The sequence below is a fragment of the Struthio camelus genome, chromosome 13 (assembly GCF_040807025.1).
Source record: "Struthio camelus isolate bStrCam1 chromosome 13, bStrCam1.hap1, whole genome shotgun sequence".
NCBI lineage: Eukaryota > Metazoa > Chordata > Aves > Struthioniformes > Struthionidae > Struthio > Struthio camelus.
This window is the reverse complement of record NC_090954.1, coordinates 12,022,743-12,078,710: the sequence shown is the minus strand read 5'-3', so window position 1 is coordinate 12,078,710 and position 55,968 is coordinate 12,022,743. Positions and strand designations below refer to the sequence as shown.

Here is a 55,968-nt window from a genome sequence, read left to right as displayed (position 1 = left end):
ACTAACGCTAACGTAGGCACAGCCTCCGGCTGAAGTGGAAAAAGATGTGGTGGGGAGCACACCCTGCGCCCTACAGCTGCTAATGGGCCGTCACTCCTCGGGAGCAGACTGGCGCTGCAGTGAAACTCTGTGAGAAGCACGTAACATCCACCTTGTGTCTTCACAAGGGGAGCTCTGCTGTTTGCTAATTCAGCTGCTGTCATTGAAAGACCTGTGCTGTCTAGCTGGGCTCAGATCTGGCTTTCATGTTACCGCTGGAGGGAATGAAGGTGGGGAAAATGTTTCTTTTTTTCTTTTTTTAATGTTAGCTATTTACAAGCACATCTAACTCGGGAGCAAAACGCTACAGGTTTGGCCACAAACACCTCAGGGATATTGATATCTTCTTAAATACCAGTCAGTTCAGAGACTGTTATCGTAAATGTGTTTGTTTAAAATACTTCAGCTAAATGGCAAAACGCATCAGTAGGTCAGTTTAAAACACCAGCCACCTTGTTGGCTTGTTAATATCCTACTCCGGGTTTTACGTGGACTAGGGGGAAAATGCATTGGGCTGAAAGGGAACAGCTATTAACTGAGGTCAAAACCACACACAGTACTTGGCTTTTGTGCGAATACAGCCAAAAACAGGCAAGTGGAACCTGAGGAAGGGAGGCTGGGCTGCCATATAAGCCAGCGCAAACGGGGTGATACTGCTAACAGGTATTTCAGTCCTGCCGGCTGCTCTGTGCTGAAAAAGGCTTCCCCTCTGCCCCCTCGCACCGGGCTAGGCCTAAGAGCTAACACTGAGCTAAAGCTCATGACCCCAAGTGAGGTCATCAGCCTGGCAGAAGCAGAACTGGGGATATTGAGGGTCAGGTGAGACTTAGAGGTGCTCACAGGGGTTAATGACTGCCATCCAACGCGTCTTTAAATCTACAAGCCAGTGTCAAAGCAGCCAGGCATCTGTGATAAATATGCAAGCCACGCTTCGTTCAGGGGGGAATTAAGTACGCTGCTGTACAGAGTGAGAGAGCAAGGGAGGTTGGGAGCTCCTGCCCAAATCGCCGATCCTCGGCTGCTGATGCCAGCAGAGGAGTTTCCCCGGAGACTGCTCCCTCGGAGGCTGCGCGGCGGCTGGCTGCAGTAGTGTGCCAAGGCAAAAAGCAGGGAGCTGGGAGGCAGCATGCGAAACGGCTCCACGTGGCCCGGGCGGGCTCAGGGACACCTCTAGGGTGAAAGATTAGCTGGAGCGGCAGACTTGAGAATGATGGGCAGGTGCTTTCACTGGGTCTGGGAGAAGCAAATCTGGATTTGTTCCCTGTGAATTGTGCCACAGAAAGGCAGCGACTCCTTGGCTGCTTCTCAGCAAGCCCTAAGCCCCGGCTCGTCCCTGGAGCCCAAGAACAGAATATTCCAGGCACCAGAGCAGTAGATGTTGCCTGCTGGGCAGCGAGGAGGAAGACGGTCTGGCAGAGGCGAGGACACGGCGGGAGGAGTGGGACGCGTGGAGGTTGCTAGGCACTGCCAGTCTGTTTACACCAGCTTGGGTTTGTGTGTGTGGAGCACAGCTCACTTGCAGAGCCGGAGAGGGAGCTTCCCTCCACCAGCAGGCTGGGACTGGAGCTCACGTAAAGGATCAGGGCTTGAGAGGCAACTAGCCAAGGGCAGCAAGGCAATTTGTCCTCTTGGCTGTTGCATAAATGTTGCACGTAAGCTTGACGCTTGCTTGGACACTTCCCTTTCTTCCCCCTTGCCTATTAATTTATTTTTATAACATTGAGAGCTATGACAAGGTTTGGTCTGGCTTGCCACAGAGCGAGCGTGGAGCGTGAGACTCACCTAACTCGCTCCTGCCTTGCAGCCCTTGAGCCACTTGGGCTCAGACCCATCACAGGCTCCTTCCTGCTCACGCAGCAGGCAGAGCTGGTCAGCCTGGGCCGTCATCTGCCCCCAGCTAAGGCTGGCGTGGGGTGTCCCAAAGGGACAGAGTGGCAGTAACGCAGGGCCACAGCTGAGGGAAAGAAAGGCAGCCTCATCGGGCTGTACATCCCCTCACTGCAGCCAGCCACAGCTGGCAACGGGTTGCGCTCCTTACCCAGGGACACAGTCCTTGGAGGGGGTAAATAGGTGAGCCTGATTAGCAGGAAAGCTGGCCCACATTGATGGGAGTTGCACTGTGCAGTTCCTGGACTGAGCTTATGAGGAGCCTCATGACCTCCTAGCAAACAAGGAATTGAGCTCTACGGGGTACGGGACATGGCATGCATTACTTTTAACTGTAAGTGGTGCGAGGGTGAACTCGGATACCAGAACCTCCCCTTTGGATATTCAGCCAGGCAGCAAGGCCAGTGGCCATCTCTTCTAATCTACTTATATACATTTCTTTTTGTGATTTGCTGCCCAGAGTCTTAAATGGTTTTGGGAATGCTACAGACACTGGTGATCCCTAAGGCTGCGGCATGTGGTGATGTCCAGTAACGTGTGCTCTGTGTCACGGGAGTAGTCGAGAGGATCCTGAAGGACAAAAAGCATTTTTAAAGCCTGGAAGGGAATTAGAGTTTCCTCGGGCTACATTCTGCCGATCTACAACATTTCAGGGCTGGAAACGTGAACTCCACCAGTTGAAGTAAGAACTAGGCAATAAGCTAAGAGTAATGACTTGCACATGCTGTGGGCTGGGCACCAAGGGACACAAGGTGCCAAAATAGTCTCACTGGAGGATCCCTGACAGCTGGAAACTCCCTCTAGGGATCCATCAGATCTTTGACATTATTGCCCTTCAGAATGAGATGCTAAACTTACATTTGTCTCTCTCCCACTTCTTTCTTTCTAATAGTCAAGCTGTAAAATCAGCTTTTCACTCTTTTCCGTGCACTATCAGCTGGAAGCGACGTTGTCAGTGCCTTGTCATGCTGTCAAAATTCCTGCGGGGTTTGCGCAGATGTCTCGCTGCAGCTACATTAAACTCTAGGTCCTCTAGATGAACATTTCTGGGTAGAAGTGGGGGAGTGCCCTCTCTGTTAAAGAGAGAAGGCCGGCGTGAGGCTTGATATGAATAATAAAAGGCACTGACTGAGAGACACTGTGAATTAGACGAGTCTTGCTAAATGACGACAGCAATGCGAGTTCAGCATTATGCTTTGCCATTCATACATATATCATTTGTGTGTACATATACACAGGCTTTGGACTCCGACCATCTTTCTCGCCTTCCCTAAGTATTAGGGGACAAATACTAAGGACATTAGTGACAGCTATGAGTGACGTTCCATCAGCTGGAGATGAATCAATTATTTAACACCCTCAAATAAAAGTATGCAGGTTTTGCTGGGTTAAAAAAGCTACTCCTTTCATCTCTTCCCATGAAATACACTGCGCTCCCCAAATCATCTTTGTAGTTCTCCTCTGCACTTACTCCATTTCATCATCCTTGAGTGTGGATAACCACAATTATACACACTGCTCCGGAGGAAGGTTCATCAGCGCTCTCTGTAATGGGGTAGAGCTTCTCTGATGCATCCTAGACTCACCCTTGTCTTTTTCATGTTTTCTGACCATGCGATGGACTCATCCTATGACCCATCTCCCACCAGCTAACTTTGCTAGCCAGCTACTTTAATTCCTCCACATTTGCCCTCCTGAACCGAGGGCCATCGTTTCAAACTTCCTCTCGCCAACCTTCCACTGAAGTTGAAACAATCCGCAGTCATCCGATCCAACGTTATTTTTTGTGACTCCGCAGGTGAAGAGAAGGTTGGACAAAACCAAACCTGAGAGATCACGCCCTTTTCTTGGTTCAGGATGAAGCAACTTGTCAGCTATCGCATTCAGAAGTATCCGAGCCTTACCGCAAGCGGCAGCGTTCGCTCTCCGGTCTACAGCTGGGCAGCTGCAACTGCCTAACAACAAAATTCCCAGTTGTGTTTCTAGTAACATTAGAGAGATCATTATTCATTGCCAAATCTGCTGCTGGTAGCCTAGAATAAACTCATAACACAACTGTGGCGCAACCATTGGGGGGAATTATTTCAATCTGAGCCGACCCAAACTGCTGTACCTATTTCTTCGCTGTCTACCACATCGTGACCATTTAATGCTGGCGTACAACCTTTATTCCTGCGACGCCTCCGACGGGAACCGACGGCGTTTGCTTTCACCCCATTTATTAGTCATACAACAAGAGGCCTTACATGCCCCGGTAGTTCACATTCCCCTATTTTCTTGCAGAGGCTCTGGGCGTCTGCCCCCCCCGGCACGGGCAGGGCCGAGCCGCGGCGGGTGCCCTCGGCGCCCCCCCGGGAGCCGCCGCCGGCGGGCAGCAAGCAGGGCCCGGCCGTCTGCGCCGGGCAGCCGGGACGGAGCCCGGGGGGGGGAAGGGGAAGGGGGGCAGGAAGCGGCAGTGCGCGGAGTGGGCCGGGCCGGGCCACCTCCGCGCCACCGCGGCGCGGCCCCTTTAAGCGCCCCCCGCGCCGCCGGGCGTTGCATCAGGCACGTGCGCGCGGCCGGCCGGTCGGGCGGCGGGCGGGGGCGCGCCCCGCCCCTCCCCGCCCCTCCGCTCCCTTCCCTTTCCCTCCGCTCGCCGGTGGCGCGCGCGCGCGTGCGCGCGGGCCGGGGCGGGCCGGGCCGGGGCGGCGCGCGCCCCCGCGGCAGTCGCGTGGTCCCCGCGCGTCTCCATATTGCTGCGGCTGCCTCGGCGGCACGGGGGGGGGGAGGGCGGGCGGCGGCGCGGCTCGGGGGGCGCCGTGAGCGAGGGGAGTTCCCCGGCGGGGCGGGGGCGCGCAGATGGCGACGCAGGTGGAGGCGCTGCTGCCCGGCGCCCCGCTGCTGCCCGCCGAGGAGCGCGCCCTGGTGCTGAAGCCGCCGCAGGACGGCGGCCGGGAGAAGGGCGAGCCGCCCATGGGCCCCGACGGCGGCCCCGCGGCGCCGCGGCCGCCCAGCGCCAAGCAGCAGAAGGAGGAGAGCAACAACCAGGAGAAGGAGAGCCTGCTGCGGGCGGGCGGCGGCGCCGAGGCGGAGGAGGGCGGCGAGCCGGGCGGCGCGGGGCGCCGGGAGTTCATCGAGGCCCCGCCGCCCAAGGTGAACCCGTGGACGAAGAACGCCCCCGCGGCCGTGCTGACGGTGAACGGGCAGTCGCCTCCAGGTGGGTGCCGCGGCCGCCGGGGGGGGGGGGAGAGGAGGAGGAAGGGGGGGGGAGCTGCGCCGCCGACCCCACCCCGCCCCGGCCGCCCGCCCGCGCCATGCGGCACGGCGTGGGGACGGCGCGGCCCGCGGCGCCGGGGCGGGGGGCGCCCCGCGTGTCAGCCCGGTGGCCGGCGTGTGTGCGTGCGGGGTGGGGGGAGCGCCGCTCCCGGGAAGTAGGAAGCGTTGGAGCCTGCCGTAGCCATGAGGCGCGCGGAGCGTGGGCGAGGGGGAGGGGAGCGCGGCGCGGCCCGGGCAGTGGCCATGCGGCTCCGAGGCCGGGGGCAGGGGCGGCGGGGCCGGGGGGGGGCGGGAGGGAGCTGAGGGCTCGGCGGCGCCGCGGCGAACGTTACGGGGCCGCGGCGCCAGCGGCCCGGCCGCGTTCCGAACGTTCCGAGCGCCGGCGCGTGTGCGCGCGCGCGTGAGCGCGTGTGTGTCTGTGTCTGTGCGCGCGCGCGCCGCGGCGGCGGCGGCGGCCTCCCCTTCCCAGCATTCCGCCGCAGCGCAGGCAACGTGGTTGCTTCCCCGGCTCGCTGCGAGCATGTGATTTCCCCCGAGTGCGCGGCGGGGCCTCCCTGCTGCGCTCCCCGCCCCGGGAGGCGGCGGCGGGGCCCGGCCCGGCTCGGCTCGGCCCGGCCCGCGGCGCCCATGTGCTCGGCGCCCTGCCCACGTGTGCGCCCCCCCCCTCCCCCCCGCGGCCGCGCCTAGGCCGCGGCGGCGCCTTTCTCTGCCGATTCATGGCCGCGGGTGGGCCGGGGGTGGCCGCGGCTCTGCCCTTCCGCGCCGGCTGGCGTGAGCGCTGCAGGGCGGCTTAAAAGCTGCTCTGTAGCAGTGCCCGCTGCGGCGCTGTCATGGTATCGGGGCCTTCCTCGCGGCGCTGGGCCGCTTCGGGCAGCGTTCAGCGGGAGCGAGTCAAAGCGGTACGGGACAAACGGTGCGTTTGTAGTCCGCCGCTGTTTTAAGCGGAGGCTGAATTTGCAGAACACCATTTCCTTGTTAGTTGAGTAGATGTCATTTTTACCGAGAGGGATTGCCTAGCACCGACTCACTCCACATGGGTGCGAGAGGAAAACACGGAAGTTTTCGGTGAACATCTTGTTTGGGAAAGACTCTTAATTTTTCCAGTCAGCCTCTGTAAACACGAAATAACACTGCCAGATATGACGTCAGATTTCTCGTTACTGTATGTGCTAGCGTTTTGCAAGAACTGAGACTAACATGATGATTCATTGGAGGTACTGGTTTTTGGAAGATGGACAGCTCTGTGATTTCCACCTGGAAAGCTGTCATCTTACATGGGGAAAATAGAGGATACGTTAATTGTGCCAAGTGAAAGTCTGTTCAGGTAGGTTTTTGGTCTGTCATCGTATGCAATGATGTAAGCATAACTTAACAAAACCTAGAGCAGTTTGCTGTTTACGTTTGCCTCTTGGTGCGTGACATAAAGCCGGTGACGTTACTCCTTTACGCAAAAGTGAGGCTGCATCACGCTGCTTTCTGGAGTAACGTTCCCTAGAAATAAACCAAAAGGTTCAAAAATGCTGTATAATACAGGATGCTGAGGAGTTGAGGGCTGGTGTCTTTCCGGTTCTGTTTATTCCATACGTCATCATGGCGTGTCTCATCTACATCTACAACATCTACTGAGTTACAGTATCTTTTTTGTTTCTCACTGTTAAAATTACATATTTCTATTTAACATTAGGTAAATACAGATGTGCTCTCTGTGTCCCTTTCTACCTTTCTGTCTTGTATGTTCCTATTTGAGGCTTTAACGCTCATGTTTAAAGCTCATAGAGGACAGCATTCTGTTACCAGGCCCCTTGCAAAGCTGGGAGAACGCGGCGATAGAGGCTGAATGAACGGTAGGAGCTCTGTCAAACGCTGAGTTGAAGAGGAGGGGGTCTTTGCGACTTAGGAGGCGATTTTTAAGGGGAGCATGTGTGCCTTACGGTGAGGTAAGGAAATAATCTCGCAACACCTAGAATTCTGTTGGGCTTGACAGAAGTGTCCCAGTATTCCCGAAGGTGTTTAAATAATGGAATTGATTAGTGGTGCGTTTGTGATGCTTGGCAGCAATGTCTGGTTCATACACTGCTGCCCTAGACGCTGCTGCTTGGCTCTCTTGCGCTGGGGGCTTTGTTTCTTTTGCTGCCTGTTTCGTTAGCAGAGAAGAAAACGTGTAAAATAACCATGACTCTCCCACGAGAGGCAGACTCACAGCTGACCTTGCATAGCCGGCCTTCGCCTGAATGTGTTCTTCTAAACTTGGTAGGCCCCTGTCGTGTCTTTACTGCTTTGGGTAGAGGATTTGAAGAACTTTTGTAACTAAACTTTTGTAAAAGTTTACAAAAAAAAACATTTGGAGTGTGAGTTTGAAGAAGACATGTTGGCAAGGTGAATTTTCATGTTGCTGTGACTTCCAGAAGCTCTTCTGAGGAAAAAATGACTACTTTGTATGTGTAAACAAATTGGTGGGTTTTAAACTCTAGAAAGTCACCGTCAAAAACTTTTATTTTTTCAGCGTAGCTTAGAGAACGCATGGTTCATGGTAGAAAAGTGTTCCCAGAGCAGTGTTTCTGTTCAGGAGATGTTAAACGTTCCCAGCCCTGATCCTGCCAGAGGTAACGAGGAGGCCCTTCTTATTGAAAAACTTAGTGAATTTCAGCACAGCTTTGCAAATATACAGGGGTCCCTCTATGACTTCTTTTACAGGCTTTGAAAGCCCCCCCCCCCCCTTTTTTTTTTTCGTAATGATTGTATTAATTGTAGGCCCGTAGAGCAGATTTAGTGGACGAGATACGCTCCTTAGGCGTTCACCCTTTCTGTAACGATCCATGTTGGAATTAGTGCCTTTAAAAGAGAAGGAATTGAGCCCTGGCCCAGAGAAAACAGAGCCATGTCCTCTTTGTGAGTTTCTGCTGTCAGTGTCTGAATATAGATATGGAAGAGCTTAGCAAATCTAGGTCTGCTTTCTGCCTGTTTTGAACTGTTTAGCCTGCTGCAGTTGAATAACGCCTGTGAAAGTCGAATTCACTGGGAGATTGGAATGGGAACTGAAGGGAAGGTGTCCTTTTTGGATGGGTTATGATCTGTCTTCGGAAGTGGGTGTCTAGCATACCTGCTGCAGCAGTTTTGTGGTGTGCTTAAGGCTGGGAATGAAATTTGTAATGGGATGATTGAGTAGTTATCTCTGCTTTTTCGGGAGGGTGGACTGTTGAAACAAAGTTTCTCTTTGCTTCTTAACCGCTTTGCCGAGAAAAGAACAACACTGCGTTAAGTAGAGCAAGCACTAGACTGAGTTAGATGCCAGTGACGCTGCTGATGCTGTAAGTGAAAGCTCAAACTCCGCTGGGGTAGTATACTAGAAAGTCTTTCCCTAACGTTTTTGGCACGATGGGTGTTATGTAACTATCCGTATGCGTTTGTGAGAGTCAAGGGTACAAATGAGAAAAGGGGGATTCATCTCATTCTTGCTCTTTAATGGTCTAGTAGCAAGAGCTGTGCAAGTCCCCACTAGTTACACAAAAGTTGCTATACATTCTCTTATCATTTAAATAAATTCACTCAGCAGCCTAACTTGAGCAGGCATGATGGTAGTGTGTGTGGAGCAGCGAAGGAAATGTTTTCTGACAAAAACAGCTTTGCAGTTTTGGCTATAAACCAAATTTAAAATACTTTCTCCAAATTCTTCTATAGAGGAAAAGTGTGACTTGAAGTTAAGACTCTGCTAAACCTTCTGGAACATTTTGTACTCATCTGTTGTGCCCTGCACTAGTGCTAGTGATGATGCAAGCATTAGTGCAGACAGGTGTTAACAGCACCCAGTTTTGAAAGCCTACTGGATTTATTTCAAGAAATGTTGCATCAAGGCACTTGGCACTTCTTAATTTTTGAAGCTGTTTGTGTCCTGGAAGGAAGAGCATGCAGGTTTTAATGACCTAGCACTGCTTTGTCTGCACTGACTTTTGTCACAGTTTCATTCTGCTTGCAAGCACGCTGTCACTAGTAAACAGCACTCATTATTTTCCTAGTGGAGATGCAGAAGGTGTTTTAGTTTCTTGAATAGAGTTTTTTGCTTGCCATCTGGCAAATACCCTTGAAGGATAAGTAGTGCTTTCCAGAAGAAGGCACACCTTAGTTTCTAGTAGCAAGCATCAGAGCTTAGCTGACTATTGTTCAGAGAGAGTGTATTTTGTTTTATGCCAGAGCACAGGCTGGGTTGGCAACCAGTACTGAGAAAAATGTGGGGAAAGATTCATTAGCTTCTCACCCCTCGCTGACTAGCTTGCCAGAGGACTTTCCTTGAAACCAGTCTCCAGTACTAGAGATAAGATTTATGGTAAGCTTTTTTTCCTTTAGCATCGCTTTCCATTTGGAGTAGATGCACACATGTGCTTGCTTGGGTATCCAGCTTGGTAGAGCAGCACACACCTATTTCCAAAGTGTTGGGTAATTCTTGCTCTGTCGTGGCATGTAGCTGTGGAGCTCTTCTGGCTGGCTGTTGCAACAGAGCTCTGCTATCGCAGTAGGAGTCCTTCTTCCCCCCTTCCCCCCCCGCCCCCAAGATTTCCTCTCTGAAATACTGTTTTGTTCTAATTCCACAAGTCAAGTTTGAGTAAGTCTTCCCGTTCCCTTAAGGGGCAGGGGGCACTAAGATAACTGAAACACGCTGCTCCAAAAAAGTGCAGGTTAGTGTTTTCCCTCCCCCGCGTACCTTTGCCCTTCAGCTTCGTGCTGGACCTTTGCCCTGTTCTGCACTGTTTGTTTCAGGAAGGCTGGGGAATGCACTGTAGCTCCCGGAGAGCTGACTCATTGTCCCCAGTTACTGGGACTTGATGCTTTCTTCTGCTGTGATCTGAAGTTCTAGATTGCCAGGTCTGAAGTATTACTAGATGGTTCTCTTCAATCTTTGCTTTAAATCCCACAATTTTTTTTTTCAAGCTTTTTGTCACCTGTGATACCCTGGGGGTTTGCATTGGGATTGTTGGATTGGATAGAAGAAGGACTTGGATCAAATCTGAAGACAAATCAAGTACAGAAAGCAGGGCTAGGAATCAGGGCATTGGGGCTGCAATGATCTACTCTTGTTTCCACGTTATGACGCCTGAGCCTTTCACTGTTCTCAAATAGTGTGAAATTATCCTCAGGGGAACATCAAATGCCGACTGAGATAGAGTTAGGTTACTCTTTGCATGCTCTAAACTACTTTGTAAAGAATGTCAGACACTATCTCAGTGGAAGCACTTGTCTGGCTAAATAAGGAGCAGGCATCTTAGTAGAAAGCTGTATTGTCTAGACAAGATTGGATTTTTTTTTTTTAATCCTTACAGTTGCTACCACTTTGAACAGTGAGGTTTTAAAAAAAGAAATCGTCATCTTAATGAGAACTTAAATATACTTACATACCCCCAAAGGATTCTGGTGTCCTTTATGATTGCGCATCTCTCAGAGAAGCTCTGCCTCCATTTCAGTGACTAAGGTAAACTGAGGTACAACTGCCTTGCTGAACATCTCACGCAACCTGTAGGAGAACTAGGAAGGCTCTTTGCTCTGCTCTTACTGTAAGCCCACCTGGGAGCGGAGGGCTCTGTTCATGCCTAGCCACGATACACGTTTGCATCATGGCCTTTTAAATATTATTTATTTTCTTGTCATTTTAGCATTGGAACCTGTGCTGACTTGCCATCAAAGGCTCAAGTCTTCACATTTGCTGACGTCTGTTATGACTTTCCTGTCTTCATCAAATCCTTGGTTTGCTGTATATACAGAGAGCTGTGGGATCTCATACGATGGTAATGCCATCAGCCGGAACTTTTGCCTGGGCAAGAAGTAGTCATGCTGTGAGGCAGAATGGAGCTCTGGGTACCTTGTGTGGATATGTGGTCTCCAGCGTGGCCTGGTCTGCATTTGTTGCTTTTTTCACCTGCGTCTTTACTTCGGTTCTGAATTCATTCGGTAGATGCAGGGCATTATTAGTGATCTGTTAGTGGAGCTGGAAAACTTTCCTCCTTGCCTTGAAATAACTGGCTAATCTGAAAATCTAATAGCAAATGATACAGCTTTATGACTTTAGCAGGTAAGAGGGGAGATAAGGAAAAGCCTCTAAGATGCTAATGCAGAGTTACAAGAAATTAAAGCCTCTGTGTATTTAGGCAACGATAACTAGTGATCAGAACAAGTGGGAACTGAATTTGGCCTTGAATAAACCAATGGCTGGAGTTCTTTAGGGGGAGAGTCGCAGGTCAGGGTCAGTCTGGATTGCTCAGCTGAAAGGAGAAGTGGGTACACATACGAGGGTGCTGAGGCAGTGGAGTAAAAACTGGCATGAGACATTTGGAAAAAGAGGTTTGCTGATGGCAATTCTAATACGGCACAAGATGTAAGGTTTTTTTGGGAAGCGTTGTGGAAACTGTGGTCAAGTACAGTGTCAGCATGTTTCTAAACATAGAGTCATCTTCTAGTTGCAGATTCTCAGAAAATGCTCCTAGCCGAGCTTTTCTCCACCAGAGCACATACTTTGTACAGTGGTTGGGGGGTTTGTGTAGGCAGGCTTGGGTATACTGCCTTTCCTGAGCAAATCAATGCATGGCATGTTGTAGCTCTCCTGATGTCAAGATCATCCTGGGCTGCCATTGTTGGTTGAACTGTAGAAGCCAGCTTTAATGAGCCACGAGGCCCACCGTCGGTGTGAAACGTACTGTAGATTTTTATATGGTGAAGAGCTGTTCATGCAGCACTGAAGCTACGTGTGCTTGGGGATGTTATGCTGTGACGTGCAAGGAGAGAGAGAGGAAAAGCTGTGAGTTGACTGATCTAATACCTGCATTATCTGTGCTTTATCTTCAATGTCCTTCTGGAACAAAGCTGACTTGAAAGCAGCAGCTTGCTTCAACGCTTTCCTGTGTCGTAGTGTTGTACAGTAGCACGTGGCCAGCAGCTGGCTTCAGCAGGGCACGGTGCTTCAGGGTGGTTGTGTTTTTCTTTTTCTTTTTTTGGTTTTGAGTCATCCTCTTCCTTTATATGGTCACAAGTCGGAAGGCTTGGTAGAGGTTTCTGCTGCAGAAAGTTCATGGCTGAAGATGTGTGGGAGGTGACCATGCTGTAGTAGGTAGGCCTCAGTAGTTCTGGCTGGGTTGAATGCTCTGGCATGGCTGGTCAGATGGAAGCCTCCATTTATTTTAGAAATGGCAAAGACCGAATTGAGGTGGTTGTTTCTGTGAGTGGGGTTTATTAGTGCAGCTCAGTCTGGTTTCGGTGGTACTAATAGGTGGCACAGACACGCTTGCTCATTTGATCTACAGAATGACAGTCTGGTTCCCTCTCGGGTGTGCTCAAACCTGCACGTGTGTTAGTGAATGCAGCTTGTCCTGATCTGTGTTCCTGGGGAAACATGTTAACTTCCTGCTTGGTTCCCCTTGAAGTGGCTGAAAACAGGTCTGTAACATGCTACTTGGCAGACAGAGCTGACCTGGTACCTGGTTATGTGCCCACAGGTACCTTTCTGCACTCTTAGCTTGTTCCCCACAGTAGCCTTGGCCTCCTAGCCCAGGAAAGGAGGCGTTATGTGTGGATAAACTTGATTTGGCATCTCTGATCCAGCAGGAAGGCTGCAGAGAAGTGTTGCTGGAGCTCCACGGTATTATTTATTGGTCGTCAGCAAGCTGTTCAGAGAGCCCTTGGTAATAGCAATAGCTAGGGAGGTTCTTGGGACGCTTGGAAGAAGTGGGGGTTTGAATGGGACTTGTGAACATCATGTGTCCTTGACACACAAGCCAAAGTTAAGCTGTGATTGGAAGACTGCGTAGGAAGGGTGGAAATAGGCTGGTGTCCTTCCCCCTGTGCGCTGGGCGTTGGCACAGTAAGGGATCTGCCTAAGCGCAGGAAGGCAGCATGCACGTGGTCTGTGCAAGCATGCAAGCTTGATAGGTGCCAGATGATGCTCGTCCGTATTCTCCCGATCTGGTACGGGGGGTGCAGCCCCTGAGGTTAAGGGGGTGGTGGGAGGAAGCAGCGTCTGTCCCAAGTGTACTGCTGAGCGTATTTTTCCAGCTGAGCAGCAGCGTGTGCTGTGCTCCTGCAGTGACTCTGCAGTCTGCAGGGCATGGCTGCGTGCTGGAAGGAATCAGCCGATATGCTGGCAAGCAGGAGGGCTCGGGGAATTGCTTATCTCTTCTCCTCATTTCCCAATAGTCATTTGACTTTTGTGACTTGCCTGTGGGGTGCAACACAGGCCCTGACCAGGGCTAGATACGGTAGGTTTTAAGAAGTTTGAAACAGAAAAGAGGTGAGTTTTTAATGACCAAGTATGTGGGGAAGCAAGTATCAAATTGTAAAAGCCGCAAAAATGAGGAAAGGGTAGAGTTTTGTTGATGGGAAAGTAAGAGAAAGAAGAGTATGGGGAGCCTGGAGAAGTTTGGGTGGTGATGTCATCTGTGCCTGTTTGGTAGCTCAAAGATGCTGTCAGAGGATGGGTAGGTTGTTTAATACTTAGAACTGTCTCTCACCAGGTTATTTGCAACATATTTTCAGCCTTCACACTGAATTCATTCTGCTTTTTTTTTCATTGTAACTGTGTTTTTGAAAGCTTCTGGTCAGTGCTGCAAATGAGTGATTATTAACTTCCCAAACGTTAGTGCAAGACTGTCTGGTTTGCGCATTTGCAGATAAAAAGTTAGTGATAGAATGAGATAGTGAGAACTTGTAATTAATGAATAAGATTCAAACGTTTGGTAAGCCAAACGTTCATTTCAATTCAAAGTACAAGAAACTTTTTTTTTCCAGATCCTTCAAGGTCACGTCTTCCATTTTTGTGTATTAAGTGTTATGAAAGTAACAAAGTTTTTTTCCTGGAAGACACTTAAGAGTCTCATTACAATAATTTCATATCTTCACTGTAGTCCTTCCAGATAGTTATAAAGCCAGCATAGCTTGGAAACAATGTCTGTTCCTGACAAAAACAAACAACCCCTTCCCTGCCCCCCCCCCCCAACCTGAACAAGCCTACTGAAAATAAAGACTTGACTGTAATAAGAGTCCCACATCTCTGTAGATAGCAGTGCTCTTGTCCTCATGTAGCCTAAGAGGAGACGTGTAAAGGAATCTCTGAAACGCTTTGCCCCTACCTGTGGACTTCCAGACAGATTCACATTGGCAAGTTAGCTACAAGGCCATGCAAGGGAGCAAATGATGGAAGAACCAAGCAAAGAATAAGTGTAAAGAATCACACTGGTACGCATTGATGCTGAGAAATTATTTGACTATGACAGCAAGTATTGAGATGTGGAGAAATGCATCTCAGTGATGATGATGGGGGTTTTAATCTGACTGAAAAAGAAGTGATGGAATATTTGTGCATGAGATTCCACCCAAGAAGACAAAGTGTGTCGTGGAAATGTCTTTGTCACGTGCTCAGATGACAAAGCATGAGACTTTCCTGACTGATACCAACATTGACGTCACTTCCCAGCTCAGCTAAACCTTGGGAGCTTGGGGGAATGTCTACTATGATCTAAAGCATCCTTTGACTGCTCAGAAATTCACCCTCCACTGCAGAGGGTCTTGCCCTGAGCTGAGCAAAAGGGGGCTGATGTCTTTTGGCTTCCCAACAGCTTACAGCAGCGTTCTCGGGTGAACTGTTTTGCTCCCCTGTTTTAATCAGAGAATGATAAAAATGTGACATTTTTATTCTATGCAGGGAAGAATTTCATGTGAAAGTGACCTATATTTTTAAAATGTGGAATTAAACCTGTAAGTATGGCTTTGAAGAAGGTTTGGAAGAAATGTGGCAGCTCTCAGGCAGGCAACCGTCTGTCTTCAATTGGAGTTGAAGCCTGAGTTGATCTAATTAACAGTAGAAAGTGGAACCAAGCAAGGAAGAAGTTTGGGGAGAGGTTGGAAAAGCTGTTAGGTTTGATTAAAACCAGCTAGATTGACTGGGCCAGAGGGGAGCAGATTATGAGTTTGGGGATTTCTGATTCAGTTAAGAGATATAATTATGTTCTCTTCACTTTGCTGCCTTGTATATCCTACAGAGCCCCTGCTCTGCCCGCAGCAATAAGGTGGAGGCAGCCTTGTAATTTGCATTTCCTGGGGATGTCACTGGGATTTATGGCATCCTTGTGTGATGAAGGGGCATGCATACGATGCCGGGGGAGTGAGGGGGTGAGGAAATCTCCTCTTTCGTTCAGAGATTGGATTTCTAGCTACAATGATGTGATGTCCCCTGGGGAGGGGAGAGATTTCTCCTCCTCTGTGGGGAGAATGTGTCTGTCTTGCTCGTCATTGGCTGGGCTGTCCTTAGGTGGTTTCGCTCTTGGCTCTTGGGCAGTATTGGACTTTATATTGGGAAGACTCCTTTATATGCATGTCCTTTATATGTATGCAGAAAAGAGTGTTGCAGAATAGTACGTGGCAGTCTTGTCATCGGGAAGCCCCATCCAGTATCGGTTTCCACACAGTGGGATCCTGTTAGCTTCTGTGCTGGCACTAAATGGTTCCTTTATTTTAATGAGAGTCTCTCTGAGACATCTTAATTTTGCTTACCATGCCTGAAATTTTGTTGCCTGTTCAATATCCTGTAGCTTAAAGAACAGCTAGGGGTGGGTGGTTCTGGTACTTTTGGCCTCTTCCCACAGGGGCTGCCTGTGTGGATCAGCTGGAGGCTCCCAGTGATATCAGTTCGAGCTTGTTGGTGGCTAAAGGACATGAGGCAGAGAGCTAGGTCACCAGTTGCTTCACGGGAACAGTAATTGGACTTTCTCTTGCTCCTTCCTTTAATGTTCCATAATTTCTCTGCAGGTTTTCGTCTGATGAGTTAATAGGAGTGTTTTGGCTTGTGATTGGAGCAGCAATGTTTTGTTTCTCTCCGAATTTTGGGATTGGAGGGGGGGGCGGCGAAGGAGTTAATGTGAGAGAATGTCCAGTGTTTGTTCTCTCTAATACAAGCATTGATAAGTGGCTGGGAGAAAAAACAGCCGTGACCTTACAGTTATTTTTTGTGTGTATGCGCACATGTGAGCGTTGGATTTATAGGACTGTTTGTTTGAAGGGCTATCACTTTTTCTGGTCAGTCTGACCAGATGCATTCCCCAGAAGCCCACTGACATCTCTGTTGCTTGGAGAAGGAGAGATCGGAACCTCTCTTCCAAGTAAACTCCTGAAAAGTGCTTTTTGCCAAGCATGGTGCCCATCCTACTGGCGAGCGTGTGTTCGGTTACTTGCCAAAGTCACAGCCATATTAAGTCAGCTCCTATCTCCTTCATCTCACTGTTGTCACCTAATATTGGCAATAAGATAACTAATTTAGTTTAGTGCATGGTGTGACTTCAAAGCTGGAGAGCTATCCCAGACATATAGATGTTCTCATTTTGGAGTAAATGATTTTTCTGGAGGAGTTCCTCTCGCAGCTTTTTGAGGGCAGTCTTCATCTCTTTCCAAGTACATGAAGTAATCTGGGGCACGCTAGGTGAATTTTACCAAAGGCACGGTCATTTCTGCATTGCAAATCCGTTTGAAGCGTTTGATTCAACGTGGTTTGTGGGAAATCGGTGTTGGAGCTCATGCTGTCTGTGTCTCTTCAACCTCCTAGCAAAGGTGACTGAGGTATCTTCAAATAACAGTCGACTGTTTGAGATGGAACCAAGCCTCTCTTCTGGATGGAAAGGTCAGAAAACTAGGGAAAACCTAACAAGGATCCAGCTTTCTGGACACCTTTGCAGAGAAAGGGATTTGTGAGCTGATGAATGCTTCTGTAGTTTTAGCCCTTTCTGGAACTGACCTGTTGGTATCTTAGGGCTAATCAACACGAGTGAGAGAAACTTGTTGTCTGGGTTAGGTCTTTTCTCCCATTTCAAGCGTCAGCTTCCATTTGAGGGGGTGAAGATGCTTATTATAATAGCTGAACGTTTTTAAGAAGCATTTTTGCCCAGACCTGGCAGTTGGAGAGGTTTGGGAAGATCTGGGTGGCCGAGAGCCGGACCCTCCCTGAGCCTGCTCTGCAGGTAAGGAGGGAGGGGAGCAGGAAGCAAGCAGGATCTCGGGAAGGATGTAATTGGCCATGCTAATCTTTGGGGTTTGGGTTTCTTGCTTTGCCACTTTTTGCCTAGCAGGCCTCTCCCCCCTCTCCATTGAGCGTTGCTTTGAAGAGGCTTGAAGCTGTCTCAGGAACTTGTGCAGGCCCTATCTAGGCCTCTGAGGAGAAACCAGGTGGTGTAGATTTGAGCTGAAATGTTGCCTGGGGACAGAAAAGAGATTGTGGCAACACTGGTCTCTTCACAGCAGAGCATAGCATTGGGCTATGCAGCTTGGTAATTTTTCTCTGCCTGTGCTGTTTGTATTGGGAAGATTGCCTTTATAGCTGAAGGAGCAGAACGGAAACTTCCCTGCTGGGTGGAAGGTGATATCACTCCTCTCCTCCTGATCTTGATCCTCAGCGTTCCTGCTGCCCATCAGGATTTCCCTTCTCCATCCCTCTTCTGGGAAGTCATTGCAGTCCCACAGTTTTTGAGCCCATACTGCTGAGTTCTGGTCATGTCTCTTGCTGCTGAATCCATGCATGACCTTGGAGAGGTCAATCTACTTACGTCTAAATCTTTTATCTGCAAAGCATTGGAAGATGGTTTAGTTATAACTTCACTTTATGTAGCCAGACAAATCAGCTGGAGTCTGCTCAGTGCCTTATAGATGAAGAAATGCAACACATGCAGATGGTTGTGGGTGAGATAGTGGCAATGTTCAGTGGCCCTGTTTCATACTGGGTGTGACGGAGGGCTTTACTGTCACGTCTGCTTGCGCCTCTGCAGTTACAGGAGAGCAGCGCGCGGTCAGTGCCACACCAGTACAATAGTACCAGCTAGCGTGCTTTAGTGAAAGGCAGGTGACATTAAGTACACTTCCTCTCCCCCCCCCCCCCCCCCCCGGTTTGGAAAGTGGAAGGAGAGTAGCATGTTAGGGGACCTGTAGAGTTCATGGAGCTGAGCTGCTTGTTCCTATAGCTCGGCTTGTGGCTATGTTGCCCCTCTTGGCAGTTACAACTGTGGGTTGCTGTAATAACGAGTCAGTGCGTTTCTCTTGCATCAGGGCTAATGAGCCGCTTCCGTTCCTGACTCCTGCTGGAAGGAAGCAGCATCCATGGCAGGAAGGCTAGGGACCGGGACCCGCACCCTGTAGCGCTCGAGCAGAGAGGAGGCAGGCTTCCAGTTAGGGTGTTTGAATTTGGCACTGATGGAGGATAGGGACTGATGGGGGAGCCTAATTGGCAGTGCGCTTCTGCAGTGAGCAGGGGGAGCAGCAGAGAGGAGGCTTGGGCTTGCGAATGGGATAGCCTTTCTGGACCTGTCCCAGATACCTGAATAGTAGCAGTGGCCAAATCGTCCCTGGGGAGGGGGAGTATATGTAGATGCATCAGCTCTTCTCTTTAAATGCCCCAGTTTAACATACGGTCTCCTCCTGTGTTTAAAAATATCAGTAGGAAAATAATGGGATTCTGTACCTCCCCACCTACACACAGCAACACGCACACACCCCTAATGTAGGAAAGGCTGCCCTTAATTTAGTCGTGTCCCCTGAGCTTTTTAGTGCAACTCTGGGTATTGGTGTTCAGAGCAAACTCCTCTGTAAAATGTCTGTGCCCTTGTATGACAGTCCTGTAAGGGATGCTTAGCGCCCTCCCAAACATCCTGCTAGCTACAACACCGGTCCTTGACCTCTTCCTGCTCCTTCCCTTCCTCTACTGCCCCCGCTCCGTTTTTACTGATGGCAGGGAGGTTCGTGAAACTTTGTTTCTGCGGAGATGTAGGCTGTATGGATAGCTTACAGAGCTGAGTTGGATGCTAGAGTGCTTGGGAAATACCTAGCTTGGCAGAGATTGGTGCTATGACGAAGAGATTGCCAGTGCCTTTAGTAATTAATAATCCTTCTGTTTAGACACTAAGACTTTCTGGTTTCGGACCCATGCTGAGGAATGAACTCCTGCATGTAGGAAGGGGGAGGAAATGTGAGACCACAGAGCCCAAATTTGTTAGGGCTTCCTCTCTCACATCACAGCATTGGCTACTTTGTGCTCCTTCCTGTTTGGTTGCCTGGCATTTACTTTGTATTGACCTGGTGTTATAGGGCTGGATTTAGCTGGGAGGTGTGGTGCAGGTGGGGTAGGACTGCTGTGGTCTAGCACCAACACTGCCCAGTACTTGGCAGGCAGCTGGTTAGATGGAGAGTTGCTGTGGAGCATTGCCCTTGCCCATGTTCATCACTTCTGCAGCGTCCCGCCTATGTTAGGATGCCTGGCATTGGGATTCCCTGAAGGGAAGCAGGTAGGAAAATGGTGCGAGTGTTGGGGGAGAAATCAGTGGGTCTGGCTTACTGGGTTCAGCCCTTTTGGTACTGGGTAAAGCAAAGTCTCAGCGTGCTCTTTCTGCTTGGGTCCTTTGTGTTTTGATTTTTAACCTTGAGAGCACTGGGAAAGGAACCGAACTGTGCTGGCAATGTCAGTCCCAAAGTGTGTTAGACGAGCTCGTTGGAGAGCAGCCTTAGTGATTTATCTTTGGCCTGCTGGCCAGGCACATTTCTGCTTCCTTTCCCCCCCCCCCCCCCCCCCCACCATGGCTTCCTTGGGAAAAGAAAGTGTTGCCTGATTTAGACTTCTCTTGGGCACATCAGGTGCTGTCCTTAATTGGCAGACTAATTTCTAATCTAGTCACTTGTGTTTGCAGGGAAGAACAAGGAAACGGGTGTCCCAAAGGGACTTTGTGCCTGGCAGTCTCTGGCTCCCCCTGCCTCACGTGGGTCCTCTGAGCACCTCTCTTTTTCAGAAGAGCAAGCCCTGCTGTCTGATTGTTCTGTGCTTGTTCTCTGCCATGGGAAAAGCTGCCTGCAGGTCCAGAACTCTGGGTCTCCACTCCAGAAGGCTTGGATTCAAATCTGTGTTAATTATAGGTGTAATGACCTCCTCCTCCCACAGACTGAGAGGAGGGCTGTGGACTGGAGAACAGGGTAGTGCCATTCCTCCACTGGAGTCATGCTGGCAGAGCTGGCAGAGTGCATGTGAGCAATATCTGCCACTAGCCATCATGTGTGGCCTTCATTTTTTAGTGGCATAAGCCACTGAAGAGTTCCCACCGCTTTTCTAGCGAACGAGATGGAAAATCGGTTATGGTGGCGAAACTCAAGCCAGGCGAGCCTTACTTCTCGTCTCCAGGGAGCTGGATGGGGCAGTGGGGCTACAGCTGCAAGCTGAGCAGGGGCCTTGAGGGAACACGAGCAATGAGTTGCAGCAGGCATGCCTGATAGATGACCCCTAAGGGATGTTCTCCTGTGGTTGCTACCTGATTTGGCAGCAGTGGTGGTTTCAAGAAGAAGCGGGAGGGAGCCTATACCTCTCAGAAACTGGTTTGGTTGGCCGTGCAGATGGCTAGCGAGGCTGCAGTGCATTTGATGAAGGATGGGTTGAACAGCCTAGCAGGAACACAAACTGGAGAATTGCGTCTGGCACTGTATAGCAAGGGGAATGGTTGCCAAGGCCTGTAGGTTTTGGCTGGCGGGCACGGAGGAGTTCCTTTTTTCAGCCATTCCTGTGTGTGGTTTTGGTTTTTGTTTTGTCTTGTGGTGTGTATGTGTGTGGGGGTGGAGTTTTGTTTGTTTGTTGTGTAGTTGTTGTTGTTGGGTCCAAACAGGTGGGATATGCATTAACCAGCACTTCCACCTTCTTATTCTGCAGAGAAGTTGTCTGGGAGTTGCCTAAGTAGGGAAATACAGAAACTGCCTCTTGTTCTGGGACCTGTTAGATCAAGTGCAGGGCATTTCTGCTCACGGCTGTAAGAGCCTGCCCTCATCAGTAACCGTTACAGGAATATAAGATGTTAGATTTGCTTAGGTGATGATGTACTGGCGGAAGGTTCCAGTAGGAACACATGCAGTCTGCAAACGATCCATGGCATGGGGCGGTTTGTTTTTCTAGTTGGGTTGGCTTTTGTCTGAGATCGTACTTCCAACATGGCCCACAGATCATAAGCCCTATAGAATGGTGGAGGGAGTTTTGATTTGTTCAGTTGCTGCTTCTGCTCATAGGTGGGGTGAAAGGATTCCAGCCTGATGATACCTTGAATGCGGTGCACTGTCAAAGGTAGAGAAATAGGAGCAATTTTGGGAGGAGGTGCGTTTTTGCTGTGACTATGTCCTTGCTGCAACTCTCTTGTGACTTCCCAGCTGAATGTGTATTTTGGGCAGCTGATAAGTTGGAGTCGGGGGCCTGCCCTCTGTCCTAGGAGAACCTTGCCTCACTGTCAGCCTTCCTTCCCCCTGTTCTTTCAAGTTTCTTAAAGAAAACGTAGTGTGTTGCAGAACGCAGAAATGCTGTTTTCCTAGCTCTTTGTGGAGCCTTTACTAACAGGGTTTCTCCAAACGTGCTCTCCTACGTGCCCCTCAAAGGGATGAATCTTTTGTCTGATTCTTTTGAGTTACTTCAGAAAACCTCTTCCTCCCGGTTTCATTCCTGCCCTTCAAAATAGAGAGGATTTTGCAGGAAAAGGACTTGTACCTCAAGCAGGAAAGAGCTTGGTGGGTGGGAAGTTGAGTGATCTGTTGTCTCAGGAGTTGAGTCCCTGCAGACTCCAGTAGCTCTGTGCAAAGGGCCGTGCTACTTGCTTGCAGAGCCGTCGAAAGTGGGAAGGGAAGGTATTCCCTCTTGGGTGACGCGTGATGTGCCAAGGCATCGTTCGCATGTGGATGCTGTGTTTGGGTGACGGATGCATGCCTCTCTTTGCCTGTTTGTTGGTAGATGTGCTGTGTTGGAGTCAGGCACACCTATTGACTTGCCTTGTAACTATGAAAACCAAGAAGCATCAGGAAAATGCCTGTCTTGATTTTACTTTGGCTGCTGTCTGTGGTCCCTCGGCCTGGTAACTGTGTTAGATGCTCTCTGCCTAGGTCTCCATTCAGAAGGGCTGGTTGGGGTGGGTGTGGTTCACCAGCTAGCTCTTTACAAGATGGACAGTGCTCCACACAACGTTTTGTTTTTTTTTTTTTTTTTTTACTTAGCACAGTCTGTTAGAAGCCAGAATGGAAGGTTGTTTATGAGAACAATACGTTTGGATAAATGCTCTCTTAAGTCCTTAAAAATCTTTCTTGTGACAAGTGGTTGAACTGAGGTGGGTTCCAAGCTAGATTGATATTTAACTTGGGGATACTAAGAAAATGCTTCTTAAAGCAAACAAATGAGGAGAGGAGGGACCTTTTTAGTATGATCTGCACTCCGACTGCAACCAATACAAATTTTTTCTTTTTTTTTTCTTTTGCAGATATATTTCCAGCTGATGGCCATTCTGGTATGTATTAATTAAAACTCTTTAAGCCCTTCCCTTTCCTCCCCCCCGCGCGTCTTTCTGCAAAGTCGGCTCTAACCAACTTTTTAGAAGAATGATAGAGGAATATGCAACAGACATTAATTTTAAAAAAAACTGATATTTGGTCATTGTTTTATGGCAGTGACATGTTTCATGCTTTCATGTAAAGATGATTATAGTCTGTGGAAGACTGCCTTCCTCCAAAACATTGTAGAATGGCAAGTTTGGGGGTCCAGGTTGAAGGACTTCTGGAGAAGTTTGAGGACAAGGTCTTGATCATATGTAACTCAAAACATTGAAGTCTGAAGATGCAAACGTAACTCAGAACTGTAGCTATTAGTCTGGACGAATAATTTGATTCGTCCATGAATCTGAAAATGCATATTTAAATTTGCAATACGTTAAAAAGATGCAGATTTTTCCCCTTGGCTTGTTTAGACTGTGTTGCTGCTGTGTGTCCCTATTAGTGACAATTGTGATGCACCTGTACTGCCGTTGGTGCAAGACTAATGCCTTTCCTGGCCCCAACAGTCAATGCAGCCTTGACAGGACAAACCCTGCAGAAAAGGATTGGGCTCCTAGCCTCGGGAGGGGAGAGGAGGCTTGTTCCAGATAGGATGCCTGAATCAGAAAGGCGACGTAGCTTTTAAAACACATGTCAGTGGTCTTAATTCTTGCCTCCCCAAAACTGTTGGGGACTTTTCTTTCATGTTGATACTGTTGAAGTGCCAGGACTGAAGTGTAGAGGTGTGTGTTTTCCCTTGAGATACCATGAACAGCCAGTAAGAAGCTATTGTCTCAGGATCTGTGGTGCCTTTTGAATGTCCCATGGCAAAGGCATGGGGAATGGGGGTCAGTTCCTGACTTTCCCTGTGCTTGCGACCTTGGACGCATCACCGTGTCTACCTTCTGCCTGCATCTTCATCTTTGCAATGGGATTGCTCCCCTAATTCACAGCAATATTGTGAGGATCAGTTCCACTGCTGATTGTAAAGCACTGAATGATAAGAATTTGGAAATAAGAAAATCGGCTCCATTGTCTTAAAATTAAGGCTGATTTCAGTAAAATAACGCATTGTTTTTGAGAGGTCTAGTGTAATGTTTGGGACAGTGTAGTTTGGCTTCATGAACTGAACAGATGGCAGCAAAACGTGCATGTGTATTTGTTTCCACAGTTCTAGCCAGCTATCAGGGCCATGGTGTATAACCAGATCCATTAGAGCGTTGCAGAAGATACCTCTCCTAGGTCTCTGAGAAATAACCCCAGCATCTGTAAGGCTTTCACTTTTTTAATCGCTTTCAGAACGTGCTGGAAAGTGAAATGTTAAGACTGGCTTGTGTCTTTCCATGCATTGAGTACAGCGGGTCTGAAATCAGGATGGAGCATGGGACTGCATAGGAAGGTTTCTGCTACTTAGAGGTTTTTTTTCTTCTTCCCTCCTCTCGTAAGAAGCTTTTCTGCACCCTTTTGAAGAACTGTCTTCATTGGATGTTGGGTTTTCTCTGCCTGTCTTGCAGACTTGGAGATGTCCTTTGGTTGGCCCTCTGCACCCCAGCCTGTTGGAGACCTTCACAGATGGCTCCAGGGCGGGGCACAAGTGTGCATCTGCAGCAGATGATAGTGTGTGCTTTTCAGTAAATACAAGTTACCTGTCAAGAGCATGGCAGAAAACGTTACCTATAGAGCTGGGGTATTTCACAATTCTGTCTTCATTTTTAAGCAGATAAGGGAAAGTTTAAAAGCAGGATTCCTCTTACTGGTAGCTGTCTTTGACACTGTGCAGCCCTGTCTCATGGCTTCACCAGAAAAGACTTAAAGATGGTGCCATGCTTTTTCTTCCTGTGTGCGAAGCTTATCTGAAAGCCCTGATATCTCAAAACACACAGAAGTGTAAATGCGGCACGCGAAGACAGGGTAGAACTGCTGGCTGGGGCGTGACAAGCTTGCCTGGAACGTGCCTGTTATGTAGCATCAGAGTGATTGTGTGCTTCTGAGGGTCATTTTTGATGCTTTCACCTCACTTTCTTTGCTGAGGTGTGCCTAGGGAATTAATTTGCTAAAATCTATTATTGCAAATCACCAGGGCTCTTATAATCTATGTCAGTGACTGTTTTGTAAGGTTAATCTTGTTAGGGCAGGTGGGTCCGTGTAGCCAGGTTCCCCTCTTGATGAGAAGTCTGTTCTTCTTTTGCCCAAAGAAGAGTTTAACATACTGATGGAGGGAGGTTGCTGAATTGTGGTAACAGACTTAGGACTTGCATGGGTGAGGAGCCTGAGCCAAAACATCAGCCATTTTGTAGGCACAGCAAACGTAGCATGCCCCAAAGCATGTACCTGCTTGTTAGTATATGGATGCTGAAGGCGTTCTGCCCTCACCCTGGTGTCATGAGCAAGCACAATGGAGGTGGAAGGGTAGCGATGTTTGCATCCTGCTTATGTAATAGCATTGGAAATAAAACTGCTCTCTGATAGAGGGTACTAGCTTTCCTTTTGTCTAGTACAGCAGCTGCTTGGTCCTCTCCCACATTCAGAGATTAGGATCCGTGATTAGGATTAGGATTTAGGAGAAGCCATTTCAAACCTGGTGACCTGGAGCTCAGGTGAAAAGCTGAGGGATCTCAACACCCTTTAAAGATGCACTGCTGGGCTAGGTGGTGTGCAGGCAGAGCAGAAGGAATGACTCTTTCTCCCCCTTGTACTCCCTGTTTCTGCTGTCACATGAGGGATGTGAGGGCACGTCTCTGCCTAGACCTCTGTGGATGTGTTGGCCGTAAATATCTAATTTCTCTGCAAGCCTGCTGATGCTGTCTCCTCGCTGGAATTGTTGCCACAGGAGGTGGGGAAGTTCACAGCCTGCTAACTAAGGAAGTACCTTTTTTAAAAAAAAAAAAAACAAAAAAACAAAAACAAACTACTAATTTCATTAGGTGCTTCTGGTTCTAGTTGTGCAGAAGGTACCTTCCTGATAAAATTTACTGCAGTCGCCCCTTTTCTCCTCAGCGGAGAATCCCAGCCTTTTTGATTGCCCCTCCTAAGGCACTGTCATTGATCAGTTTAGATGCTTTTCTCTGTATATCTGTAACACTGCTGTGTCCTTGATGAGATGCAGAGACTATACCTGACTGCAGAACTGAGTCGTGGGTGCACCAATGTTTAATACAGCAGCAAGTGGTGCTCTCTTGTCTTGTTCTCATTTCTCCTGATCTCTTGACTACTTTGTTTTTTGTCTGCTGCTGCACCTGGAGCTGATCACTTCAGAGAACTGCCAGCAGTAGCTCTGGTATATCTTTCTCAAGTTACGACTGGCATTTTGTGTTCAGCACAGGAATTCTTTCATGAAAAGATATGGGTGACGCTCTCACTGCAAGGAAGTAATTTTTAATCCTTTATGAAGAAAAGGAGGGGAGATGAATCTTTACGTTAGGAGGGAAAACACTATATTGCACTCTCTTCTGTAACTGCCTGCTCTCAGATCCTTTGGGAAGGCTCACTCCAATAAGAAGGGCCTTACTCTTTTGTGATAGGTATTGGGAAGCAGCCACCTGTGGCACTGGAATTGCCTGAGCTGGAGAATGTTTTATGTAGAGAGATCCATGGGACTGCGTACCCTGGTAGGAAGTTAGCAGTATTTGTTGTGTCAAAGTGCTTTAGAAAAATCTTGGAATTTCACCGCCACTGGCTTAAGATAGGGTGCTTAAGTAAAGGTGTTTTATCTTGTGCTTGTAGAGCATACCCTGAAATCTGCTTGGATGAGCTATGCTAAGTCTTAAGTAGCAAAATAGAAGCCTTTTCTGCCTGCTCTAAAAGACTGCAAGAATATTTGGCTGCCTTGTTGGTATTACAGTGTTAATACTCTGAATTTGCCAGTAGGAATAAGCCTGGATACCTGTTGCCAGTTTAATCCATGTGGTTACTGGACTGTAGGATTTCTTTAGCTCATTTCTGGAGAGACACTGCGTAGTGGGTGACCTAGGTCTGGCCTTGCTACACTTCTGGGAATGTTTGTTGGAGCGCATCCTAGCACCCAGTCTCCTTTGCTTTCCCCAGCCTCACGAGATGGAACTGGATTTCCGGCTTGTGATGGCTTTGTCTTCCTTGATTTCACAAGTTGAGCTGCTGTTCAATCCCCTTCTGTTAAATGGGATCAGAGAAATATTTGCAGCTGAATTGGGTGCAGGCTTGAACGTGAGGTCTGGTGGTTGCTTTGCAAGTGGCCACTGTGCAAGGGACTCAGGTGGTTCTGCAGAAATCGCTGAAGTAGTAGACAGTGTCAAGTAGACGAAACATAGCAGGGAGGAACCAAGATGTATGCTATTTGAATTACCTCACAATCTCCTTTCTAGAAACCTCGTCTCTAGATCTCTTCTTTAAAATGACAGGTTTTTCCGGAGGCATATTTTGTGTACAGTTTGCACCTTTGATCCTTTTAGGACCTCCTCACCTCTTCTGCTGGTGCCTGTGATGGGCACCTGACCTGTACAGTCCCCTTCTGGGAAGTGTGAATGTGCAGAATTGAAGGTGCTCGTGGCAGGCGCTTGGCTGCATGGCTGGCGCTCTCAATTCCCGTCTGTTCGTTGTTAAATATTTACAGTGAGACGTACCAGATGCTTCTGAGGAAGGGTTTTGTCAGCTTCCAAGTCCCCAGTTGCAGCTGCAGAAGAGGCTGACGGCCATGAAAGGGATTGCATCTGTGCAGAGCTCTTGGCTCAACAGCGACACAATGACCTCTTCTTACTCATGCTGAGGGCACTGCTGGCTGTGCTGCCTCATCGGCAGCGCTGAGGTGCGGGCAGAGAATGTCCTCTCTGCTGAGGATAAGAGATTAATGATGTCTGGTCCTGAGGATTTTTCTTTGAAGCTCTTCCACTATGGTGGGAGTGGGAAGCAAATGATGCTTTTGCAGGACGGGGCTTTTATCTCAGCACACCTGTCTTCTGGGTCTTCCCTCCCCAGTGACAATACATGCATGATCTTCGCACAGTTGCCTTTGCTTCTTCTCCACTGTCTTGTTCACTGAACTATATTGCGGAGAGGGGAGTGGGTTGACCCAAGTGAAGCAAACTCCTATTGCAGAGCACTGAGTCCGAGCAACACCATCCTCCTGCAATACAGGTGTCCGGCTTGACTGGATGCGGCAGCAGAGTCCGGCACCTCTTGCTGCCAGTGCTGGGTGTGCAGAGATGCAACCAGAATGTTTCTGCTGAATGCCGCTCCCCTGCTGGTCCCAGTGGTCAGGCTCCCAGCTTGCCTCCCACTTTCAAGATAAGGTCCAGTACCTTGGGCTGGGCCCTCTTTGTTGCTCTTGGTGCTTATCAGCTTTCGCTGCTGACAAGGTGACCTGCTGCACAACGCCAGAGATGGGGAGGGAAAGTCTCCCCGCCCTGGGCTGCGTTCTGGCTTGGCCCCTCTCAGATCACCTGCATGTGCATGCGCACACGCATGTGCACCCAGGCTTGTGTGCCAGGTCTCTGGGTCTGAGTGTTGTAACTTGGCTCTGGTTGATGGGCTTCACATGTGGCACGGAGGTAAGATCTGTGGAGATGGCAGATCGGCTGCTCCAATTGGGAGGGGGCGGTCTCGCTAGGTCATCATTTTTTCAAACTAAATATAGTTGCCTGTGCTTTCATAAGGCTGGGATTTTTGTGTCACGTGACTATCTTATCCCTCCTGGCCAGCAGTCAGTCAGAGTAGAGGATCGTGTGTCTGAATGGGTAATAATTAACTGTTAACTAGCTTTTCATTAGAGCCTGGCAGAACAGGCAGAGCGGTGCTGCGGAGGTAAGCAGGAGTGGAGGAAACTGCTCTGGGTCTGTCCTGGAGGGTCGCGGCCAGTCCTGTTAGGACAGCCCCTTCTTTTAATTTGCAAATCAGTAGCCTCCAAAGGTGGGTGGGTTGTTTTTTTTCTATGTTTTATGAGAGCTGCAAATCCTTCCATATGTTGTGTGCCTGTCCTTGTCCTGTAGTTCCTGCTAGCGTCTTCTCCTGCCTCTTCCCCGCCACTAATTTTTGGGTCATGAACTACCTGCTAGCCTCCAAGCCATCAGCTTGGAGGAGAGCCTGACCCTCAGACTCCTCTATGACTTGGCTTGTCTGTGTGGCCTAATTCTCTCTGGGCTCCTGCGGCCTTGCCTCGGTGCTGAGAGCAGAATGCGCGAAGGCAGCAAGCTGGTGTTTTCTGAGCTCCAGACGGGAGTTTTTTCCTGTGGAGTCCTCCTTTCCCCCGGTGCCGAGGTGTCCTTGCTGTGCTTGTCGCCCTGAGTAGCAGCTGAATCAACTCCCGTCTTTTCTCAGGGCCTGGCGCGTGAGCCGCAGCCTGGCTCGTGATAGACGTCCACAGGTTGTAGGACTAACATGGCATTCGCCTGGGAGCATGGCTCTCCAGGAGCTGCAAGCACTGTCGGCTTTTCCAGGCCTCTCCATTAACTGTTTAATCTGCCAGAGGTATCCTTGCAGGTATCCTTGGAGGCATCAGGGGTCGCTGGCAATTCTCTCCTGTGATGACAGAGGAGTTGTTGCCTAAATGATCTGCTGGCCAGGGACTTGTCTGTACCAGAAAAGCTGGGTCAGACACTGGTTCTGGAGGTTTCTCTTCCTCAGGGGCTGAAGCGATGTGGCAGGATAGGTTCCTTTCTCCCTTCCGGAGAGAACCGGGTGGCTCGCTAACCGCAGGGCCCTGAGACACAGTACAGCTCCCTGGTTTTGGCACAGTCTGTTTCGAGTCTCTGATCAGATGGATGACCTTGACTGTGTCCCCAGTGGGATGCCTCTTGAAGTCTGGGAACCACTAGCTTTCCCAGGAAAGACCTTTTAGTTTGAGAGAGAGCAAGTGAGAGAAGTAAGTTTTCCTTAAGGGGTGTGTTTAGGGGGTAGTTCTTGTGTTGCCTCATTCTGTAGGACCCTGGCATCTGGAGGATTGGTGCAAGGCACGAGCATGTATCTTCTGTGAGGCAAGCTTCCTAGAAATCTGCTTGGGGAAGAATGTCACCTGGAAAGGTGGTAGAAAGATGTCACTTGCCCTTAAGAAGGTTCGTTTACTGCCTTTTAAGTAGTAGTCATCTGTGCCATAAGGAATCCACAGTACCCTTGCTGATGCTGTTAATGTTAGAAACGCCCGTTGGCATTTCTTAACCCGTTCCTTCCAGATTATAGCTTATCCACAAGTTGAAGGATTTTTGTGCAAGGGGGAGGTTTATGCATCTTCAGGAAGTCTAGACCGTTCCTCCTTTCAGCTGCCCCAGAAACAAACTGGAATTGGACCCTGCAGGTGACCAGCGTGTACAGCCGGGCGGGTGTTTGGCTGCCGGGCCAGAGCATAAGGCCAGGCTTTTTATTACAAAGCGTATGTGCATCCTGGCTGTACTGTTCTGCATCACAGGAGTATGGTGGTTTGCATTTAAAAAGTAATATTGTTTGTAGGCTCCCAGTGACAAGGGCTTCTTTACATTTGGTGCCCTGCTTATTCTGAAGGTCTCTGCAGATCTTCACTGCCTTTAGGATGCTTTTGGCAGAGACAGGCTTGAAAGTAATGAGCTGCTTTTTCTTTCCCTCCTTACGAATTGTCTGTGGAATCCTTCTTGTACGCTGCTTGGAAGTATCAGCTGAGGGATTTGAAGGCTTGCAGACCTGGGAATAAAACTCAGGTGCCCGCCCATGACTCTGATCCACCACGCTGCTGCCCCATCATGCTGCCTTGAACCTTCCTGTACCCTCAGTTCTCTCCTCTCCTCACATTTTCCAGGGACACATGGACTCCTGAGCTCTCGGAGCTTGCTTTAGGACACCCAGGTAGGAGTGTTCTCATGCTTACTGCAGAGTTGTCAAATGCCCTTTTTGAAGTTATTTTTAGCTAGTGATCTTTGCAGCAGTTGCAGAGCTTACATTGCCGAGAAGTGTAGGCAGCTCCTTGCTTCCTTTGCTGTTACAGTAGGGCTTGTAAGGTGGAGCTGTCTGTTGAAGAGTTGCAGAAAATTGCTTGGAAAGCTTTGAGCCATGGTGCCTGCAGCTTGTCTTCCTCCTGCTGAACAGGCTTCCCACATGCTTTGCAAGCCCAGATCTTGCTCAACTCTACAGCTTAAGGATCAAGCCTCTTGCTTGGTCCTGACCTTGCCTGTTCCTCGGCAGCTTCTCTTACACAGGCAAGAAGCTGCTAAAATTGCAGAGGTGCTGAAAATAGCCCTCTTCCCTCTGTAGATGGGCCCAGATGCTGTGGTACCAGCTGGGAGTCACAAGACCATGTGCTGCAAATGGTGGCGCAGGCTGGTGACCGCAAGCGTTTGTCTACGGCTCCAGGAGTGGGTGGGAGTCCCCACAGGGGAGATGCACCTGGTTCATGCCAGAAGATTTCCTTGCAGTAGCATCTGATTTAAAACTGTTGGAGAGCCCCATCCTGATACTCCCTCAGTTTTCACACCCCTCCCCCCCCCCGTTCCACATATGGCAGTGATTTGGTGGGAGGTAGAGCAGGACAATGTTGCATTGGCATCTAGAAGAGATGCAGTCCGTGTGCCCAGTTTGCCCTGAACCTTGCAGGTTTTACGTACCTTATGACACCTTCAGCAAAACGTGAGCATGCAAAGCCAATCAGTGATATAAATCCCAGGCTTTTCTTCTTGTGCACACAGGACGTGGGGAGCTCTGGAGGCAAGTATTTCTCATCTCAGTGAGGCGTTAGCTCTGACACCTGGCCGAGACCAGTGCTGGGAGCAGGTCGCTGGGAGGCAGGAGGAGGTGGAAGCTGGTACTTGGTCTCTGAGTGTATCGCCATCTCTCTGCACAGAGACGTGCTTCTGTATCGCTGCCTGGTGAGACCAAGGTTGCCTCTGCCCCACTGTGCCTATGCTTCCCAGCCCTTTCATGCTAAGGGTATATTCCCTACCACTGCTGTCTCACTGATGAAGAAGCGGGTGTAGCAATCACTGGAGATGGGCAGAGAGTGTTTTCCTGTCCCTCAAGACTGCCACCTTCTAACTTCAGGGGCATCCTCAATGAGGCAGACTCTCAACAAGAAAACAAACCTTCAGCAACTTCCATAGCAAACAGGCTGCTGATGGGAGGGGGAAGGCTGCTGTCAGCTTGTAGGCCACATATGGTCTGCAGGAGTGATCCTACAAGTGTCTCTGGAGAAGCCATGGTACTGATGTGGCTCACAGAGCTCACCGGCTGTGTCTTCCCACACCTGGGTTCGGCCTGGCTCTCGCTCTGAGTCTCTGGTGCATCAGTATAGGCTGGGATGGGTGCTATGGGAGATCTCCCAAAACAGCATCTTGCCCCTGCTGCTGAGCAAATCAGGCCACCCTGGGAGAGAGCTTGAGATGTGGAGGAAGGACAGGGACTCCGGTTCATGCACTGGCCTTCCCCCACTGGCAAGGTGGGAATATATGTTAGTTAACCCATATGTAGCTATTCCAGATTGGCTCCCTAGGTCTTCTTTGGGGCCAGCAGTGGGAGATGCTTGTAATCGCAGCTGCAGCAGACGTGTTGTGGGCTTGGCCCTGGCTTGTCACCTGCTGGCTCCCTGTTTCCTATGGGAACTGCTATGCTGGGTCAGTTCTGTTCTACCTAGTGCCTCCTGTGTGTGATACCGCAGGAGGGACTCTACCCTCCTCTGGAAAGACTCTCGAGGAGGTAGCTGCTTCCCGGGGAAACAGCTAATCCTTGGACGTAATTTTCTTTGCCTGGACAGTAAGCGTATGCATAAATACTGCAGGAGCTGGTAGCAGTCGTCTTAGGTGTAAGTTGTCTAATGATTTCTGTCCTTACTCTTCTCAGAAGTTGTCAACACACCCCCATCTTCCTGGCATTTCTCAGGAGGTCAATGCAAATGCCTTTTCCTTGCCGTGTTAGTTTTGGCTGGGACACTGTTCCCCTCTCACTTGCAAGTTGCGCAGACCCCCAGCCTCTTAAGACCTTGGCTCAACCTTGCCAAAGTTGTACTTGTTCTTCATCAGCCTGGAGACGTTGAAGAAATGGTACCAAGGTAGTTATCCCATAATACCAGGTGTGGTCTGCGGTACCCAGCTGGCGCTCACCAGGAACGTCCCCCAGAAGGAGAGAGGGTAGTTCAGAGACTCTTGTCCCTGCAGACGTGTGGTTAAGTAGAGCCTGCTAGAGTGCTAGGCATGCGGGCTGGCTCTCCTGCTCTGCACCCTTGGGCTACTGTGGAGAGCTCTAGGGAATTTGGGGATTCCGGTTCTTCCCTTCCACCCCCCCAACAGGATCTGCAGCGCAGAGCGTGTGCCCCTGCCTCAGCTTCTCCAGTGCAAAGTCCGAGCTCTTGGCTTCAAAACCACCTTCATCAGCAGTTTTGCCTAGATGCCATGCTGTGAACTTAGAGCAGCTTAGGGGCAGGCATGTTCCTTTCTGTTGACTCGATTCCCGGGGGAAGGAGGGGTGTGCTGTGTCAAGGATGGAGCACATGCTGAGGTCTGGGATTGCGAGAGCCCTGGAAGACTCTGCATTCCTGTTGGGCTTTGAGTTATAAGCACTGACTGCCGTTTGAGAGGCTGTCCCATTTGGTGCTTTGGTAGTGTAAGCCCTTGTCTACATTGCACCCGAGTAGTATGCCAGGAGCAGGCACGCGCTATAGTTACTTGCTCGAGAAGCAGCTATTTCTGCTGCGGTACCAGGTCTTTCCCTAACCTTGCAGATGTATTCCACCTCTTCATTTACTGCCTTTAAAAATCTATTACAAGCTGCAATGGATACGAGAAATGACAGAGAACCAGGTTGACCAGTGTTGTTTCTGATTTGCCCAGGTTAGGTAGTAAGTAAATCTCCTAGGCTGAATGCAATGCTCTGTCATCCTGCAGTTTTGTGTCCCTTTTGGAGCGCGTTGTCAGTGTATGTTTAGTTACGGAACTGTTGTTGCCCTGGCTGTCTGGTCCTTGTGCAATGACTATTCTCCTGCTTCCAGTGAAAAGATGTTTGCTAACTTAGATGCCTCTGTGAACTTCCGGCCTTGAAGCCTATGAAGAGGGCCGCTTTACTGCAGCCAGTTACAGTCTGGAAGGCAAATGTGGGATGTTTTCGTAGCTTTGTCCTTTCTGGTGCTCGCCAGGTGCTTCAGTGAGCAAGTGCCAAAAGCCAGAGAACGCTTCAGCTGTGACTTAGTGATAGGAGGGGTTTGACAGCAGTACCAGCATCAAGACTCCAGTGCTCTTGCCCGTGCCTCATCCCCCTCGGTTGTTAAGAAATAGCCTCACCTTGACTCCGGGAGTCCACCAGGAAATGATGTGATTGCCAGCTTGGTTCCATGGATAGTTGCTGGCCCAGCTGAGGAGAGGGAATTCGTTCTGGTGGAATTGCTGTCGAGGCCGTACGGCTGAGCTGAGGATAGGCAGAGATGACGCAGAAGGCCACAGATAGCATTCTGGATCAAAACTTGAGACCTGCTTTCTATTCCTGGCTCTGCTAGTGTCTGCTCTGTGACCTCAGGCAAACCACTTCTTCCTCCTCTGGGCTCTATCCACTTGCCAGCCTTACACAGCTAAAACGTAGGCTCCCTCTGTAACTGCTTTGTATGTCCCCTTGCACAACAGGGCCCTGATCTTGTTTCGGTTTCCAGGCAGTGCTAGTGCAACCTCGTGTTATTTAGTGCAACTAAATTAAGTGCAAAAGGAGATTTCTGAAATGTCAGGGCACAAATCTCCTTGATCAGCCTCCTGCTAATATTTGCATCAAAGAGTGGAAGTCGGCAGCCGCAGCAAGCCCTGGGAAGTAGGGGGAGAGTAGTTGTCTTGTTTCCAAGATTTCTCTGGCTGCTTTGGTCGCATATTCAGCAGAGCTGTTGATTGTATGTGGTTCCCCCTCTGCCAATTTGCATGTCCCTTCATCAGCAAGAAGCCCAGTGTATGGAGGCATCTATCTGAGATGACCTCCCCTGGAAACTTGGTTCGCCCCACCGCAGCCTGACCTCAAGGGCTGTCTGTCGATACCTTCAGGGTGCTGGCTGGATATGGCTCTGGGGGGGCCAGCTTGGGTGGGGTCCAGCTTCTCCACATCCTTGCTGTGCTGGCTTTCTCCTCCTTCCCGGCAGTGCTGCTGTGCTGGATGAGGACAGAGCGTGGCCCCAGAGCTGCAGGGGTGTCCTCCCTGTCTTTTACGTGGTCCCAGACACGTGACAAGGAGGCGTCTTTTGCCTGGCTTTTTTAGCCCATTTTCCTTAGTTCCCCCTCTCCCTCTCCCTCTCCCTCTCCCTCTCCCTCTCCCTCTCCCTCTCCCTCTCCCTCTCCCTCTCCCTCTCCCTCTCCCTCTCCCTCTCCCTCTCCCTCTCCCTCTCCCTCTCCCTCTCCCTCTCCCTCTCCCTCTCCCTCTCCCTCTCCCTCTCCCTCTCCCTCTCCCTCTCCCTCTCCCTCTCCCTCTCCCTCTCCCTCTCCCTCTCCCTCTCCCTCTCCCTCTCCCTCTCCCTCTCCCTCTCCCTCTCCCTCTCCCTCTCCCTCTCCCTCTCCCTCTCCCTCTCCCTCTCCCTCTCCCTCTCCCTCTCCCTCTCCCTCTCCCTCTCCCTCTCCCTCTCCCTCTCCCTCTCCCTCTCCCTCTCCCTCTCCCTCTCCCTCTCCCTCTCCCTCTCCCTCTCCCTCTCCCTCTCCCTCTCCCTCTCCCTCTCCCTCTCCCTCTCCCTCTCCCTCTCCCTCTCCCTCTCCCTCTCCCTCTCCCTCTCCCTCTCCCTTCTTTTTCTTCAAATCCCATCCCCACTTTGAAAACACCCAGGGTGTTGTGACTTCCAGGATATCTGTCAGCAGTTTTTAAGTGTTCAGCTATCAGCCGGGGCAGGATGTAGTATCCCTCACTAGTACTTCTTGTCCTGAACTCCTGTGCCTGGGTGCGTAATACCCCATTGCTCCCCATTTATCAAGCGTACAGCAAGAAGGAGTTTTCTTTCAGTGTGTATTGGCAGGAGGTCTTTTTAGTTGTGTGCCGTGAGATGCATTGCTTTCCTGTGGGCAGATCTTGTGAGAAGGTTTTCTTCTGAAGCTTGGGTACCTGAGTGAGTCTAGCGTTCCCCCCCCCCCCCCCAAGTCTTTGCGTGTAAGGGGGCATAAAGAGCCATTTTTAGTTTGGTATAAAGGAGTTGGAGTGTGGAGTAGTTCTTGGATTGGAGCTGAGGCCCTTGGTTAGGCTGGCTTGCTGTGGAAGATGCTGAGCAAAGCTTCTGCTCACCATGGCTCTGCAGATGCTCTGGATGTCAGTGCATGTTTGTATGGCTGCTAGCACAGTCACATCTCCTCAGTCTCCTGCCCAAGCGTGAGCAGCCTCGACCATGACTTTTGGATCTTGAGTCCGTCCATGCTGGCAAGAGCACCCTGCAGCCGTCTCCGCATCGCTGTCCTGGCTGTGCTCCCTGAATCAATCTCCCTGTCAGGCTGCAATGCCCGCTGCAGTGCCCGCTGCAGTGCTTTGCTTAGCGTGTTTTGTCTTCCACGGTGCTCTGCAAACGCTAATTAGTCCTCTCAGCACCTCAGCTAGATAAGGGATCCCTGTTCCTATCTTGCAGATAAGGAAACTAGCAGAACTTGTTTTAAATAATCTCCTCCCTCCCCCGCAAAGATGATGGCGTCCCTGGCACCTATGCTCTGCTTGTGCCTCTGCTTTGGCCTCCTCTTTTGTTAGAGGGTTTAGGGGTCCTCTTTTTGACCTGTCCCCAAAGATGCACAAAAACGTATTGTTAGCTGACAACGTGGTTGTGAGGCTCCTGACCTGAAGCTGCTGGAGAAGAAAAGGGCAAGATGCTGTTCTCGTGAACCCTGGGCAGATGTCCAGGTGGGGTGTTTGCAGTGGGAAAGGGAGCCCTGCTCTCCTCCAGCTGGAGAACGTGTTGTGTTGCTTAATCATGCTGCAGAGTGAGGTTGTTTTTTTTTTTGGTTTTTTTGTTGTTTTTTTAGCAGTGCCAAGTATGCCAGTCGTTGCTGTCAAAGCAGGCAGGTGCTCCCGTACCTGTGGAAAAGGGGGTGGCTGTGGGTTTGTGCTGTAGCGCTTGGTGCCTTTTGAAGCTATATTTAGTTGGTGACATCTGTAGGCGTTGAGTGGAGGATTTTAGGGGCTGTTTTGAAAGTGTTCATTCTTCCTAACTGGTGGGAAAGTTTAAAAGCCTTGTGGCAAGCTTTCTGCCGCGGAGCCAGGATCCTCAATGAGGTGCGTGTGGAATAAGTGAGGGGCACGTGGGATTGCCACAGTTCGATTGTGGGGGGCGGTGCAAGCAGGCTGGGGAGGTCCTGGGGAAAATGGGGAGCATCTGGGGACCCAGCTAAGAGCATGGGCTGTCCCTGGGGTGAAATCCCCACATGGGAGCCTTATGCAAGGGAACTGGGGAGGGGCAATGCGCATGGCTCCATTCTGCCATGTCTGTCTCTGCCTTATTGACATTTCAAAGTTTCCAGCTCTGAGCAAGGCTGGGCCAGCAGAATGAATCATAGGTTTCAAGGCTAGAAAGGTGACTGGTTTTGATCATCTAGGCAAAGTCAAACTATCTTATGCAGGAGATCAAAGCCAGCTTTGAATGGAGCTAGGTAGGCTATTCAGGGTAGTTCCCTGGGTGTCCCCAGATAGCCTCTGCAATTGCTTGGGGCACTTCTCTTCACCTCCTTCCCACCCTCATCTCCCACCCAAATCTAGAGTGCTTTTGTTTTAAACAAAGCTGGTAGAGTCGGTGCTACAGGGGCTCCTGGCGTCTTGCAGAAACTCACTTCTGCCAGGCCTCCAGCAGGCTCACCCCAGGCTGGACTCTGGCACAGCTGGCACCGTGTGCGTGGCGCTTAGCATGGACTCTCCCTCAGGGCTGTGGCTGGCCCTCCCTGTGCTGTTCTGCTGTTAGCAGTGGCTGACTTGCACTTGTCTTTGGTGTCAGGAAGGCGACCTTAATGCGTGGTCCTTGGTGCTACAGGAGGGTTGTCTTAGCCCTGCTCAGTACTGGGAGTTGTGTGTGACCAGACCGTGTGTGAACACATGATTTCCCATCACGCTTACTTAGTTTAAAAACAGTTTTGGTACGTGCTGCTTAAAAACATACCAGCAAACCCCATCTGCACATTGGGAAGCTTGTTCCAAACTTCACGGAGCCTTAGAAATTGGAAGGAAACAGCACTGAGACAAATAATTTGGTAGCGTTTCTCAGTGATGTTACGTGATTCCAGGAGGATTTGTCTGCGATCCCCTCTGTGACCTAAGCTGCTTTTGAAATGTCCCTGTAAAAGCTAAACCAGTTTGTTCTTAAAAGATCTGATGCAATTTCAAACCCCCCCAGCCCAGCTGGATGTTAGTTGCTGAGTGCCCCCTCCTTGCCTCAGGCCTATAGTACCTGCTATCACCTCCAGAAGGCCTTTTGTGGGTGGCAGAGGTCACTGAAGTGCAGACAGAACTGGATATGTGCAGAGTTGAGGGGGAATGCACAGGTTAAAGCTGGTGTCCCCTAACAGCAAGATGAAAAACGGGAGGCAGGGCTGAGCTCAGGCACAATAGCCCTGCTGAAGGAGGCGGTGAGATACCCTCAAACAGCCCTTGCCTGCTCTGGGCCCTTGTCCCCATGCTGACCAGGGTGCAGAGACTTTTTCCTCGTGCAAGATGTGTTCTGGAAGAGCATATGAAGATGAGTGAGGTTTTTTTGTTTGTTTGTTTGCTTGCTTCTTTTTGTGTTTTCCTCAGGTGAGTGTATGGAAAACCCAATGGGTAGGTGGGAGCAAGGATTTAATTCCTGTTTGAGGCTAAAAATCCTTCCTCCCCCCTCATTGTCCCTGCACAGTTGTTTTGTGTTAGGCAGCAGTGTGCTACTCTACTGGATGTTATATGTGGCCAGCATGAGCCCTCTCCTGCTCGAGGAACCTTGCAGCCAAAATTGGAAGGGAGAAAACAAGTTGAATTTATTTTTCTTCCTGTGAGACCATGTTGTGCTGGGTGCTGTATGAACAGGAGCAAAGACAAGTCATGGTGTGGCTGAGGGCTCTGACTGCTCCAGGTGGTGTGGGAGGTCCATGGTCAGTCCAGGATCCAAGGCCATCTCTGAGGTCCCAGTCAGGTACCTGGACCTCAAGGCCCTTCCTGTAGTACAGTGTTCTATGGGAACCAGCATGCCTGGCAAAACGGAGGCTGCTGGTATAAACCTCCTTCCAGCCCTCTTGGGTTCAGTGCTGCAGCCTGATGTCGCTTTGCTGAGAACACCGATTGCTACTGGTTAGGTGAGGGTCGGTTTTGACGGCCCTTTTCCTAGACAGGGCTTAGAGTACGAGCACCTGGACTCTGATACCCCAAAATACTGCGGAGGCATTTAAGTGCCTAGCTACTACTGGCTACAGAGGCATTTGTGCACTACTTAGAGTTGGCTCCCTCTCTCTGTGTGTATGTTCCCTCTCATGGACTTGCTGCTCCGTGCTGGGATGCACTGGAGATCAAAGCAAGGCATGACACAAGCAGCGTCTGTGCATTGCAAGCTTGGCAATGTGGGTGCCTGTCCCTCCTTCAGAGTCCTCTGCCCCGTGGGGAAGGCCAGGCCCATTAACATCGTGATACGCTTGGCTGTTCAAGGGCATGTTTGTTTTGCTGCGCCTACAGCAGATCAGGTTCTGTGTGGAGCTTTACAGAGCAAGCCGAACTCTTTGCCACCCCTCCTCCTTGGCAGGCAAGGCCAAGTGGAGAGGGCTGAGCTAAGCAAGGGAGCCTCTTTGTGCAGAGGGACAAGGTTAGGAGCCTGTCTTCCTGGGGGAAACCAACTGCCTGGATTAATGAGGAGTCCTCTGAATGCAGTAAACGCTGAGAGTCTGATGCGGGTAGCCTCTGGCAGTGGCAGGGATGTGATGGGGCAGGCAGCAGGCTTAAGTGTGTGGCTTCACCCCGTATCTGCAGCAGTCAGCTCTGTGGAGGGGGCTCTGTTTTCTGCATACCTCCACTTGATCTTGATGGGCCCTTCTGCAAGCAAGGTCAGAAGCTGGCCCTTCTTTGCTGAAGGGGGAGAAATGCAGCTTGTGGCTTGCTTTCCATCCACCTCCCACCAGAGCTAACATTTCCACAGCCCTCAGCTCTGTTCTAAAGGTTTTGTTTTCCTCTTCCTCCAGAACATACGACTCCTGCGAAAGTGGTGAGGGCTGCCAACCCAAGACAGCGGAAAGGAAGCAAGGTAAGTCTGGGCCTGCCTCCCCCCTTGCTCACATCCAGCGTCTGATGCAGTTGTCAGCACAGAGTGAACACCCTGAGGGTCTGGTGAGCAGAACGCTTCCGTTGCAAGCCGGCTTGCAGAGAGGTTCACGTGCGGGCCTGGCTGTTTGCAAGAGCATGGAGGAGAACGTCCTGATTCTCCATCCATCCCCTCTGCAGCTTTCTAATATTCTTGCGTGCTGTGTGGACCCACCCGTTCTCTGCCTGCCTCTGCTAGGGGGGGCATGTTTACCTTCCTTCTCTCAGGGAGACATTCAGAGCTCAGTGCTGGGCGTGGAAAACTTCTCCTGAGGACACCATAGCCCTTGGTTGTGAGATTGGCTCCTGCCCTGCTTTGCAGTGTAGCTAGGGCTGTGGTGTGATGGAGGAATGTATCTGTAGGTCCCCATTCTACCCAGTCTGATCAGTTTGTGTTCTTTACTGGGACACAGCAGCTAGGATAATTGGTTTGAAGCCAAGCGGCTCTTTCTGCGGAAGAACGAGGGCAGTCTGTTCCCAGGGGTTAGTGTCTGATGGAGGAACCCCAGTTTCTGAGGATGTTGCATGAAGTTGGGGCACAGCTACCCTAGGAATAAATGAGAACGTTGGCTATGAATGTTGGCTCCCAGCAGTCAGCAAAGATGCATCTGAAACTTTACATGACTTTATCCGTTCCACCTCAGGAAAATGGCCATAGGGACAGAAGACACTCTTGTGTGCGGACCAAGCATGGCTCTGCACTGGAGATAGTTTTCCCAGGAAGCCTGCCTTCCAGAGAGAGAAGCATGACACCTGGGTGTAGAGACATACTCTCACGAGGGACTCAGTGACTCCAAATTAACTTAGAAATGAGAACCCCCTCAAGGTCAAGGGGGAATTTCTCTGCCCGGATGATCTTGAACTCAATGCCTAGACGTGACTAATTGCATATCCAGGCAGCTGTTAGGGTCCTTTCCTTGTGCTGCTCTCTGTACTGTTTCCAATAGCAAATGTCTCCTCTGGAGGAGGAGGAGGAATGGTGGTAGTGGCCAGCAGAAATGACTGGTGGTCCCACATGTGAAAATGGGATATCTGGAACAAGGCTATTCTAATGACCATCGCATAGCTGCTTGATTTTTTTTTTTTTTTCCAAACAATTCTTCTGCATGGTCCCTATACTTTGTGATGACCAACACTTGGTTGCAGCTAGGCACTTAAGTGAAAATAAGCCTGACAACTTGCCACTAGGTGGAGGCAACTACTTTAATGGGACGTGGTTGCTTCTGGTTGGTTAAGGATGCTGGAAGTTCTGCTGCCTGTCCAAGGGACAGTAACTGTGATGAGGTCTCAGGGGCTTGAATTTACAGCCTTCCCCATTGCAAGCTACAGGGATGGTGCAGGAATTCACTCCAGAGACCTTGATCACAAACAAAGTGTACGGTCTGGGGATAAAATCAGAGACTGATCATGTGGGAAGGATGCTACTGGTCCATGTAAACGCAAGGGAGGTGAAGAAGCCAGGACTCCTATTTGCTGTTCCTTAGGCTGTAGGTTTGTTGTAAGCCGCAGCAAGGATTGAATGTTGGACGCGAGCATGCAAGCGCATGAGCAGAAAGGCAGCCTGGACTGCAGAGGGCTTGTGCCTGCTGGCCCCCCTAAGAGGAAAGCAGAGCCTTGCATGTGATGGCTCAAGACCAGAGCTTTTCTCATAATGTCTCTTAACCCCAAAGGCAGTCTATTTTAAAACTAAGGGTGGCATTGCATCGCCCAAAGGTGAGTTATCCTGAGCAGCTTGGTGCCGTGTGCTCCTGCTGGGGCAGAGCTTGGTGGGAGTTGAGAGGCTGATGGCACCCTCGTTACAATCCCTCTTAGATATAAACTGATCTGCAGCTATTTGGGATTACAATGGGGGCCCTGCTTGGCTGGGGAGGTGGGGCTCTGTCTGTGCCCGTCGTAATAGTTTGCTTGTTGTCCCCAGACATGCTGGGGATAGCCAGCTGTGGGACACGAGTGGGTGATGGCAGTGACAGTGTGGCTGGGAGGGCTTTTGGCTGCCAGCTCAGGGAATGGCACCTACAATTCATGCGTTAATGAGACCTTTCTCTTTGGACATAAGGTTGGTGACTTCGGTGATGCCACAAATTGGCCAACACCTGGAGAAATAGCCCACAAGAGTGTCCAGGTGAGAACATAAGATCCTCAGCAGCTGTTTCTGGCTGAACCCCAGTATTTTGTCCCCTGGTAGCGTGCTTTGGGAGGCCGTGTTGTTGGTAGGCACCTCTGCATGCTCTGTGGCTGTGAGGCAGGAGACCCAGGGCCTTTTGAAGGGGTTCTCGCTCTGCTGAGCAGAACAAGGCCCTTACAGGCCTCCCTATCCTCTTGCAGCCCTGGTAGCTCTGGCTGAGCCAGAACATTTGGGGTGCTGAGTGTCAGTGCAGAGGCAGCCAGGAATAGCGTGCTGGGTGCAGGGGATTTCCTTTTAGGGCTGCCCTGCATATCGGGCTCCCTCACTCAGTGGTGCTATTCTGGGAGCCTGGAGCCCGCGCTAAACCCTGGGCCTGGTGAAGCGGGTATGGCAGCTCCTGGACCGGCTCTCCTTCAGGGCTAGTCATTGCACGAAGGGGTCTGGGTAAATGCTGAGACTTCCACTAAAGAAACTGAAAGTACACGTGAGAAAGGGCTTGTATGCCCAAGGGGCACAGCCTTGCGTTCCCAATAAAGACACGTGGGCATTGTTGAAACCTTTCTATGTTTGGGACACTGCTTCGCCAGGTCCCCACTCTCTGTCAGGGCATGAGGGTCACTCACCCTCTTTGCCATGTTGACAGTCTGGTCCCTTGAAGCCCTCATCCCGGAACACCCCGCCTCCTTGGCAGTCTCTCTCAGTAACTTCTGGGCCCAGAATTGTGTCCGAACTTGAGTGCTTCCCAGCATTTGCTGGAGCTGTCTCCAGGAAAGTTTCTGTAGAGCACCTTGCCCTGGTCAGAAATAAGGCCTTCTCCAGGAACAGGACAGCTCGGGGGGGCGTGGGGGCAGGGATGTTCCCAGGCTAGGGCAAAGCCCTCCTGTTCCTACTCCCACCAGGATTGCTGGCCTCTGCCTCCAGCTCTTCAGTTTCCCACACCCTTCACGTTTCTTCTTGTACTCCTGTGTCTGCAGCAGCCACACAAAGCACCGTCCATCCGTAAACTGCCTGTCAAGAAAGACATGAAAGAACAGGAGAAAGGAGATGGCAGCGATGGCAAGGAGAGTCTGAAAACTAAATCGGATGAGTCCGGGGAGGAGAAGAACGGTGACGACGATAACCAGAAGTCAGCCCAAAAGAAGAAAGGTAAGGCAGGCTGTGGCAGACCCCTTGCAGGGATGGTCACCTAACCTCAGCAGCAGTCGGATGCCTGTCTTCCCCTCTGTGACCCACGGTCCAGTAGAAGCACTGCCCACTTTCCCAGTAGGCCTTGCTGCAGGACATGCTCCCAGCCCTGGGGCAGTCACGATGGAAAAGTGTTTGCAGGCTGCAACAGAGCAAGGTCTTGCTTTGGTGACTGGAATTATTCAGGCAGACACTGTGAGCTTTGGGGAGATGTGAGGCTCTGGGCTCTAGGGCAGCCTTGGCAGAGATTGTCCTGTTCTGTTGCTCCCTGCAATAAGTAGGAGGGGAGCAGGTAGAGCAGGGCCCAAGTAGGGTTGTCCATGTGCCCTTGTCTGGGGAGCTGTGGCACGTTTTCATGCGTGCTCCCCGGTGGCACAGAAAGTCCTCTCGCTGCATGTTGCATCAGCCATGGTTGACACATGGACTTGGTCTGGCCTGAGCCTTGCGGGCAGAAAGGGGGAGAGGAGGAACGAGTGCCGTGAAGCAACAGTGGGGTTTGCATGCTGTTCCTCTGTGCCGGAGAGCCCCAGTCAGATGCTTTCTGCATCCTCATGGTGCTTCACAAACGGTTTTGGAGGCAATGGGGCCCTGAGGGACATCCAAGGAAAGAGTTGGTGCAAAAGGCCCTGCTACTTTCCCCACTGTGTGGGGGGTGTGAGTGGAGAGAAGAGGCTGAGGAGCAAGGAAGCAGATACTTTCTAAACCTATGTCACACCCAAATCCTCTCCTTTTGCAGGCAACAAACACAAGTGGGTCCCTTTGCAGATAGACATGAAGTCAGAGGTGCCCAGGGACAAAACGGCCTCTCGGAACAACCGGCAAAACGAGCAGCACAGACACCCTTCCAACAACCGCAGTGATATGAAAGGTGGGCGCTGGGGCTGCGACCCCACTCTGCCTCCCCTTGCCATGAGGCAGCGCTGCTGAGGCCATCGCTCCCTGGCCTCAGGGGAGACCAAGCCCCATTGCTGTGAGGCTGGCTGCCTCGGCCAGGCACAGCATGGGGTGGTGCGGATGCTTCATTCATTTGAAGAGCTCTGAGGGCAGCCAGGCTTGCCCTAAGGTGTCTTGAACTCTTAACAACCCTCCTGCCTCTTCTTCTCATCTCTCACAGGCTGGCACCCAGATAATAAGCATGAACGCAGCTGGCAAGACCATGATGAAACTTCCAGCGTGAAGAGCGAGGGAGGAGCTGTGCGAGGGGCCTTCCGGGGCCGCGGCAGGGGCCGCGGCAGGGGCCGCGGCCGCGGCAGAGGAGGTGCTCGCTGTATGTGTGGCCTTGTAACAGCAGAGAGAGGGAACAGGGCACGTGCTGAAGCGTGCAAGGCTGTAGGGAGTGTGTGTGTGTGTGTGTGTAACCTGGGGCCCTGAGAAGCTGCATGAGGAGGGCAGAGAGCAGCAGGGATACACAGAAATAATATGGCAGGTCATCCCAGCTAAGAAGCATGAGCTGTTGTTCCCTAGCCAAGGAGAACTCTTGATTTGGATTTCTCTGTGAGGATCTGTGTGTTGATCTGAAGGTGGCATCCAGCTGAGCTGATTTTAGTAAAAGCAAATGATTTTTATTAGGATTTGAATAAAGGTAAACGCTCTTTCCCTCCTCGGGTTGAGCTCTTCTGCCTGTTTTCTGTCTCTTTCAGCAGTCCTCTGTGCAGGAGTTAAAACATGCTGATGTTTTGTTTGGACTTAATGTAACATTGAGAGCAAGGCAGGGGTCTTAGGCATCCACGCTAGCATTTGTCAGGCTGTGTAGATAACGCCTTAGTGCGTTATCTAGGCTACCCAGTTGCTCCTGGACAAGAGGGTTACTGGCATCTCTTTGCCCAGGTGCATCTAAGCTGTGTTGCAATCCATTCTCCAGGGAAGACTGAGAGCAGTGGAGTGAGGGATGGAGCAGCAGGGATGTCCTGCCCTGTGCAGTTGGGGGGCTCCTGGGGCAGTGGGTAGCTATTTGTGCAGTAGTCTGGCCCCATCTGGTAGGCACAACCTGTCTAGCAGATCCTAGGGGCTCTGTGCTGACTGAAAGGTTCCCTTGTTGGTGTCTTGCAGCACACTTCGACTATCAGTATGGGTACCGGAAATTTGAGGGCTCGGATGGCTCCCGCACTCAAAAGTATGCTAGCAACATCACATATTACTTTGACAACATCAGCAGCACTGAGCTGTACAGTGTGGACCAGGAACTGCTCAAGGACTACATCAAGCGTCAAATGTAAGCGCTGCCTCTCCTTCTTGTCTGAACGTTGTTTGGGGACGTTTGTTGGTGGCATGTTTACTTAGGCCCTCCCGGGAGGCTGCGTAGCAAATCCCTTGGGTAGGGCTGGAGCTGAGGCATGTTTACATTGTGCCACGCTGCTTGCAGCACTGGTTTGCTGCATCCTCGTGCCCAGGCTTTCTGTGTTCAACCTCGCAGCGGCAGAAGAGCTCAGTGCAGGAAAGGGGAGGGATTATTTCCTCAGGGGTTCCCTGAGGAAGGTAGCAGGAGCTGCCTCTCACTGGCACGTTGTCCATGCAGAGAGTATTACTTCAGCGTGGACAACCTGGAGCGAGACTTCTTCCTGCGTCGCAAGATGGACTCGGATGGCTTCCTTCCCATCACCTTGATCGCCAGCTTCCACCGGGTGCAGGCACTGACTACTGACATCAGCCTCATCATCAAGGTAAGGGCAAGGGGAGCTGAACTTTCCTTCTCTGAACTGCTTCTCACCATCCTAGCCTGTTTTCTAGTTGGTCGTGGGTGAGATGTAAGTAATGTCTCCCTTTGTCCTTGACTCTTTTCCCTCCTCCCCTTGAACTGCTTGGAGAGGAAGGGCTAGGGCTGGGGCTGAGCCAGTCAGCATGCCGAGGCAGGGCCCTAAACTAATCCAGTGTCACTTGGTTCCAGGCTCTGAAGGACAGCAAGGTAGTGGAAATTGTGGACCAGAAGATAAGGAGAAAAGAGCAGCCAGAAAAATGGGCTCTGCCTGGCCCTCCCATGGCAGACTACACACAGACAGACTTCTCCCAGTTCATCAACTGCCCTGAGTTTGTGCCCAGGCAGAGTTTCCAGAAGGAGACGGGTGAGTGTCCCAGGAAGTGAGGAATGTGGTATTGGTACCACAAAAGGACTGAGACTCCTGAGAGGCAGGTGCATCCCCAAGACAAGGCTCTGCCATTTGATTTTCTGCGTTGTGGTGGGAGCCAGCATGGATCTGTCCAGGTACATGGAAGAGGCTTCAGGCCCCCAGAGCACTGTCCCTGTGTATGGGGAAACACGGAAGAATCAAGTGTATGGCTTTGCCCTTATACGTCCAGGAGGAGGTGGGGTGGTTATTGGAGAGCCCTCCATCAGTTGGGGGCTGAAGGGATTTAGGGAGGGTCAGTCCTGCTGGAAGTCTCTCAGCCGTTCCTGGAAACAGCTTCCCACACCTGGGCAAAGCAGAGGACGCTCCTGAACCCAGCCTTGCCCAAATGGGTGAGGAGATGTGGGGCGCAAATCAGGCAGCAGGTAAGGAGCTGTCAACCAGGCGCTATCCTTTAAGGGCTGCCTCCTGTCCTTGTCCCCCCCATCCCCTGGGGGCTGGCAGGAGCCCGGGGCTGGGCTTGAAAGGCCATGTAGAGGAGCTGCCTGGTGCCATTGTAAGAGTTAGTGTTGGCAGGGGAGATCTATCCCTGCTGCCTCCAGGCTATCTTGGGAAGGTTTCCTTGAGAGTAGCAGATGAACCACTTGCTTCAGAGCTCTTTACACATCTGGGAAACAGGCATGTGCAGAGCTCTGGTCAAAAGCAGCATCACAGCCTTCAATAGAGATTTTTTTCAGCGCTGTGAGGCAGTGGGCTGGTAGTAGGGGTGTTCCTGCCTAGGGTGCTGGATGCCGGCATGTCGCATGAGCTATGCTGTGCTGCCAGAATGACTTGATAGCAGGGGGAGATGCTTTCCTCGTGGTTGGGTGCTTTACGCACGCAATCCCCAGGGATTGCTCCCTCCTCCAAGCCCCAGGCCGTAGGCAGGGTTAAGCACCCAGCTCTGAGGCTTGTAAAACACTTTGTGGCTCTCACTGGCTCTAGAATCTGCTCCTGGCTCCCCACGTCCTGCCAGCCCGGTCCCCACCAAAACAGAGGAAGTCAGTAACCTGAAGACAATGCCCAAGGGCCTGTCCGCAAGCCTACCCGACTTGGATTCAGAGACGTGGATTGAAGTGAAGAAGAGGCCTCGGCCCTCCCCAGCCAAGCCCAAGGTATGGAGCGATACAGGAGCTGTTGGGATGGGGTTCTGCCAGGTGTCTGTGTGACTTTAACCATAACTGAGCAGCAGGTTTCAGACCAAACAAGGTCTGTCAGCCATGGGAGTGATTTTCTAGTCTTTCCTGTCCCTATCTGAACTCCTTTTGTAGCTGCTCCTCAGTGGTTGAGATGCAAATAAAGTGTTCTCCTCTGATGGGCAGTTTCTGGTTGGGGTAAAGAAACAACATGCAACAGCAAGGTCTCCAAGTGCTGGACCTGTTCTGTTGTCTGGTCGTTACCCCACATCACCTTTATCCCCGTGCTTGTAGAAACCAGAGGAGTCGAAGACACCGCAGCAGCAGAAGCAAAAGGACCAAGACGAACCTGAGGAGCTGGACTTCCTCTTTGATGAGGAGATGGAGCAGATGGATGGCCGCAAGAACACGTTCACCGACTGGTCAGATGAGGATTCGGATTACGAGATTGATGATAGAGACGTGAACAAGATCCTCATTGTGACACAGACACCTCCCTACCTGCGCCGGCACCCTGGAGGGGACCGGACTGGCAACCACACATCCAGGGCTAAAATGAGCTCAGAGTTGGCCAAGGTGATCAATGATGGGCTGTACTACTATGAGCAGGACCTGTGGACGGAGCAGTTTGAGCCAGAGTACTCTCAGATCAAGGTGAGAGCTGGGCTCTGTAGCTGATCCAAGGAAGGGAATTTGTGTGGTGGGGGGATGCTTCCTTACAGGGAGCCTAGTGTGAGGCAAGTTGGCCACCCTGGGGCTTCGGAATGGAAAAGGTGGTACACAGGGTTCTGGCCCACGTATAAGGCAGAGCCAAGCTGGGATTTATCCTTTGGCAGCATAGGACTGTGAGCGGCGTTTAGCGTGATGCAGGGAACCAGGAGTCCTCTCTGCTGTGTCTGGGGATAAACAGGTGTGTAGTGTGGCGTAAGGCTGCAGCAAGTTAAGTGAGGTGCCAGTAACAAGGTGACCTGGCAAATGGGATGCATTGCTCTGTCTGCCAAGGTCTTGCCCCGGTGGTGGGCAGGCAGTGTCGAATCTCTGGAGGAAACGGGTGTCTCTGCATGGTCCATAGTGCCCAGTGCTTAATGGCATGGCTCCTTGGAGACTGCAGTTATTGGGGGCAGGTTCGTTGATAGCTAGGCCATACCTGGCCTCTGCTCTTCTCTGTTTTATTACTGGTTTCCATAGACTTGGGCTTTTTAGAGAAAGCTCATCTGCCTCTCTACAGCAGGCGAGTCCCAGCTTGGTGACTCTCACAGTCAGGGACTTCCCTGGGCTCGGTTAGGGACTGAAGTGACTTCCGCTCTGAGGCGGGATGACCTGTCAGACCACAGGCTCTGTCTCCCCGTGTTGGGTCCCAGGCACATGGCTGAAGTGTAGTGCTACTCTCTGTGGCAACTGAAGCTGAGGGTGTGGGGAAAGCTAGTAACAGAGGGGCAATGGGAAGAGCGTTCTGGGGTTACGGATACTTCAAATAAATGGGAGTGTTGTGCCCTGCACGCAGTGTGGCTTTGAGGATGTGGGAAGGAGGCCCTAGAGATGCCAGAAGACAGCAGGGGTGATGGGGTCTTGGTCGAGCAGAGGTTATCAAACTTGCCTTGAACCCTGCTGCACCGGAGGTGACGTAGGCAAGTAGAGGAGCGTGAAAGAAGTACGTGATGTTGAATGAAGCTACCTTATAGGATCCCAGAAAGCTTGGGCCTGGTGAGTTCAGGTCTGGTCACTGCAGGGCTGTTTTCTGTCTGTTGTGTTTACCCTTGTAACATATGAACAACATGCCACCTGTCTGGGCACCGAGGCCCAGTCACTGTATTTTGTGCCCAGTGTTGCGGCTGTTGCACAAGCACAGCAGTGGTCGAGATGAGCTGTTGAGATGAGGGGAGAAGTGAGTAATTGGTTGCTTCATCATCTTCCTCTTCAAACGCAGCAAGAAGTCGAGAACTTCAAGAAGGTGAATATGATAAGCAGGGAGCAGTTCGATACCCTGACCCCAGAGCCCCCTGTGGATCCAAACCAAGAAGTCCCTCCTGGCCCTCCCAGGTTCCAGCAAGGTAAGTGAGAGCAGGAATGGGTAGGACTGAACCTGTCCTCATCCTTCCTAGTAGGGCTGTGTTTGGGTGAGGGGGCTGAAGTAAACATGCCAGTGCAGTCTCTGGGGAGGGGTGGCAGTGACAGGAACTGGAGCCACAGATCTAAGGTCCGAGAGTAGTCCTGGGAGGTTCAGTAGCAGCTGGGGAGGGGAAACTAGGGACCACAGCCACGTTGCGTCGCCTTTCCCGAGCAGCGCAGTTCTCAGCTGAATGTTTTTGGGCTCCGAGAGAAGAGGCCCAAAAGCAGGGATGTCCCAGCTGATGGAGGAAATTTTATCAGTCTCTCATGTAACAGTGAGGATGTGACTTCCCTCTTGGAACCTTGGGATGCAGGGATTTGCCATTGCTGTTAGCCCCTAGGAAGCAAATAGCTTGTAGGATCCCTGAAAACTCAGCCTTGGACCTGCTTCAAGGCCTTGGGCTGTCTGGACAGACTTGTCACAGGCTAGATTTCAAGCTGCTGATCTCAGGAAGGCTGAGACACATCCATGAGTTCCTGCTCCTGCTGCTTCCCATCTCCTGGACGGTAGTCCCTTGACACTAGCGGTACTCTCAGGCTCAGAGTTCATTTTGACCCAGGATGGGGGTTTTCTCTCTGCAGTACCTACAGACGCTTTGGCTAACAAGTTGTTTGGAGTCCCTGAGCCTTCAACAATTGCCCGGTCTTTGCCTACGACTGTACCAGAATCACCCAACTACCGCAATGCCAGGACCCCCCGGACCCCTCGTACACCTCAGCTGAAAGACCCAACACAGACACCCCGGTTTTACCCAGTGGTGAAAGAAGGCAGGACAATAGATGCCAAGGTGGGGGACCTGGGCCGGGGATGCGGGAGGGAGGCTATGGATCCCCAGCTGGGGCCCAGAGAGGAAAAGGATGCATTCCTGACGCGCTGTGTCTTGCAGACTCCACGGAAGAGGAAGACGAGGCACAGTTCAAACCCCCCAATGGAGTGCCACGTGGGCTGGGTGATGGACTCTCGGGAACACAGGCCTCGTACTGCCTCTATCAGGTACTGGAGAAAGGAGTGTGGGGTGACAGAGAAAGCAGAAACAGGGGAAGGAGTGGGCACGGGAGAGGGACAGGTCGGTGCTGTCTGGTCTGGCGGCTCTTCCTTTTGCAGATGAGGACTCCTGTTAGATGGCCACAGAAAGGGCTGGGGCCTTTCTTTTTCCTCCTTGAAAAAGGACAGAGTTTTATCTCGTTATTCCAAGTTTCAAACTTCAGTTGGAACATTGGTTCCCCCCTTAGTGGGATACCCCATGGCTCAAGTCCCCAGAATAGGGAGAGAGTCCGAGGGAGCTGGTGGGACCAACAGATAAGTGTCACGGGGTGGAGTGCAACCTCGTGCTGCTATTGGCTGGGTGATGCCAAGGAAGGGGGTTGACTGGAGTCTCTTGTGCTCAGCTCCAGCCCCTCAGAGGGAACCCCGGCTGTCGGAAGCTATGGCTGTACCCCGCAATCCCTACCCAAGTTTCAGCATCCTTCACACGAGCTGCTCAAGGAGAACGGCTTCACGCAACACGTCTACCACAAGTACCGTCGGCGCTGCCTTAACGGTAGGCATGTGGGGAGGGACACCCGCGTCACTGGATTTGGGACGAGGTACCCATCTTGTGGCTGTGCCGGATGGGCAGGGTATGGTAGGTAGCAGAGCACTCACTGGGAGATAAACAGCGTGCTGTAGGACAACCTTGGTGGTAGCTGATGTTTCCGTACAGTCCATGGAGAGAATGAGCTGTGGCTCAGGGTGTCCAACAACAGGGTCTGGATCTAGTCGCAGTGCCACAAGCGCCTCCTATATGTGAGCCTCTATGCAGAGCTGGCTCTTGGGACAAGATCTGTCTTGTAATCAGTCCCTCTTCCCCGAACAGAGCGGAAACGACTGGGCATTGGACAGTCCCAGGAGATGAACACACTTTTCCGGTTCTGGTCCTTCTTCCTCCGAGATCACTTCAACAAGAAAATGTACGAGGAGTTCAAGCAACTGGCTGTGGAGGACGGGAAGGAGGGATACAGGTAGGAGAGTGAGGGGCAGGGTGGCTACTCCTGGGAGGGGAGCGAGGGAAGAAGGATCTGGTCTTTAAAGGGCTCACAGCAAAGCGAAGGCAGTGTCTCTCTGCCTTGCTTGAAGGCAGGACTGGGGCTGCCCTCAGTTACCTCCTCTTTTTGGGTCATGCAACAGGGCACTCTGCTCCAAGAGCGTGTCTGCCCAGGTGTTACTTGTACCACAGTGAGTACAGCATGCTGTTCTGTTCGCAGGTACGGTCTGGAGTGCCTTTTCAGATACTACAGCTATGGCCTGGAGAAGAAATTCCGGCCAGACATATTTAAAGATTTTCAAGAAGAGACCATCAAGGATTATGAAGCTGGTAGGCATCTCCTCTAGCAGTCCTGCGCTAGCTTTTTCTCCTGTGCCAGTGTGACCAGGCTGAGGGGGGTTTTGCACAGGGCAAGAAGCTGGGCGTGGAGCCCATCCGATGCCATGTGCACAGGCTGAGACCCTTGAGACTTGCTGTCCTCGTCCACTGGTGGTGAGAGATGCTCCTGCACAGAGCAGAGCCACTAGCTTTGCGGGGGAGAATAAAGTGGATGTTTGCTGGCCTGGAGCCTGTTTGGGGGTGTGTGAAAGGAGATGATGGAAGACTGTAGCTCTCCCAAAACACTTCTCTAGTGACTTCTCTAGTGACTTCTGGGTTTTCTCAAGGCTCTGCAGTGCCACAGCCTGTCACCTATTTGTCACTGTCAGGCTAGGCACAGAGCCTGGGGACATCCCCTATCAAGAGGGCTGCCCAGTACTGATGTAGGTTGCTCTCTTCCAGGTTCTCTGTAGTGCCTCGGTTGTGCCAGCTGGTGGGTCCCTGGGGTTGCCAATCTGCGGGACTAGCAGCGGGGAAGCCTTGGGGGAGCAATTCTGACTTTTGCTTCAATTTTCTTCCCCGCGTTCCAGGACAGCTTTACGGGCTGGAAAAGTTCTGGGCCTTCTTAAAGTATTCCAAAGCCAAAAACCTGGACATCAACAGCAAATTGCAAGAATACCTCAGCAAGTTCAAGCGCCTCGAGGACTTCCGAGTGGACGTGAGTAGGAGCAGTGCCTGCACTGCGCTGATCACCCCCCTCAGACGCTCCTCTGCCCCGCTGAGGGCTGAGAGTTTGGGGGCCCTAGTCCCTGAGTGAGGCTAGGCAGGGAAGTCAGTGACACCTAGTGTCATGCCCCATCATTGCAGCTGGGCCAGAGACAAGCAACTTCAGCACCTCTAAGTCTGTTGTTCTTCAACTGCTCCCTCATTGAGAGAGCGATGTTCACTCTGTTTTGACTGTGGCTCTTGAATTTTATTTATATTTATTTATTTAAACAGTGCTTTGTTATTCCATCCCCCAGGGAGCTCAGGCCTTTCCCTGTACTGTGGCTAGGCTACAAGCAAGGTGGGATATGGCAGAATCGCACTGACATTGCTGCCAGTGGGTTAAGTGCTGCTCAGGAGCAGAGGAGCTCCACCAGACAGAAAGCGCACGCAGCATCCTTACAGCCTAGCATGAGCAGACACGAGTTTGGTGTCTCTAAAGCCAGAGCAGTTGCTGCAAGGGTTTGCATATTGCAAATCTACTGCAGAACAGGTCTCCGAGGAAAAGCATGTGTGCGTCGTCTCCTGGTCAGCTGAGGCGGCAGAAGAGGAGAGAGCCTTAAAGGCTTGAGTGGAGCCAGCACTGTGCAGAGCTCTGGCTCCCAGACTTCTGGATCGTGCTCCTGTGTGGAGGAAGGTGGTGCCTAAAGCACAAGGGTGACAACTTGCTCTTACTGGAAGCGTCTCTCTCTTTCTATAAAGAAATCTGCTAGTGGTAGATTTGGAGAGGAGAGCAGCTGCACTCAGTATTGCGTGCATGGGGAGGAGGTCAGTGTGCGTGACCCTGTAGGTCGGAGAGGCAGGCTCAGAGGTAGCCAGCAAGGCTGTTTCCCTGATCTAGGGAGAGAGGATATGCATTTTGAGGAGGCTGTGCTGATACTGGGGTGTTTCTGTTCCAGCCACCCATGGGAGAGGAAGGTGGACACAAGAGACACCCAACCACGTCAGGGGGAGATGGCAGGAAGCGCTACCCATCCCAGTCTTCCAGCAAAACGGTCAGCCAGTGCCCATCCAGCCAAGCCCACACCTCACCCAGCCAGCCTGTACATGAGGATGCCAAAAACCTGAGCCAGCAAGTCCCTGTCCTGGCAGCCGCAGAATCGCAGACAGCGGGGAAGTAGAGAGGCTGCAGCTTCTGCTTCCTGCTGAGAGATGGGGTGGGTTGGTGGGGGACTGGCTCGGAGAAGGGAAGACAGGAGGAGGGACAGGAAGGGAGTTGGAATATGGGTGCCCATGAACAGGCTGCTAGGGAGAAACTTCAACGCACATGATTTTATTTTATTTTTTTTCTCTTGTGGCTGGAAAGCAAAGACGATCTGTATCTAAAACACCATTTTGCTATTACAACCCTGACCAGAGCCAGACTCACCCCTACTGGACCCATCCTTAGCTTTTCCTCCCCACTGTTCCCCTTCTGTGCACACATTCATGTCTTAGTGTCTCTTTAAAAAAAATGTTCTGGCTGGGTTGGAAAGGGGAGATTTTTTTTTATTATTATTATTATATATATATCAAGTTTTAAATTATTGCTAGAAGTTTGTCTGGATTTACCAAAACAAGTCTGCTCTGTGCGGCCCCAAAAACTCTCCTCTGTGTCCCCCCCTTGGATCGCTGGGCAGCCTGATCAGGAAGCTTGGAGGAGTGAGGTTCCCCGATGGGGGATCGAAGCCGCAGCGTCTTGTGACCCTGTGGAGCCTCTGAGCTCCATGACCTGGCTGATTTCTCCCATTCCGCGTACGATGGTGCGTCTTTGTCACTGACTGCTGCAAAAGGAACATCACCCTGTTCGTCCTCCCTGTCCCTCCTCCCCGATGTCTTCACCTCCAACCTTCCCTTGGGTCTGGTTCTCCCTCTGCCTGCCTCTCCCTTTCATCACGGACAATTTGGAAGTCAACCAAAGGACCTCTGCCGAGGATAGGCTTGTTCTAACTCCTTCCTGCAAATGGAGCTGGTGAGAGGCAGGCAGGCGTCTGGACTTGAGCCCATGCGGACAGTGCGCCTGCCTCCCCAGGAACACCCATTGCATACAAAGACAGGACTTTGTCGAAGGAGGTTTTCTCTTCTTTTTCCCTTGGAAAAATGAAACAACAACAAAAAAAAAACCACACAAAATCCCTAAAAACAAAAACAAAAAAAACTCTTCAAAAAGACACATCTCCCTTTGCTTTCTTCCTTGGAAATATTAATTGAAGAAGAAAAAAAAAAAACAAAAAAAAAAACAAAAAAGCGGAAAAAATAAAAAAGTTGCCTTATGGTGGAGCTGGAACTGGGAGGCTCGCTCAGCTTCCCACACCTTGGAGCGTGCTGGGCTCTCAGCCCACCTGCCCAGAGACTCCTCACGGCACTGCTGCCGAGCTGATCTTCCCCGCAGCCTTTCCCTGGACCCTGCAGCTCACTCGGACACCTCCCCCTGCCGCGCAGACCCCCTGCTGGCCCCAACTCCAGCAGGGGGAAGGTGCTGAGGGCAGTCAAATCCAAGACTTGGCGCTCATGAAGTAGTTGAAGCCGCTGCGTTGCGTATATGCTATTGTAGCGTGTACGGCCACTGTTGCGGGGAGGATGCTATGGCCTCACTCGGACTTCCCTGTGCGCTGTTCGTTGTGCCCTCTCGGGCCAGTCCCAGGGCAGCCCAGGGCCAGGGTGGGAGCTCGGTCTACTCCACTCTTTGCCTCCAGCATCATCAGGAGGTGAGCAGGGAGATCCATCGCAGCAGCTAGAGGGACTATTTCTTGCTGCGAGCAAGGGGCGGGGGGGCAAGCGTGTCCTTTGTGTAACTTGATGCTGTAGCCTGACGTGAGAGTGATGCAGTGCTGGGGAACCCCCTGGCACCCCAGGCTCAGGTCTGTTAGTGGGACTCATTAGGGGTACGAGTGGGAGACCTGCCCGTCAAAGGGGGGGGGGGGGGGGGGGCTATTGCAATGGTTTCCTTGTACGTGTCTCAGCAGGTGGCTTCATGGAGTCTCCTGCTATGGGCAGCAGCCCTGCGCTTCTCGAAGGGCTGAGACTATGCCCCACTGCCCCTTACTTGGTTGAGGGGAAGGGGGATGACTGCAGAGCTGCTGTGTCATTTACTCTGCTTCTCTGTGCAGCACCAGGTGAACTTTGGCAGGCAAATCCTCCCCAAGCTTGTGAGCTGCGTTGCCTTGAAGCATGCGGCTGCATGCTGGGGACGTATCAGAGGGGGTGAAATTTGCTCCTGGAGCCCAGAAGTAGCACTGGAAAGTTGTGCTCCTGCTTTAAAGGTAGAAGCTTCTTTCAGCGAGAGCTGCTTGTCTTGCTGCTGCTATGCTCTATTTCCTGGGTCAGGTATGTGCTTTGTAGCTGGCTTTGCTGTGGCTCCTGGTACCTTATCCTCATGAGCTGTGGTGTGCTCCTGCGCCTGGTGAGGGGGGCGCTGCGATGGGCTACTCAAAAGATGCAGCTAACTGTATTATCCTCTTTTCCAAATCAAAAGTTGGTAATGAGCTGCAGCCTTCCAAAGTATCTGGCTGATACAGTGCTGCATCTTGTAGCTGGAAAAAGGAGTCATCTGTCTTTGTACAGCTGTGAGG

General features: G+C 51.2%; 1 protein-coding gene across 5 annotated transcripts; it reads left to right on the top strand.

The window, feature by feature from the left end:
• The first annotated feature begins 4,749 nt into the window (after nt 1–4,749).
• LARP1 (La ribonucleoprotein 1, translational regulator) lies at nt 4,750–54,606 on the top strand. Of its 5 annotated transcripts, XR_011143923.1 has the most exons (21): nt 4,750–5,122; nt 22,455–22,481; nt 39,537–39,598; nt 41,711–41,776; nt 42,754–42,925; nt 43,701–43,832; nt 44,079–44,222; nt 45,014–45,176; nt 45,480–45,624; nt 45,849–46,023; nt 47,011–47,180; nt 47,496–47,855; nt 49,129–49,252; nt 49,893–50,098; nt 50,198–50,304; nt 50,700–50,851; nt 51,167–51,311; nt 51,555–51,664; nt 52,243–52,370; nt 53,317–53,658; nt 54,380–54,606. XR_011143923.1 is itself a non-coding variant. In XM_068959629.1 (20 exons), the coding sequence occupies exons 1-20, from the start codon at nt 4,765–4,767 to the stop codon at nt 53,536–53,538; spliced, it is 3,168 nt and encodes a 1,055-aa protein (XP_068815730.1). In that variant the 5' UTR covers nt 4,750–4,764; the 3' UTR covers nt 53,539–54,264. The 5 variants fall into 5 exon arrangements, 4 of the variants coding, with proteins under 4 accessions (XP_068815730.1, XP_068815729.1, XP_068815731.1 ...); XM_068959629.1 differs by lacking the exon at nt 54,380–54,606 and having other exon boundaries at nt 53,317–54,264; XM_068959628.1 differs by lacking the exon at nt 54,380–54,606 and having other exon boundaries at nt 44,079–44,231; nt 53,317–54,264.
• The last annotated feature ends 1,362 nt before the right edge of the window (nt 54,607–55,968 follow it).

Bases quoted from the DNA above. Each gene is read 5' to 3' on its own strand.
- LARP1 (XM_068959628.1), top strand. From the start codon at position 4,765: ATGGCGACGCAGGTGGAGGCGCTGCTGCCCGGCGCCCCGCTGCTGCCC. The intron at 49,253-49,892 runs GTAAGTGAGAGC...TTCTCTCTGCAG, and splicing joins CCCTCCCAGGTTCCAGCAAG to TACCTACAGACGCTTTGGCT. The intron at 50,099-50,197 runs GTGGGGGACCTG...TGTGTCTTGCAG, and splicing joins GCAGGACAATAGATGCCAAG to ACTCCACGGAAGAGGAAGAC.